The sequence below is a fragment of the Mobula hypostoma genome, chromosome 5 (genome assembly GCF_963921235.1).
Source record: "Mobula hypostoma chromosome 5, sMobHyp1.1, whole genome shotgun sequence".
In the NCBI taxonomy this organism is placed as follows: Eukaryota; Metazoa; Chordata; class Chondrichthyes; order Myliobatiformes; family Myliobatidae; genus Mobula; species Mobula hypostoma.
Genome location: NC_086101.1, coordinates 2,462,188 through 2,534,276, shown reverse-complemented (window position 1 = coordinate 2,534,276; position 72,089 = coordinate 2,462,188). Strand labels below are relative to the sequence as shown.

The following is a 72,089-nucleotide window of genomic DNA, read 5'->3' as shown; positions in this document are numbered from 1 at the left end:
CGTGCACGGAAACGTTCCATACACCTCCTTAACCCACCATCAACGTGCACGGAAACGTTCCATACACCTCCTTAACCGTCTGACCAACGTGCACGGAAACGTTCCATACACCTCCTTAACCCACCACCAACGTGCACGGAAACGTTCCATACACCTCCTTAACCCACCACCAACGTGCACGGAAACGTTCCATACACCTCCTTAACCGTCTGACCAACGTGCACAGAAACGTTCCGTACACCTCCTTAACCGTCTGACCAACGTGCACGGAAACGTTCCATACACCTCCTTAACCATCCCACCAACGTGCACGGAAACGTTCCATACACCTCCTTAACCCACCACCAACGTGCACGGAAACGTTCCATACACCTCCTTAACCGTCTGACCAACGTGCACGGAAACGTTCCATACACCTCCTTAACCCACCACCAACGTGCACAGAAACGTTCCATACACCTCCTTAACCGTCTGACCAACGTGCACGGAAACATTCCATACACCTCCTTAACCATCCCACCAACGTGCCCGGAAACGTTCCATACACCTCCTTAACCGTCTGACCAACGTGCACGGAAACGTTCCATACACCTCCTTAACCCACCACCAACGTGCACGGAAACGTTCCATACACCTCCTTAACCCACCACCAACGTGCACGGAAACATTCCATACACCTCCTTAACCCACCACCAACGTGCACGGAAACGTTCCATACACCTCCTTAACCCACCACCAACGCGCACGGAAACATTCCATACACCTCCTTAACCGTCTAACGAACGTGCACGGAAACATTCCATACACCTCCTTAACCCACCACCAACGTGCACGGAAACGTTCCATACACCTCCTTAACCCACCACCAACGTACACGGAAACGTTCCATACACCTCCTTAACCATCTGACCAACGTGCACGGAAACGTTCCATACACCTCCTTAACCGTCTGACCAACGTGCACGGAAACGTTCCATACACCTCCTTAACCCACCACCAACGTGCACGGAAACGTTCCATACACCTCCTTAACCCACCATCAACGTGCACGGAAACGTTCCATACACCTCCTTAACCGTCTGACCAACGTGCACAGAAACGTTCCATACACCTCCTTAACCCACCACCAACGTGCACGGAAACGTTCCATACACCTCCTTAACCCACCACCAACGTGCACGGAAACGTTCCATACACCTCCTTAACCCACCACCAACGTGCACAGAAACATTCCATACACCTCGTTAACCCACCACCAACGTGCACGGAAACATTCCGTACACCTCCTTAACCATCCCACCAACGTGCACGGAAACGTTCCATACACCTCCTTAACCCACCACCAACGTGCACGGAAACGTTCCATACACCTCCTTAACCCACCACCAACGTGCACGGAAACGTTCCATACACCTCCTTAACCCACCACCAACGTGCACGGAAACGTTCCATACACCTCCTTAACCCACCATCAACGTGCACGGAAACATTCCGTACACCTCCTTAACCATCCCACCAACGTGCACGGAAACGTTCCATACACCTCCTTAACCCACCACCAACGTGCACGGAAACGTTCCATACACCTCCTTAACCCACCATCAACGTGCACGGAAACGTTCCACACACCTCCTTAACCATCCCACCAACGTGCACAGAAACGTTCCATACACCTCCTTAACCATCCCACCAATGTGCACGGAAACGTTCCATACACCTCCTTAACCGTCTGACCATCGTGCACGGAAACGTTCCATACACCTCCTTAACCCACCACCAACGTGCACAGAAACGTTCCATACACCTCCTTAACCGTCTGACCAACGTGCACGGAAACGTTCCATACACCTCCTTAACCGTCTGACCAATGTGCACGGAAACGTTCCGTACACCTCCTTAACCGTCTGACCAACGTGCACAGAAACGTTCCATACACCTCCTTAACCGTCTGACCAACGTGCACAGAAACATTCCATACACCTCCTTAACCCACCACCAACGTGCACGGAAACGTTCCATACACCTCCTTAACCCACCACCAACGTGCACAGAAACGTTCCATACACCTCCTTAACCGTCTGACCAACGTGCACAGAAACGTTCCATACACCTCCTTAACCCACCATCAACGTGCACGGAAACATTCCATACACCTCCTTAACCGTCTGACCAACGTGCACGGAAACGTTCCATACACCTCCTTAACCCACCACCAACGTGCACGGAAACATTCCATACACCTCCTTAACCGTCTGACCAACGTGCACGGAAACGTTCCATACACCTCCTTAACCGTCTGACCAACGTGCACAGAAACGTTCCATACACCTCCTTAACCCACCACCAACGTGCACGGAAACGTTCCATACACCTCCTTAACCGTCTGACCAACGTGCACAGAAACGTTCCATACACCTCCTTAACCCACCATCAACGTGCACGGAAACATTCCATACACCTCCTTAACCGTCTGACCAACGTGCACGGAAACGTTCCATACACCTCCTTAACCCACCACCAACGTGCACGGAAACGTTCCGTACACCTCCTTAACCGTCTGACCAACGTGCACGGAAACGTTCCGTACACCTCCTTAACCGTCTGACCAACGTGCACGGAAACGTTCCGTACACCTCCTTAACCGTCTGACCAACGTGCACGGAAACGTTCCGTACACCTCCTTAACCGTCTGACCAACGTGCACGGAAACGTTCCGTACACCTCCTTAACCGTCTGACCAACGTGCACGGAAACGTTCCGTACACCTCCTTAACCGTCTGACCAACGTGCACGGAAACGTTCCGTACACCTCCTTAACCGTCTGACCAACGTGCACGGAAACGTTCCGTACACCTCCTTAACCGTCTGACCAACGTGCACGGAAACGTTCCGTACACCTCCTTAACCGTCTGACCAACGTGCACGGAAACGTTCCATACACCTCCTTAACCGTCTGACCAACGTGCACGGAAACGTTCCATACACCTCCTTAACCCACCACCAACGTGCACGGAAACGTTCCGTACACCTCCTTAACCGTCTGACCAACGTGCACGGAAACGTTCCATACACCTCCTTAACCGTCTGACCAACGTGCACGGAAACGTTCCGTACACCTCCTTAACCGTCTGACCAACGTGCACGGAAACGTTCCATACACCTCCTCAACCGTCTGACCAACGTGCACGGAAACGTTCCATACACCTCCTTAACCCACCACCAACGTGCACGGAAACGTTCCATACACCTCCTTAACCCACCACCAACGTGCACGGAAACGTTCCATACACCTCCTTAACCCACCATCAACGTGCACGGAAACATTCCATACACCTCCTTAACCGTCTGACCAACGTGCACGGAAACGTTCCATACACCTCCTTAACCGTCTGACCAACGTGCACGGAAACGTTCCATACACCTCCTTAACCCACCACCAACGTGCACGGAAACATTCCATACACCTCCTTAACCCACCACCAACGTGCACGGAAACGTTCCATACACCTCCTCAACCGTCTGACCAACGTGCACGGAAACATTCCGTACACCTCCTTAACCCACCACCAACGTGCACGGAAACATTCCATACACCTCCTTAACCCACCATCAACGTGCACGGAAACATTCCATACACCTCCTTAACCCACCACCAACGTGCACGGAAACGTTCCATACACCTCCTTAACCCACCACCAACGTGCACGGAAACATTCCATACACCTCCTTAACCCACCACCAACGTGCACGGAAACGTTCCATACACCTCCTTAACCGTCTGACCAACGTGCACGGAAACGTTCCGTACACCTCCTTAACCCACCACCAACGTGCACGGAAACGTTCCATACACCTCCTTAACCGTCTGACCAACGTGCACGGAAACGTTCCATACACCTCCTTAACCCACCACCAACGTGCACGGAAACATTCCATACACCTCCTTAACCGTCTGACCAACGTGCACGGAAACGTTCCATACACCTCCTTAACCCACCACCAACGTGCACGGAAACATTCCATACACCTCCTTAACCGTCTGACCAACGTGCACGGAAACGTTCCATACACCTCCTTAACCGTCTGACCAACGTGCACGGAAACGTTCCATACACCTCCTTAACCCACCACCAACGTGCACGGAAACATTCCATACACCTCCTCAACCGTCTGACCAACGTGCACGGAAACGTTCCATACACCTCCTTAACCCACCACCAACGTGCACGGAAACATTCCATACACCTCCTTAACCCACCACCAACGTGCACGGAAACGTTCCATACACCTCCTTAACCCACCACCAACGTGCACAGAAACGTTCCATACACCTCCTCAACCGTCTGACCAACGTGCACGGAAACGTTCCATACACCTCCTCAACCGTCTGACCAACATGCACGGAAACGTTCCATACACCTCCTTAACCCACCACCAACGTGCACGGAAACGTTCCATACACCTCCGCAACCGTCTGACCAACGTGCACGGAAACGTTCCATACACCTCCTTAACCCACCACCAACGTGCACGGAAACGTTCCATACACCTCCTTAACCCACCACCAACGTGCACGGAAACGTTCCATACACCTCCTTAACCCACCATCAACGTGCACGGAAACGTTCCATACACCTCCTTAACCCACCATCAACGTGCACAGAAACGTTCCATACACCTCGTTAACCGTCTGACCAACGTGCACAGAAACGTTCCATACACCTCCTTAACCCACCACCAACGTGCACGGAAACATTCCGTACACCTCCTTAACCCACCACCAACGTGCACGGAAACGTTCCATACACCTCCTTAACCATCTCACCAACGTGCACAGAAACGTTCCATACACCTCCTTAACCGTCTGACCAACGTGCACGGAAACGTTCCATACACCTCCTTAACCCACCATCAACGTGCACGGAAACGTTCCATACACCTCCTTAACCGTCTGACCAACGTGCACGGAAACGTTCCATACACCTCCTTAACCCACCACCAACGTGCACGGAAACGTTTCATACACCTCCTTAACCCACCACCAACGTGCACGGAAACGTTCCATACACCTCCTTAACCGTCTGACCAACGTGCACAGAAACGTTCCGTACACCTCCTTAACCGTCTGACCAACGTGCACGGAAACGTTCCATACACCTCCTTAACCATCCCACCAACGTGCACGGAAACGTTCCATACACCTCCTTAACCCACCACCAACGTGCACGGAAACGTTCCATACACCTCCTTAACCGTCTGACCAACGTGCACGGAAACGTTCCATACACCTCCTTAACCCACCACCAACGTGCACAGAAACGTTCCATACACCTCCTTAACCGTCTGACCAACGTGCACGGAAACATTCCATACACCTCCTTAACCATCCCACCAACGTGACCGGAAACGTTCCATACACCTCCTTAACCGTCTGACCAACGTGCACGGAAACGTTCCATACACCTCCTTAACCCACCACCAACGTGCACGGAAACGTTCCATACACCTCCTTAACCCACCACCAACGTGCACGGAAACATTCCATACACCTCCTTAACCCACCACCAACGTGCACGGAAACGTTCCATACACCTCCTTAACCCACCACCAACGTGCACGGAAACATTCCATACACCTCCTTAACCGTCTAACCAACGTGCACGGAAACATTCCATACACCTCCTTAACCCACCACCAACGTGCACGGAAACGTTCCATACACCTCCTTAACCCACCACCAACGTACACGGAAACGTTCCATACACCTCCTTAACCATCTGACCAACGTGCACGGAAACGTTCCATACACCTCCTTAACCGTCTGACCAACGTGCACGGAAACGTTCCATACACCTCCTTAACCCACCACCAACGTGCACGGAAACGTTCCATACACCTCCTTAACCCACCATCAACGTGCACGGAAACGTTCCATACACCTCCTTAACCGTCTGACCAACGTGCACAGAAACGTTCCATACACCTCCTTAACCCACCACCAACGTGCACGGAAACGTTCCATACACCTCCTTAACCCACCACCAACGTGCACGGAAACGTTCCATACACCTCCTTAACCCACCACCAACGTGCACGGAAACGTTCCATACACCTCCTTAACCCACCACCAACGTGCACGGAAACGTTCCATACACCTCCTTAACCCACCACCAACGTGCACGGAAACGTTCCATACACCTCCTTAACCCACCATCAACGTGCACGGAAACATTCCGTACACCTCCTTAACCATCCCACCAACGTGCACGGAAACGTTCCATACACCTCCTTAACCCTCCACCAACGTGCACGGAAACGTTCCATACACCTCCTTAACCCACCATCAACGTGCACGGAAACGTTCCATACACCTCCTTAACCATCCCACCAACGTGCACAGAAACGTTCCATACACCTCCTTAACCATCCCACCAATGTGCACGGAAACGTTCCATACACCTCCTTAACCGTCTGACCATCGTGCACGGAAACGTTCCATACACCTCCTTAACCCACCACCAACGTGCACAGAAACGTTCCATACACCTCCTTAACCGTCTGACCAACGTGCACGGAAACGTTCCATACACCTCCTTAACCGTCTGACCAATGTGCACGGAAACGTTCCGTACACCTCCTTAACCGTCTGACCAACGTGCACAGAAACGTTCCATACACCTCCTTAACCGTCTGACCAACGTGCACAGAAACATTCCATACACCTCCTTAACCCACCACCAACGTGCACGGAAACGTTCCATACACCTCCTTAACCCACCACCAACGTGCACAGAAACGTTCCATACACCTCCTTAACCGTCTGACCAACGTGCACAGAAACGTTCCATACACCTCCTTAACCCACCATCAACGTGCACGGAAACATTCCATACACCTCCTTAACCGTCTGACCAACGTGCACGGAAACGTTCCATACACCTCCTTAACCCACCACCAACGTGCACGGAAACATTCCATACACCTCCTTAACCGTCTGACCAACGTGCACGGAAACGTTCCATACACCTCCTTAACCGTCTGACCAACGTGCACAGAAACGTTCCATACACCTCCTTAACCCACCACCAACGTGCACGGAAACGTTCCGTACACCTCCTTAACCGTCTGACCAACGTGCACGGAAACGTTCCGTACACCTCCTTAACCGTCTGACCAACGTGCACGGAAACGTTCCATACACCTCCTTAACCGTCTGACCAACGTGCACGGAAACGTTCCATACACCTCCTTAACCGTCTGACCAACGTGCACGGAAACGTTCCATACACCTCCTTAACCGTCTGACCAACGTGCACGGAAACGTTCCATACACCTCCTTAACCCACCACCAACGTGCACGGAAACGTTCCGTACACCTCCTTAACCGTCTGACCAACGTGCACGGAAACGTTCCATACACCTCCTTAACCGTCTGACCAACGTGCACGGAAACGTTCCGTACACCTCCTTAACCGTCTGACCAACGTGCACGGAAACGTTCCGTACACCTCCTTAACCGTCTGACCAACGTGCACGGAAACGTTCCGTACACCTCCTTAACCGTCTGACCAACGTGCACGGAAACATTCCGTACACCTCCTTAACCCACCACCAACGTGCACGGAAACGTTCCGTACACCTCCTTAACCCACCACCAACGTGCATGGAAACGTTCCGTACACCTCCTTAACCGTCTGACCAACGTGCACGGAAACGTTCCATACACCTCCTTAACCGTCTGACCAACGTGCACGGAAACATTCCATACACCTCCTTAACCCACCACCAACGTGCACGGAAACGTTCCATACACCTCCTTAACCCACCATCAACGTGCACGGAAACGTTCCATACACCTCCTTAACCCACCATCAACGTGCACGGAAACGTTCCGTACACCTCCTTAACCGTCTGACCAACGTGCACGGAAACGTTCCATACACCTCCTTAACCCACCACCAACGTGCACGGAAACATTCCGTACACCTCCTTAACCATCCCACCAACGTGCACGGAAAAGTTCCATACACCTCCTTAACCCACCACCAACGTGCACGGAAACGTTCCGTACACCTCGTTAACCGTCTGACCAACGTGCACGGAAATGTTCCATACACCTCCTTAACCATCTGACCAACGTGCACGGAAACGTTCCATACACCTCCTTAACCCACCATCAACGTGCACGGAAACGTTCCATACACCTCCTTAACCAACCATCAACGTGCACGGAAACGTTCCATACAGCTCCTTAACCATCTGACCAACGTGCACGGAAACGTTCCATACACCTCCTTAACCATCCCACCAACGTGCACGGAAACGTTCCATACACCTCCTTAACCCACCACCAACGTGCACGGAAACGTTCCATACACCTCCTTAACCATCTGACCAACGTGCACAGAAACGTTCCATACACCTCCTTAACCGTCTGACCAACGTGCACGGAAACGTTCCATACACCTCCTTAACCCACCACCAACGTGCACGGAAACGTTCCATACACCTCCTTAACCATCTGACCAACGTGCACAGAAACATTCCATACACCTCCTTAACCGTCTGACCAACGTGCACGGAAACGTTCCATACACCTCCTTAACCCACCATCAACGTGCACAGAAACGTTCCATACACCTCCTTAACTGTCTGACCAACGTGCACGGAAACGTTCCATACACCTCCTTAACCGTCTGACCAACGTGCACGGAAACGTTCCATACACCTCCTTAACCCACCACCAACGTGCACGGAAACGTTCCATACACCTCCTTAACCCACCACCAACGTGCACGGAAACGTTCCATACACCTCCTTAACCGTCTGACCAACGTGCACGGAAACATTCCATACACCTCCTTAACCCACCACCAACGTGCACGGAAACGTTCCATACACCTCCTTAACCCACCACCAACGTGCACGGAAACGTTCCATACACCTCCTTAACCATCTGACCAACGTGCACGGAAACGTTCCATACACCTCCTTAACCCACCATCAACGTGCACGGAAACATTCCATACACCTCCTTAACCGTCTGACCAACGTGCACAGAAACGTTCCATACACCTCCTTAACCATCTGACCAACGTGCACAGAAACGTTCCATACACCTCCTCAACCGTCTGACCAATGTGCACGGAAACGTTCCATACACCTCCTTAACTGTCTGACCAACGTGCACGGAAACGTTCCATACACCTCCTTAACCGTCTGACCAACGTGCACGGAAACGTTCTATACACCTCCTTAACCGTCTGACCAACGTGCACGGAAACGTTCCATACACCTCCTTAACCGTCTGACCAACGTGTACGGAAATGTTACATACACCTCCTTAACCGTCTGACCAACGTGCACGGAAACGTTCCATACACCTCCTTAACCCACCACCAACGTGCACGGAAACGTTCCATACACCTCCTTAACCCACCATCAACGTGCACGGAAACGTTCCATACACCTCCTTAACCCACCACCAACGTGCACGGAAACGTTCCGTACACCTCCTTAACCGTCTGACCAACGTGCACGGAAACGTTCCGTACACCTCCTTAACCCACCACCAACGTGCACGGCAACTTTGTGGGATTTATGGAAATGGACCCCGAGATCTCTCTGTTCCCCCACACTGTTAAGACTAAGGAGAATCAAGCCTTGACAGGAGAAAGAGAAGTGAGGTCGAACTGTCACTGCACATCAGAGATCTTGTGAAACAGGACTGAACTTTGACCGAACTTTCAGCCCGACAACAATGGCCTTTCTGTGAAGATGAGAGCCGGGAACAAAGCCTGCGTCTATTGGAACATTTCTGGGACTTAACTATCCAGACGAGTTGTGCTCAGAGGCTCCACAGATAATAAAGGGTGCATTGAATGACTGAAACTGGCCTTCAATGAATGTCCGCATTGTTCCCCTCAACTGCAGCCTTTCATGGACAGTGTGGGCTTTGCTCTGACGGGGTGCACACTACAGCTGTCTCAGTTCCTCAGCAGACGGGCACTTGATCAGAACTGTCCCTGAAGATGCTTCACAGACAACAATGAGCCTCAACACACACACATGTCTGTTGAGGTCCTCAGGGCACGTGGAGTCTGGCCATGAGATGTACTGGGACGGCTGGCTGTGGGAGTGACCATCAGATCATAAACTGCAGCCAACAGGATGAGTGGCAACACAAAAAGTGGACAAAATCAAAGAGGATGAAAACAGGACTGTAGTAGAAATGCTACAAACGGACTCATACAGATTAGGACAATAGGCAAAGAAAGGGCAGATGGAATACGGTGTTGGGAAGTGTATGGTCATGCACTTTGGTAGAAGAAATGAAAGAGTAGACTGTTTTCTAAATGGAGAGAAAATACAAAAGCCTGAGGTGCAAAGGTGCAGGATTCCCTAAAGGTTAACTTGCAGGTTGAGTCTCTGGTGAGGAAGGAAAATGCATCTCAGGAGTCAAGTCAAGTCGAGTCACTTTTTACTGTCATTTCAACCATAACTGCTGGCACAGAACATAGTAAAAACGAGACAATGTTTTGCAGGACCATGGTGCTACATGAAACAATACAAAAACTACACTGAACTACGTAAGAAAAAACACAAAAACTACACTAGACTACAGACCTACCCAGGACTGCATAAAGAGCACAAAACAGTGCAGGCACTACAATAAATAATAAACAAGACAATAGGCACAGTAGAGGGCAGTAGGTTGGTGTCAGTCCAGGCTCTGGGTATCGAGGAGTCTGATGGCTTGGGGGAAGAAACTGTTACATGGTCTGGTCATGAGAGCCCAAATGCTTCGGTGCCTTTTTCCAGAATATAAAAGCAAGGATGTCATGCTGAGACTATAAAGCACCTGATGAATCCTCATTTGGAGTATTGTGAGCAGTTTTGGGTCCCTTATCTTAGAGAGGATGTGCTGAAACTGGAGAGGGTTCAAAGGGGATTCGTGAAAAAGATTCCAGGATTGAATGGCTTGTCGTATGAAGAGCGTTTGATGGCTCTGGACCTGTATTCACTGGAATTGAGAAGAATGAGGGGTGACCTCATTGAAATTTATTGATTAGTGAAAGGCCTTGATAGAGTGGATGTGGAGAGGATGTTTCCTATAGTGCAGTCTAACACCAGATGACACAGCTTCAGAATGGGGGGGTGGGGGGGCGTCCTTTTAGAACGGAGATGAGGAGAAATTTCTTCAGCCAGAGAGTGGTGAATCTGTGGAATTCACAGACAGGTGTGAAGGCCAAGTCTTTATGTATACTTAAGGCAGAGGTCGGTAGATTCTTGATTGGTCGGGGCATGAAGGGATAGGGGAGAAGGCAGGAGACTGGGACTGAGAGGAAAATTGGATCAGCGATGGCGGAATAACTCGATGGGCCAAATCTAATTCTGCTCCTATATCTTATAGTCTTTATATTAAATAAGTACCGGAGGAGATAGCAGAGGTAATTAATGAATACTTTGCTTCATTATTCACTATGGAAAAGGATATTGGCGATTGTAGGCATGACTTACAGCAGACTGAAAAGCTTGAACATAGAACATAGAATAGTACAGCACAGTACAGGCTCTTCAGCCCACAATGTTGTGCCGACCCTTAAACCCTGCCTCCCATATAACCCCCCACCTTAAATTCCTTCATATATCTGTCTAGTAGTCTCTTAAATTTCACTAGTGTATCTGCCTCCACCACTGACTCAGGCAGTGCATTCCACGCACCAACCACTCTCTGAGTAAAAAACCTTCCTCTAATATCCCCCTTGAACTTCCCACCCCTTACCTTAAAGCCATGCCCTCTTGTATTGAGCAGTGGTGCCCTGGGGAAGAGGCGCTGGCTATCCATTCTATCTATTCCTCTTGTTATCTTGTACACCTCCATCATGTCTCCTGTCATCCTCCTCCTCTCCAGAGAGTAAAGCCCTAGTTCCCTTAATCTCTGATCATAATGCATACTCTCTAAACCAGGCAGCATCCTGGTAAATCTCCTCTGTACCCTCTCCAATGCTTCCCCATTCTTCCTATAGTGAGGTGACCAGAACTGGACACAGTACTCCAAGTGTGGCCTAACCAGAGTTTTATAGAGCTGCATCATTACATCGCGACTCTTAAACTCTATCCCTCGACTTATGAAAGCTAACACCCCATAAGCTTTCTTAACTACCCTATCTACCTGTGTGGCAACTTTCAGGGATCTGTGGACACATACCCCCAGATCCCTCTGCTCCTTCACACTACCAAGTATCCTGCCATTTACTTTATACTCTGCCTTGGAGTTTGTCCTTCCAAAGTGTACCACCTCACACTTCTCCGGGTTGAACTCCATCTGCCACTTCTCAGCCCACTTTTGCATCCTATCAATGTCTCTCTGCAATCTTCAACAATCCTTTACACTATCTACAACACCACCAGCTTTTGTGTCATCTGCAAACTTACCAAACCACCCTTCTACCCCCACATCCAGGTCATTTCTAAAATTCACGAAAAATAGAGGTCCCAGAACAGATCCTTGTGGGACACCACTAGTCACAACCCTCCAATCCGAATGTAATCCCTCCACCACCACCCTCTGCTTTCTGCAGGCAAGCCAATTCTGAATCCACCTGGCCAAACTTCCCTGGATCCCATGCCTTCTGACTTTCTGAATAAGCCTACCGTGTGGAACATATAGACATTAAGAAAGAGGATGTGCTGGAGCTTTTGTAAAGCATCAAGTTGGATAAGTCTCCGGGACCAGACGAGATGTACCCCAGGCTACTGTGGGAGGCGAGGGAGGAGATTGCTGAGCCTCTGGCAATGACCTTTCCATCATCAATGGGGATGGGAGAGGTTCCAGAGGATTGGAGGGTTGAAGATGTTCCCTTATTCAAGAAAGGGAGAAGAAATTATAGCCCAGTGAGTCTTACTTCAGTGGTTGGTAAGTTGATGGAGAAGATCGTGAGAGGCAGGATTTATGAACATTTGGAGAGGCATAATATAATTAGGAATAGTTAGCATGGCTTTGTGAAAGGCAGGTCGTGCCTTACAAGTCTGATTGAATGTTTTGAGGATGTGACTAAACACATTGATGAAGGTAGAGCAGAAGATGTAGTGTATATGGATTTCAGCAAGGCATTTGATAAAGTACCCCATGCAAGGCTAATTGAGAAAGTAAGGAGGCATGGGATCCAAGGGGACATTGCTTTGTGGATCCAGAACTGGCTTACCAGAAGGTAAAGACTGTAGGTAAAGACTGGTTGTAGACGGGTCATATTCTGCATGGAGGTTGGCGACAGTGGTGTGTCTCAGGGATTTGTTCTGGGACTGCTTTTCTTCGTGATCTTTATAAATGACCTGGATGAGAAAGTGGAGGGATGGGTTAGTAAGTTTGCTGATGACACAAAGGTTGGGGGTGTTGTGGGTAGTGTGGAGGGCTGTCAGAGGTTACAGTTGGACATTGAGAGGAAGGGTGGGGGGGGGAATTACTGGAAGTTGGAGAAGTGGCAGATGGAGTTCAACCCAGATAACTGTGATGTGGTTCATTTTGGTAGGTCAAATATGATGGCAGAATATAGCATTAATGGTAAGACTCTTGGCAGTGTGGAGGATCAGAGGGATCTTGGGGTCTGAGTCCATAGGACACTCAAAGCTGCTACGCAGATTGACTCCACATCCCATTCCCATTCTGACATGTCTATCCATGGCCTCCTCTACTGTAAAAATGAAGCCACACTCAGGTTGGAGGAACAACACCTTATATTCCATCTGGGTAGCCTCCAACCTGATGGCACGAACATTGACTTCTCTAACTTCCTTTAATGCCCTACCTCCCCCTCGTACCCCATCCGTTATTTATTTTTATACACACATTCTTTCTCTCGCTCTCCTTTTTCTCCCTCTGTCCCTCTGAATATACCCCTTGTCCATCCTCTGGGTCCCCCCCGCTTGTCTTTCTTCCCGGACCTCCTGTCCCATGATCCTCTCGTATCCCTTTTGCCTATCACCTGTCCAGCTCTTGGCTCCATCCCTCCCGCTCCTGTCTTCTCCTATCATTTTGGATCTCCCCCTCCCCCTCCCACTTTCAAATCTCTTACTAGCTCTTCCTTCAGTTAGTCCTGACGAAGGGTCTCGGCCTGAAACGTCGACTGTACCTCTTCCTAGAGATGCTGCCTGGCCTGCTGCGTTCACTAGCAACTTTGATGTGTGTTGCTTGAATTTCCAGCATCTGAAGAATTCCTGTTGTTTACGCAGGTTGACTCTGTGGTTAAGAAGGCATACAGTATATTGGCCTTCATCAATCATGCCATTGTGTTCAAGAGCTGAGAGGTAATGTTACAGCTCTATAGGACCCTGATCAGACCCCACTTGGAATACTGTGCTCAGTTCTGGTCACCTCACTACAGGAAGGATGTGGAAACTATCGGAAGGGCGCAGAGGAGATTTACAAGGATGTTGCCTGGATTGGGGAGCATGCCTTTTCTCCTTGGAGAGGCGGAGAATGAGAGGTGACCTGATAGAGGTGTACAAGATGATGAGAGGCATTGATCATGTGGATAGTCACAGGCTTTTTCCCACGTCTGAAATGGCTAACACGAGAGGGCACAGTTTTAAGGTGTTTGGAAGTAGGTACAGAGGAGATGTCAGGGGTAAGTTTTTTACGCAGAGAGTGGTGAGTGTGTGGAATGGGCTGCCAGTGATGGTGGTGGAGGCAGATACAATAGGGTCTTTTAAAAGAATCCCAGATAGGTACATGGAGCTTAGAAAAATAGAGGTAGTTTAGTTCCTCCAGCACTTTGCAAGTGTTAACTCTCACTGAAAAATAGGTAAATAACCCTAGGTAATTTCTAATGTAAGTACATGTTTGGCACAGCATTTTGGGCTGAAGTACCTGTATTGTGCTGTTGGTTTTTTATGTTTCTAAGTAGTGCAAAAAGAGATATAAAAGATTAGTATTTATAGGCACACACACACATCTTAGTGTAATTCAGCATTTCTATTATTATGTTTTACAATGTACTGCTGCCACATTACTACAAATCTCATGACAGTGACTGTAAACTGATTCCGAATCGAATTCTCAGATTTCCCCACTGTAGGAGACATCCTCTCCACGTCCACTTTATAAAGACCTTTCAGTAATCGATTGGTTTAAATCAGATCCCCTTCGTTCTTCTACACTCCAGTGAGTACAAGCCCAGAGCCATCAAATGCTCCTCATACTATCCTCTTTGAGGATACAATGAGCGCAGTGGACAGAGGGGAACAGGTGGATGTTATTTACTTGGATTTCCAGAAGGTGTTTGATAAGGTGCCACATAAAAGATTTATCCATTAGATAAGGATGCAAAGAGTTTGAGGTGATGTATTAGCATGGATAGAGGATCGGTTAAGTAATAGAAAGCAGAGAGTTGGGATACATGGATGTTACTCCGGTTGGCAGTCAGTGGAGAGCGGTGTGCTGCAGGGGTCAGTGCTGGGCCTCCAACTGTTTACAATTTACATTAACGATCTGGAAGAGGGGACTGAGTGTAGTGTATCTAAGTTTGCTGATGACACTAAATTGAGTGGAAAAGCAAATTGTGCAGAGGATACGGAGAGTCTGCAGAGAGACATAGATAGGTTAAGTGAATGGGCAAGGGTCTGGCAGATGGAGTACAATGTTGGTAAATACGTGATCATCCTCTTTGGAAGGAAAAGCAGAAGATCAGATTATTATTTAAATGGTAAAAGGTTACAGCATGCTGCTGTGTGGAGGGACTTGGGAGTGCTTGTGCATGAATCGCAAAAGGTTGGTTTACAGGTTCTTTGGAACGTAGAAGGTTTAGGGGAGAGTTGATAGAGCTGTTTAAAATTATGAGGGGGATTGATAGAGTTGACGTGGATAGACTTTTTCCATTGAGAGTGGGGGAGATTCAAACAAGAGGACATGAGTTGAGAGTTAAAGGGCAAAAGTTTAGGGGTAACATGAGGGGGAACTTCTTTACTCAGAGAGTGGTAACTGTGTGGAACGAGCTTCCAGCAGAAGTGGTTGAGGCAGGTTCGATGTTGTCATTTAAAGTTAAATTGGATAGCTATATGGACAGGAAAGGAATGGAGGGTTATGGGCTGAGTGCAGGTCGGTGGGACTAGGTGAGAGTACGAGTTTGGCACGGACTAGGAGGGCCGAGATGGCCTGTTTCCATGCTGGAATTGTTATATGGTTATAGGTGCAGCAGGCTATTTTTAGTTTTTTAGATTTAGATTCAACTTTATTGTCACTGTGCCGAGTACAGATACAAAGCCAATGAAATGCAGTTAGCATCTGACCAGAAATGCAAAGAATAGTGTTATTTACAAAATAACTGCGAATAAAAAGCACACAGCACACAAATATAAAAGTACTGAGACAGTACAATACGGGTGCAATACTGCTTAGCGCTGTGATGTGAGGTTCAGCAGGGTCACAGCCTCAGGGAAGAAGCTCTTCCTGTGCCTGCTGGTGCGGGAGCGGAGGCTCCTGTAGCGCCTACCGGATGGGAGGAGAGTAAAAAGTCCATGGTTAGGGTGAGATGCATCCTTGATAATGCTTTTCGCCCTGCCCAGGCAGCGTTTATGGTAGATGTTCTCAATGGAGGGCAGTTGGGTGCCGATAATCAAAAAGGCAAATGGAATGTTGGCCATTGCTAGAGGGATTGAATTTAAGAGCAGGGAGGTCATGCTGCAACTATACAGGGTACTGGTGAGACCGCACCTGGAGTACTGTGTGCAGTTCTGGTCTCCATACTTGAGGAAGGATATACTGGCTTTGGAGGCAGTGCAGAGGAGGTTCACCAGGTTGATTCCAGAGATGAAGGGGTTAGACTAAGAGGAGATTGAGTTGCCTGGGACTGTACTTGCTGGAATTCAGAAGGATGAGAGGAGATCTAATAGAAATATATAAAATTATGAAAGGGATAGATAAGATAGAGGCAGGAAGGTTGTTTCCACTGGTAGGTGAGACAAGAACAAGGGAACTAGGGGACGTAGCCTCAAGACTCGGGGGAGTGGACTTAAGGTGGAGATGAGGAGAAAATGCTTTTCCCAGAGAGTGGTGAATCTGTGGAATTCTCTGCCCACTGAAGCAGTGGAGGCTACCTCAGTAAATATATTTAAGATAAGGTTGGATAGATTTTGGCACAGTAGGGGGGTTAAGGGTTATGGGGAAAAGGCAGGTAGGTGGAGATGAGTCCATGGTCAGATCAGCCATGATTTTATTGAATGGCGAGACAGGCTTGATGGGCCAGATGGCCGACTCCTGCTCCTATTTCTTATGATCTTATGTTAACCCTTTCACTCCCTGAGCCTTTCTCGTCAACCTCCTTTCTACCCTCTCCAATGTCAGCACATATTTTCTTCAATAAGGGGCCCAATACTGCTCCAAGTGAGGTTTCACCAGAGCTTCATAAGGTCTCAACATTACGTCCTTGCTTTTATATTCTAGTCCTCTCTAAAGGAACGCTCACATCGTGTTTGCCTTCCCCACCACAGACTCAACCTGAGCTGTGTGATCAAGCCCTGCCCACCAGTGAGACACACAGTGAAACTTTCTGATTCCCCTGAGCCGTTAACACTCAACTACAGGCTGTCTGCTTTAATGAAACTGGCTTACCAGAGGCAGGAGGAGGGCCCCGGGGTCATTGATAAAATCCTGGCAGCGAGTTGACTGATGATAATGAGAGTTAACACATGCAAAGGGGTGGAGGACCTGAGGAGCCCCAACAACAGCGATAAACAGCCGACGTTTTAGGCTGAGACCCTTCATGAGAACTCCCAGTGAAAGATCCCATCCTGAAACATCACTGATTCTTCTCTCCCCACAGATGCTGCTCGACATCTGTGAAATGAATTCTCAACATACCAATGCCGAAGAAGAAGAATGTGAGCTGCCTTGATGACTATTGCCCGGTTGCACTTATATTGACAGTGATGAAATGCTTTGAGAGGTTGGTCATGACTAGACTGAACTCCTGCCTCAGCAAGGACCTGAACCCTTTGCAATTTGCCTGTCGCCACAATAGGTCAATGGCAACACAATCTCAATGGCTCTCCACACGGCTTTAAACCACCTGGACAACACTAACACCTGCACGAGGATGCTGTTCATCGACTATAGCTCAGCATTTAATACCATCATTCCCACAATCCCGATTGAGAAGTTGCAGAACCTGGGCCTCTGTACCTCCCTCTGCAATTGGATCCTCGTCTTCCTAACCGGAAACCACAATCTGTGCGGATTGATGATAACGTATCCTCCTCGCTGACGATCAACACTGGTGCACCTCAGGGGTGTGTGCTTAGCCCACTGCTCTACTCTCTGTATACACATGACTATGTGGCTAGGCATAGCTCAAATACCATCTATAAATTTGCTAACGATACAACCATTGTTGGTAGAATCTCAGGTGGTGACGAGAGGGCGTACAGGAGTGAGATATGCCAACTAGTGGAGTGGTGTCACAGCAACAACCTGGCACTCAACGTCAGTAAGACGAAAGAGCTGATTGTGGATTTCAGGAAGGGTAAGATGAAGGAGCATATACCAATCCTCATAGAGGGATCAGAAGTGGAGAGAGTGAGCAGTTTCAAGTTCCTGGGTGTCAAGATCTCTGAGGATCTAACATGGTCCCGACACATCGATGTAGTTATAAAGAAGGCAAGACAGCAGCTATACTTCATTAGGAGTTTGAAGAGATTTGGTATGTCAATAAATACACTCAAAAGCTTCTATAGTTGCACCGTGGAGAGCATTCTGACAGGCTGCATCACTGTCTGGTTTGGAGGGGACGGGGGCTTCTGCAAAGGACTCATCTTGGGCACTAGCCTACAGAGTATCCAGGACATCTTCAGGGAGCAGTGTCTCAGAAAGACAGCGTCCATTATTAAGGACCTCCAGCACCCAGGGCATGCCCTTTTCTCACTGTTACCATCAGGTAGGAGATACAGAAGCCTGAAGGCACACACTCAGCGATTCAGGAACAGCTTCTTCCCCTCTGCCATCCGATTCCTAAATGGACATTGAACCCTTGGACACTACCTCACTTTTTTTAAATATACAGTATTTCTGGATTTTGCACGTTTTTAAAAATCTATTCAATATATGTATATTGTAATTGATTATTTATTATTATATTTTTCATTTTTATTTGTTATTATTATTTTTTTTCTCTTCTGGATTATGTATAGCATTGAACTGCTGCTGCTAAGTTAACAAATTTCACGTCACATGCCGATGATAATAAACCTGATTCTCATTCTGATTCTGAACATGAAATGGTCAACACATGTGGAGCATTTGATGACTCTGGGCCTGTACTCCCTGGGGTTCAAGAAGTGGGGGGGGGGGGAACGGATCTCATTGAAAGCTATCGAATACTGAAAGGCTTCTATAGAGTGGATGTGTGTAAAGTGGAGAGGACGTTTCCTATAGTTGGGGAGTCTAGGACCAGAGGGGTCAGCCTCAAAACAGAGGGATGTCCACTTAGAATGGAGATGAGGAATCTCTTTAACCCAGGGTGGTGAATTGTTAAATTCGTTGCTATGGAGGCAAAGATTAAAAGTAATATTAGCAAATTTGCCGATGACACAAAGCTAGGTGGCAGTGTGAAATGTGAGGAGGATGTTATGAGAATGCAGGGTGACTTGGACAGGCTGGGTGAGTGGGCAGATGCAGTTTAATGTGGATAAATGTGAGGTTATCCACTTTGGTGGTAAGAACGGGAAGGCAGATTATTATCTAAATGGAGTCAAGTTAGGAAAAGGGGAAGCACAATGAGATCTAGGTGTTCTTGTACATCAGTCACTGAAAGCAAGCATGCAAGTACAGCAGGCAGTGAAGAAAGCTAATGGCATGCTGGCCTTCATAACAAGGGGAATTGAGTATAAGAGCAAAGAGGTCCTTCTGCAGCTGTACAGGGCCCTGGTGAGACCACACCTGGAGTACCCTGTGCAGTTTTGGTCTCCAAATTTGAGGAAGGACATTCTTGTTATTGAGGGAGTGCAGCGTAGGTTCACAAGGTTAATTCCCGGGAAGGCGGGACTGTCATATGTTGAAAGATTGGAGCGACTGGGCTTGTATACTCTGCAATTTAGAAGGCTGAGAGGGGATCTTATTGAAACATATAAGATTATTAAGGGATTGGACATGCTGGAGGCAGGAAGCATGTTCCCGCTGATGGGTGAGTCCAGAACCAGAGGCCACAGTTTAAGAATTAGGGGTAGGCCATTTAGAACGGAGTTGGGGGAAAACTTTTTCACCCAGAGAGTGGTGGATATATGGAATGCTCTGCCCCAGAAGGCTGTGGAGGCCAAGTCTCTGGATGCTTTCAAGAAAAAGATGGATAGAGCTCTTAAAGATAGTGGAATCAAAGGTTATGGGGATAAGGCAGGAACTGGATACTGATTGTGGATGATCAGCCATGATCACAGTGAATGGCGGTGCTGTCTCGAAGGGCTGAATGGCCTACTCCTGCACCTATTGTCTAAGTCATTGGGTATCTTTAAAGCGGAGGTTGATCAGTTCTTGATTAGTCAGGGCATCAACGGTTACAAGGAGAGGCAGGACAATGGGTTTGAGAAGGAGAATAAATTAGCCATGATGGGATGGTGCAGCAGATTCGATGGGCTGAATGGCCTAATTCTGCTCCTGTGTTTTATGGTCTAATGGACCTGCTGAGATACCCCACAGTAGAGAGAATCCGAACTGTCTGCATCACAGCCTGCTGGAAACCCCGTGCCCACAGGAAGTGGTGGCTATGGCCCACACCATCACCGGTAAAACCTACCCCAGTACTGAACGCAGCTACTCGGGGCGCTACCACGTGAAAGCAGATTCCATCATCAAGGACACCCACTGTGCAGGCCTCGCTCTCTTCTCGCCACTACCACCGGGCAGGAGGTACAGGCGCCTTAGGTCTCACGCCCCCAGCCCAGGAACAACCATCGGGCTCCTGACTATCACTATGAACCAGTGTGGAGTGACTTCACTCCCCACAACTCTCAACTGATCCTACAACCCACAGACTCACTCCCAGGGACTCTTTTCAACTCATGTTCTCGGTGTCATTTATTCGCACAATTTGTCTTGATAAAAGGTAGGAGTAGAATTAGGCCATTCAGCCCATCGAGTCTGCTGCACCATTCCATCATGGCTGATCCCAGATCAACTCAACCCCACACACCTGCCTTCCCACCATATCCTTTGATGCTCTTTCAGAAAATGATCAACTTCCACCTTAAATATACCCCTGGAGTTGGTCTCCACCACAGTCTGTGGCAGAGCATTCCACAGATTTACTACTCTCTGGCTAAAAAAAATTCTACCTTACCTCTGTTCCAAAGAAATTTGGCCTGTCCCCTAAAACCCCCACTATTGTTTATAGATGCACCGTAGAAAGCATTCTTCTAGGGTGCATCACAACCTGGTGTGGAAGTTGTCCTGTCCAAGACCGGAAGAAGCTGCAGAAGATCGTGAACACGGCGCAGCACATCACACAAACCAATCTTCCGTCCTTGGACTCACTTTACACCGCACGCTGTCGGAGCAGTGCTGCCAGGATAATCAAGGGACACAACCCACCAGCCAACACACTTTCCATCCCTCTTCCCTCCAGGAGAAGGCTCAGGAGCTTGAAGACTCGTACGGCCAGATTTGGGAACAGCTTCTTTCCAACTGTGATAAGGCTGCTGAACGGATCCTGACCCGGATCTGGGTCGTACCCTCCAAATATCCGGACCTACCTCCCGGTTTTTTTTGCACTACCTTACTTCCCATTTTTCTATTTATGATTTATAATTTAAATTTTTAACATTTACTATTGATTTGTAATCCAGGGAGTGGGAAGCGCAGAATCAAATATCGCTGTGATAATTGTATGTTCTACTATCAATTGTTTGGCAACAATAAAGTATAAAGTAAAGAGTCACCCCTCAATTTTGAGGTTGTACCCTCTAGTTCTGGATACTCCACGATAGGGAACATCCTCTCCACATCCACCTTATATAGTCCTTTCAACATTCGGTAGGTTTCTATGAGGTTCCCCCACATTCTTCTAAATTCCAGTGAGTACAGGCCCAAAACTGTCAAAACACTCCTCATACCCCTTCATTCCCGGAATAATCCTCATTAACCTCCACTGGACTCTCTCTAATGACAACACATCCGTTCTGAGATACGGGGCCCAAAATAGTTGACAATACTCTGTGCGGCTTGACTAGTGTCTTATAAAGGTTCAGCATTATCTCCTTACTTTTATATCCTATTCCCCTTGAAATAAATGCAAACATTGCATTTGCCTTCTTTACTACAGACTCAACCTGTGAATTAACCTTCTGGGAGTCTTGCATGAGGACTCCTAAGTCCCTCTGCACCTCTGATGTTTGAATTTTCTCCCCATTTAGATAATAATCTACACTATTCCTTTTACCAAAATGCATTATCATACGTTTCCCAACACTGTATTCCATCCGCCACTTTTTTGCCCGTTCTTCCAATTTCTCTTAGTCCTGCTGCAATAGCATTGCTTCCTCCGCAAGACCTACCCCTCTGCCTATGTCCGTAACATCCACAAACTTTACCACAAAGCCATCAGTTCCATTATCCAAATCATTCAAAATGTGAAAAGCTACGGTCCCAATACTGACCCCTGAGAAACACCACTAGTCACTGGAGCCAACTAGAAAAGGCCCCTTTTATTCCCACTCACTGCCTCCTGCCTGTCAGCCATTCCCTTATCCATGCCAGAATCTTTCCTGTAACGCCACAGGATTTTATCTTGTTAAGCAGCCTCATGTGTGGCAACTTATCAAATGCCTTCTGAAAATCCAAGTAAATGACATCCACTGCCTCTCCTTTGTCCATCCTGCTTGTTTGTCAGTCTTTATTTATGTGTAGTTTTATGTAAATTCTATTGTATTTTTAAACTTTTCCTGTAAATACCTGCAGGAAAATGCATCTCACAGTAAAATAATATGTACATTGATAATGGATTTTACTTTGAAATATTTTGAACTTTGAAATGTTGAGTTGCTCTGGCAGAATACCACAGCAGTGCAGCGATGAGTGTGATGGTGTAGCAGCTGGAGTTGCTGGAATTCAGCTTCAAGTCAGTTCCCATCGCTGCCTGCGGGGAGTTCGTATGTCCTCCCTGTGACCGTGTGGGCTTCCTCCCAGAGACAGATAGATTGGTCATTGTAGGTTGTCCCAGTGAGTTGGCCACGATTACATATTATTCTCCCTATACTGATTGCCAGTTTCAGTCTGTGGTAAAGAAGGCAGTTGCAATTCTGGCATTTATTTCAAGGGGAATAGAATATAAAAGCAAGGAGATAGTGCTGAGCCTTTCTAAGACGCTAGTCAGGCCGCACTTAGAGTATTGTCAACAGCTCTGGGCACCATATCTCAGAAAGGATGTGTTGTCATTGGAGAGAGTCCAGAGGAGGTTCACCAGGATGATTCCGGCAAGACAGCTGCTATACTTCATTAGGAGTTTGAAGAGATTTCGCATGTCAAAAACTTCTATAGATGTACTGTGGAGAGCATTCTGAGAGGCTGCATCACTATCTGGTATGGAGGGGCTACTGCACAGGACTGAAAGAAGCTGCAGAAGATTGTAAATCTAGTCAGCTCCATCTTGGGCACCAGCCTACAAAGTACCCAGGACATCTTCAGAGAGCGGTGTCTCAGAAAGGCAGCGTCCATTATTAAGGACCTCCAGCACCCAGGGCATGGCCTTTTCTCACTGTTACCATCAGGTAGGAGATACAGAAGCCTGAAGGCACACACTCAGCGATTCAGGAACAGCTTCTTCCCCTCTGCCATCCGATTCCTGAATGGACATTGAAGCTTTGGACACTACCTCACCTTTTTTAATATACAGTATTTCTGATTTTGCACGTTTTTAAAACATCTATTCAATATACGTATATTGTAATTGATTTACTTGTTTATTTATTATTATTTTTATTTTATTTTTTTTTTCTCTCTGCTATATTATGTATTGCATTGAACTGCTGCTGCTAAATTAACAAATTTCACGTCACATACCGGTGATAATAAACCTGATTCTGATTCAATTCCTTTGAAAAGTCCTAATCTGCCCTGTTCTCACTATGACCACCGCACGCGCGCGCGCGCACACACACACACACACACACAGACACACACAGACTGAACCCCAGGTCATCCTGTTCCCCCTAGTATCCCACACTCTGACCATCCCCACACATTCTCTCTCACACCGCACGCATCCTGGTCATCCCATCCTATCCCCCGAGTTCTCCCACACTCTCCCTCGCACATCTTAAACAGTAAATCTGTTCCCCTGGCCTGTGATTCACCTGCTAGTGGACACAGCTCCCCTCTGTCCATCTCAATCCTGACGCTCACCACCCCACCCCACCTAATACTGTTCCCATGTCTTACGGTCTTGTTTCCCAACCCGACCGATCACCGTCTCCAGGACCTCATAGTCGCTGGCCACTCTGCGACTCCCCTCAGATCGGCCTAACTCTGTTCCTGGGCGAAGGGGGGACACAAGATGTCCGTTACCTCTCCACCCACCAAATTCTCCAGCCATCTCTCTCCCCCATTCCCCAGACATCTCTGCCCCCATTCCCCAGACATCTCCCCCATTGCCCAGACATCTCTCTCCTCATTCCCCAGACATCTCCCCTCATTCCCCAGCCATCTCTCTCCCCCATTTCCCAGCCATCTCTCCCCCCTCCCCAGACATCTCTGCCCCCATTCCCCAGACATCTCCCCCATTGCCCAGACATCTCTCTCCCCATTCCCCAGACATCTCCCCTCATTCCCCAGCCATCTCTCTCCCCCATTCCCAGCCATCTCTCCCCCCTCCCCAGACATCTCTCCCCCATTCCCCAGACATCTCACCCCATTCCCCAGCCATCCCTCCCCCCATTCCCCAGCCATCTCTGCCCCCATTCCCCAGCCATCTCTCCCCCATTCCCCAGACATCTCCCCCATTCCCCAGACATCTCCCCCATTCCCGACATCACCCCATTGCCCAGACATCTCTCCCCCATTCCCCAGACATCTCCCCCCATTCCCCAGCCATCTCTCTCCCCCATTCCCCAGACATCTCCCCTCAATCCCCAGCCATCTCTCTCCCCCATTCCCCAGACATCTCACCCCATTCCCCAGACATCTCTGCCCCCATTCCCCAGACATCTCCCCCATTCCCCAGACATCTCCCCCCATTCCCCAGCCATCTCTCCCCCTCCCCAGACATCTCCCCCATTCCCCAGCCATCTCTCCCCCTCCCCAGACATCTCCCCATTCCCCAGCCATCTCTGCCCCCATTCCCCAGACATCTCCCCCCATTCCCCAGACATCTCACCCCCTTCCCCAGCCACCTCTGCCCCCATTCCCCAGACATCTCACCCCATTGCCCAGACATCTCTCCCCCATTCCCCAGACATCTCCCCTCATTCCCCAGCCATCTCTCTCCCCCATTCCCCATCCATCTCTCCCCCCTCCCCAGACATCTCCCCCATTCCCCAGCCATCTCTCTCCCCCATTCCCCAGACATCTCCCCTCATTCCCCAGACATCTCCCCTCATTCCCCAGCCATCTCTCTCCCCCATTCCCCAGCCATCTCTCCCCCCTCCCCAGACATCTCCCCCCCATTCCCCAGACATCTCACCCCATTCCCCAGCCATCCCTCCCCCATTCCCCAGCCATCTCTCCCCCTCCCCAGACATCTCCCCCATTCCCCAGACATCTCCCCCCCATTCCCCAGACATCTCACCCCATTCCCCAGCCATCTCTCCCCCCCAGACATCTCCCCCCATTCCCCAGACATCTCACCCCATTCCCCAGCCATCCCTCCCCCCATTCCCCAGCCATCTCTGTCCCCATTCCCCAGACATCTCACCCCATTGCCCAGACATCTCACCCCATTGCCCAGACATCTCTCCCCCATTCCCCAGCCTTCTCCCCCCCATTCCCCAGACATCTCTCACCATTGCCCAGACATCTCACCCTATTGCCCAGACATCTCTCCCCCATTCCCCAGCCATCTCCCCCCCATTCCCCAGCCATCTCTCCCCCATTCCCCAGTCATCTCTCTACCCTCCCCATTCCCCAGCCATCTCTCTCTCCCCTCCCCATTCCCAGCCATCTCTCCCCCATTCCTCAGCCATCTCTCCCCCATTCCCCAGCCATCTCTCCCCCCCATTCCCCAGCCATCTCTCTCCCCCATTCCCCAGCCATCTCACCCCATTCCCCAGCCATCTCTACCCCATTCCCCAGACATCTCTCTGCCTCCCCATTCCCCGGCCATCTCTCCCCCCGTTCCCCAGACATCTCTCTCCCCTCCCCATTCCCCGGCCATCTCTCCCCCCATTCCCCAGCCATCTCTCCCCCATTCCCCAGCCATCTCTGCCCATTGCCCAGACATCTCTCTCCCCTCCCCATTCCCCAGCCATCTCCCCCATTCCCCAGACATCTCTCCCCCCATTCCCCAGCAATCTCTCCGCCGCATTCCCCAGCCATCTCTCACCATTCCACAGCCATCTCTGTCCCCCATTCCCCAGCCATCTCATCCCATTCCCCAGCCATCTCTCTCCTCCATTCCCCAGCCATCTCTCCCCATTCCCCAGCCATCTCTTCCCCATTCCCCAGATATCTCTCTCCCCTCCCCATTCCCCAGACATCTCTCCCCCCATTTCCCAGCCATCTCTCTCCCCCATTCCCCAGCCATCTCCCCCCATTCCCCAGCCATCTCTCTCCCCCATTCCCCAGCCATCTCTCTCCCCCATTCCCCAGCCATCTCTCTCCCCCTATTCCCCAGACATCTCATCCCATTCCCAGCCATCTCTCCCCCCATTCTGCAGATATCTCTCCCACCATTCCCCAGACATCTCTCTCCCCTCCCCATTCCTCAGCCATCTCTCCCCCCCATTCCCCAGCCATCTCACGCCCATTCCCCAGACATCTCCCCCATTCCCCAGCCATCTCCCCCCATTCCCCAGCCATCTCCCCCCCCCGTTCCCCAGACATCTCTCTCCCCTCCCCATTCCCCGGCCATCTCTCCCCCCATTCCCCAGCCATCTCTCCCCCATTCCCCAGCCATCTCTGCCCATTGCCCAGACATCTCTCTCCCCTTCCCATTCCCCAGCCATCTCTCCCCCCCATTCCCCAGCCATCTCTGTCCCCCATTCCCCAGCCATCTCACCCCATTCCCCAGCCATCTCTCTTCCCCATTCCCCAGCCATCTCCCCCCATTCCCCAGCCATCTCTCCCCATTCCCCAGCCATCTCTTCCCCATTCCCCAGATATCTCTCTCCCCTCCCCATTCCCCAGACATCTCTCCCCCATTTCCCAGCCATCTCTCCCCCATTCCCTAGCCATCTCTCCCCCCATTCCCCAGCCATCTCTCTCCCCCATTCCCCAGCCATCTCCCCCCATTCCCCAGCCATCTCCCCCCATTCCCCAGCCATCTCTCTCCCCCATTCCCCAGCCATCTCTCTCCCCCTATTCCCCAGACATCTCATCCCATTCCCAGCCATCTCTCCCCCCATTCCGCAGATATCTCTCCCACCATTCCCCAGACATCTCTCTCCCCTCCCCATTCCTCAGCCATCTCTCCCCCCCATTCCCCAGCCATCTCACCCCCATTCCCTAGACATCTCCCCCATTCCCCAGCCATCTCCCCCATTCCCCAGCCATCTCTCTCCCCATTCCCCAGCCATCTCACCCCCATTCCCCAGACATCTCACCCCCATTCCCCAGCCATCTCTCTCCCCATTCCCCAGACATCTCTCTCCCCCATTCCCCAGACATCTCTCCCCCGCATTCCCCAGCCATCTCTCCCCATTCCCCAGACATCTCTCCCCCCATTTCCCAGCCATCTCTCCCCCCATTCCCCAGCCATCTCCCCCCATTCCCCAGACATCTCCCCCCATTCCCCAACCATCTCTCCCCCATTCCCTAGCCATCTCTCCCCCCATTCCCCAGACATCTCTCCCCCGCATTCTCCAGCCATCTCTCTCCCCCATTCCCCAGACATCTCTCCCCCATTTCCCAGCCATCTCTCCCCCCATTCCCCAGCCATCTCCCCCCATTCCCCAGACATCTCCCCCCATTCCCCAACCATCTCTCCCCCATTCCCTAGCCATCTCTCCCCCCCATTCCCCAGCCATCTCCCCCCATTCCCCAGCCATCTCTCTCCCCCATTCCCCAGCCATCTCCCCCCATTCCCCAGCCATCTCTCTCCCCCATTCCCCAGCCATCTCTCTCCCCCTATTCCCCAGACATCTCATCCCATTCCCAGCCATCTCTCTACCCATTCTGCAGATCTCTCCCACCATTCCCCAGATATCTCTCTCCCCTCCCCATTCCTCAGCCATCTCTCCCCCATTCCCCAGCCATCTCCCCCCATTCCCCAGCCATCTCTCTCCCCCATTCCCCAGCCATCTCTCTCCCCCTATTCCCCAGACATCTCATCCCATTCCCAGCCATCTCTCTACCCATTCTGCAGATCTCTCCCACCATTCCCCAGATATCTCTCTCCCCTCCCCATTCCTCAGCCATCTCTCCCCCATTCCCCAGCCATCTCACCCCATTCCCCAGCCATCTCCCCCCATTCCCCAGCCATCTCCCCCCATTCCCCAGCCATCTCTCTCCCCATTCCCCAGCCATCTCACCCCCATTCCCCAGACATCTCCCCCATTCCCCAGCCATCTCCCCCCATTCCCCAGCCATCTCCCCCCATTCCCCAGCCATCTCTCTCCCCCATTCCCCAGACATCTCTCCCCCGCATTCCCCAGCCATCTCTCCCCCCATTCCCCAGCCATCTCCCCCCATTCCCCAGACATCTCCCCCCCATTCCCCAACCATCTCCCCCCATTCCCCAGCCACAATGCATGGAAATGAAGGCAGACAAAGAGAGTGAGCAGATGCAGTTGGTCAGGTTTATCAGTGCCCGAGGCATCCAGAACAACAGTCCCAATCTTCTGTTAGCACCGCCCACACACCCCCATCTCAGCTCCCAGCGCACAGCAACTCCACGTCCCGGATGAAGCCCACTGCAACAGAGAGCTGCCGGCTTTCGTTCTCCTATCCACTGGCCCTGGCCCGTACCAAACCGGATCAGCACTGGTAGGAATGTTCCAGACCCACTCGCCTGTCCCAGACCTGTTCCTCAGCCCCACAACCACTGCTCAGGGAGCTTCAGATGCACAGCACCAGTCGCGGGATTCCCTGCGCAACCAGGCACCGGTCCCCAAATCCCCGGCACTACCCGCAGCCAGCTCCCGGTCCTCAGCACGATTTGGCACTGGGCCCAGATCCCCGGCACCAATTGGCTCCAGTCCCTGGAAACACCAGCCCCACGTGGAGATGGTCCCCGTATTCCAGGAAACACCAGTACTACGTGGAGTCAGTCCCTGGATCCCTGGCACCACAAGGCGCTGGGCACCAGACCCCTGGCACTACGAGGCAATGGGCACCAGACCCCTGGCACTACGAGGCACTGGGCACCAGATCCCTGGCACTACGAGGCGCTGGGCACCAGACCCCTGGCACTACGAGGCGCTGGGCACCAGACCCCTGGCACTACGAGGCGCTGGGCACCAGACCCCTGGCACTACCTGGCACCGGCCCAGCAGTACTGGAGTTGCTGCAGGAAGCTGACTGAGTTGCAGATGAGCAGGGCGGCCAGGCCCTGCAGGGCTCCGCAGTCACCGCCCTCTTCCACCTGCACCCAGAGGGCGGGCAGCTCGGCCGGGCCGACGTGGTGCGAGGAAAAGGCACGGCGGAGGCAGCAGCGGTGCGGGTACAGGCGCTGCGAGCCCGCCATGCGGGCCGAGGGCGTGGGCCGGAGCCCGGCCGCCCGGGCACACATGCCGACGAAAGCGTCCTCCACCCGGATGAGGGGCAGGCGGTGGGCGGCGGCCAGCACCTTGGCGGCAGCGCCGCGCGAAAGCACGTAGGCCGTGCCGCTGCAGTAGTGGGGGTAGACGGGCGCCGAGTAGGTGGCCTCGGGCACGTAGTAGGGGCTGACGGGGTCCCGCTCCACCCGCACGCCGGCGTGGACGCGGCCCAGGTAGAGGTCAGGCTCGGCCGGGCTGTGGGGCCGCGGGGGCCCACCCGGCTCGGGCCCGGGCTCGGGCGGGCTCAGGGCCGCCAGGTGGGTCACCAGCGCCCGCACGTTGACGAAGACGTCGTCGTCCGCTTTGAGCAGGAAGCGAGCCTCCGGGCAGTGCTCCCGCGCCCAGCCCAGCACCATCAGCGTCTTGAGCGTCAGGTTGAGGTAGGTGTCGGCGAAGAGGCCCTGCACCAAGTCGCCGTGCCGCTGGGCCTCGGCCTCCAGCAGCCGCGCCTCCCGTGCGGTGGCGGGCAGGCCCAGGGCGAACAGGGTGCGCACCCGCCGGCCCGCCACCTCGCCCAGCGAGCCCCAGCTGGCCCGGATGGCCTGCCGCTGGCGCCGGTGGCCGGGGCTGCTGGTCACCAGGGTCACCAGGAAGACCGGGCGGGGGCCGCTGCAGGCGCCCGGGTTGGGCAGCCGGAGGGGGCCGGGAGCCCACCCAGCACCGGGCGCGGGCCGCCGCGGCAGCCCGGGGCCGCCTGTCTCCCCGAACCCGGCCCCGTCCCCGCTCAGCACCCACTCCTCGATCCGCCCCAGCAGCAGCAGCAGGGTGACCAGGGCCAGCAGCACCAGCGCCACGGCCGGGGGCAGCCGGCGCCGGCCGAGCGGGCACCGCATCGCTGGGTCACTGGGCTCCCCGGCCGGAGAACCACAAAGTCTGGAAACCCACTGGATCACCGGAGTCGCACTGGATCACCGGAGACCCACTGGATCACCGGAGTCTCACTGGATCACCGGAGACCCACTGGATCGCTGCATCATTGGAGTTCCACTGGGATCCCGTCACTGTCCGACTGAAGATCTTGCTATTTCACTGTAGTCCCACCTCGAGGTGAATGCAGTTCCCTCCGATGGGCCACTGGGGGTTTCGTCACTGGATTCCACTGTCTCTCTGTCCCCACTGGATCGCAGGAGTCCACTGGATCATTGTAGCCTCACTCCGAATCTACAGAACAAACATGAGAAAGAGAAATCACCACCCAGGACATACTCTCATCTCACTGCTGCCATTGGGAAGAAGGTACAAGACTCTCACCCCCAGGGTCAGGAACAGTCATTACCCCTCAACCATCAGGAACCATCACCCAGGCCACGTTCTCGTCTCACTGCTGTCATCAGGCAGGAGGTACAGGAGCCCCAGGACTCTCACCACCAGGGTCAGGAACAGTTATTACCCTTCAACCATCCTATTACATGGCATCACTCACAACACGCTGGAGGAACTCAGCAGGTCGGGCAGCATCCGTGGAAACGATCAGTCGATGTTTTGGGCCGAGACCCTTCGTCAGGACTGAAGAGGGAAGGGGCAGAGGCCCTATAAAGAAGGTGGGGGGAGGGTGGGAAGGAGAAGGCCTCTTTTTGAGTTTATATTACACGGCATCAAAGGTTACAGGGAGAAGGCCGGGAAATGAGGTTGTAAAAAAAAGGATCAGCCATGATTGAATGGCGGAGCAGACTCGATGGGCCAAATGGCCTCATTCTGCTCCTGTGTCTTATGTCTTGGTTTTATCAGCCTTTTGAACCAGAGAGGATAACTACACCCGCCCCATCACTGAACTGTTCTCACTTTCACAGACTCTTCATCTCATTTGTCTCAATATTGATTGCTTTTTAAAAAAATTATTATTATTTCTTTCTTTTGTATTGTCACACCGGTTGAACTGGCTAGTGGCGTGGTCTTTCATTGGATCTGCTGTGGACAGACCTACTGAGTAAGCCGACACGACACTGAATCTCGGGGTGGTTATGCTGACATGTACTTTGACAATGCGAACTTTGCCCGTTTACTTGTACAGCCCTGTGCCTGTCCCAAACTAGTATCTGTCCTCTCCACTCCCCCTCTACCTCGCCCCGTCTCATTACCCTCCCACTCGCTTCCCTCCCTTTCCCAGTCCTCGCCTCTCCGCACGACTGCCCCAGGGTGCCGGGGGAGGGGAGGCCTGAGGCCGCGGTGCGGGGTAGGACGTCACTGACCTGGATCGGTAGGTGCTGTTCGGGGTCCGGACGCGGGCCAACGCTCACGGACACGCGGGTACACACACACACACGGACACAGTGCGCAAGGTGAGATGCACCTGTCGCCGCCGCGGGTCACCGGTTCAGTGGGTGTGGCCTGGCGTCAGCGAGGGGAGGGAGAGAAACAAAGATCGGGGGCAGAGAGAGAGACCGGAGGGGGTGGGGGAGAGACACCGGGGATGGGAGACAGCACGGGTAAAGACGGGGACGGGGTAATCAGTGGGAAACGGCACAACACAGAGAGGGAGGGGGCAGATAGGGTTGGGGGGGGAAGTGGAAGGGAGGGGAAGCGGAGAGCGGACACACACGTATGAAAATAACATCTCCCGGAGCCGTGCTGTGTCTCTCACTCTCTCCAGGTGTCCCTCTCCCTCCCGCATTCTCTCTCTGACTCTCTTCCTCACTCTTCGGCTGTCGGTAGTTTCTCTCAGTCACCTCCCCATCTCCCTCCCTCTCTCTCCGACTGAGAGCGCCAGGGACAGCGAAAGGCGGACCTGCATTGCGGCGGGAGGGAGACCGAAGCGATCGGGGGAGAAGACACATTCCGGAGGAGGACGGGACGGAACGGAGGGTGGGAGACAGCAGCACATGCGAGGCGAGGCCGGACGGTCGGATGCACGGCCGCGGGCGACCGAGCGCGGTCTCGGACACCGCCAAGCAGACACACCTCCAGCCGCTCCGAGCACCGCCGCAATGCGCCGAACTGGGCGGGGGCAGCCCCGAGTGTGAGAGGTGCTGTCCCGCCAGCTGGGACCGGGCCAAAGTTACAGACCCCGGGTCCTGTCACTATACTCTCCTTCCTCTTTTTATCCCGGTGTACCGCCCGCAACACTGTGTGTGTGTGTCTGTATCGAGGAATAACGCTCTGTAACTGTGTGTCTCTGTGTATCCCGGTGTACCAGTCTGTAACGGTGTGTGTCTCTGTGTATCCCGGTGTACCAGTCTGTAACGGTGTGTCTCTGTGTATCCCGGTGTACCAGTCTGTAACGGTGTGTCTCTGTGTATCCCGGTGTACCAGTCTGTAACTGTGTGTCTCTGTGTATCCCGGTGTACCAGTCTGTAACGGTGTGTGTCTCTGTGTATCCCGGTGTACCAGTCTGTAACGGTGTGTCTCTGTGTATCCCGGTGTACCAGTCTGTAACGGTGTGTCTCTGTGTATCCCAGTGTACCAGTCTGTAACGGTGTGTCTCTGTATCCCGGTGTACCAGTCTGTAACGGTGTGTCTCTGTGTATCCCGGTGTACCAGTCTGTAACTGTGTGTCTCTGTGTATCCCGGTGTACCAGTCTGTAACGGTGTGTGTCTCTGTGTATCCCGGTGTACCAGTCTGTAACTGTGTGTCTCTGTGTATCCCGGTGTACCAGTCTGTAACGGTGTGTGTCTCTGTGTATCCCGGTGTACCAGTCTGTAACGGTGTGTCTCTGTGTATCCCGGTGTACCAGTCTGTAACGGTGTGTCTCTGTGTATCCCGGTGTACCAGTCTGTAACGGTGTGTGTCTCTGTGTATCCCGGTGTACCAGTCTGTAACTGTGTGTCTCTGTGTATCCCGGTGTACCAGTCTGTAACGGTGTGTGTCTCTGTGTATCCCGGTGTACCAGTCTGTAACTGTGTGTCTCTGTATCCCGGTGTACCAGTCTGTAATGGTGTGTGTCTCCGTGTATCCCGGTGTACCAGTCTGTAACGGTGTGTGTCTCCGTGTATCCCGGTGTACCAGTCTGTAACTGTGTGTCTCTGTGTATCCCGGTGTACCAGTCTGTAACAGTGTGTCTCTGTGTATCCCAGTGTACCAGTCTGTAACTGTGTGTCTCTGTGTATCCCGGTGTACCAGTCTGTAACTGTGGGTCTCTGTGTATCCCGGTGTACCAGTCTGTAACGGTGTGTCTCTGTGTATCCCGGTGTACCAGTCTGTAACGGTGTGTCTCTGTGTATCCCGGTGTACCAGTCTGTAACTGTGTGTCTCTGTGTATCCCGGTGTACCAGTCTGTAACGGTGTGTCTCTGTGTATCCCGGTGTACCAGTCTGTAACGGTGTGTGTCTCTGTGTATCCCGGTGTACCAGTCTGTAACGGTGTGTGTCTCTGTGTATCCCGGTGTACCAGTCTGTAACGGTGTGTGTCTCTGTGTATCCCGGTGTACCAGTCTGTAACTGTGTGTCTCTGTGTATCCCGGTGTACCAGTCTGTAACGGTGTGTGTCTCTGTGTATCCCAGTGTACCAGTCTGTAACAGTGTGTCTCTGTGTATCCCAGTGTACCAGTCTGTAACTGTGTGTCTCTGTGTATCCCGGTGTACCAGTCTGTAACTGTGTGTCTCTGTGTATCCCGGTGTACCAGTCTGTAACGGTGTGTCTCTGTGTATCCCGGTGTACCAGTCTGTAACGGTGTGTCTCTGTGTATCCCAGTGTACCAGTCTGTAACGGTGTGTCTCTGTATCCCGGTGTACCAGTCTGTAACGGTGTGTGTCTCTGTGTATCCCGGTGTACCAGTCTGTAACTGTGTGTCTCTGTGTATCCCGGTGTACCAGTCTGTAACGGTGTGTCTCTGTGTATCCCGGTGTACCAGTCTGTAACGGTGTGTCTCTGTGTATCCCAGTGTACCAGTCTGTAACGGTGTGTCTCTGTATCCCGGTGTACCAGTCTGTAACGGTGTGTGTCTCTGTGTATCCCGGTGTACCAGTCTGTAACTGTGTGTCTCTGTGTATCCCGGTGTACCAGTCTGTAACAGTGTGTCTCTGTGTATCCCAGTGTACCAGTCTGTAACGGTGTGTCTCTGTGTATCCCGGTGTACCAGTCTGTAACGGTGTGTCTCTGTGTATCCCAGTGTACCAGTCTGTAACGGTGTGTCTCTGTATCCCGGTGTACCAGTCTGTAACGGTGTGTCTCTGTGTATCCCAGTGTACCAGTCTGTAACGGTGTGTGTCTCCGTGTATCCCAGTGTACCAGTCTGTAACGGTGTGTCTCTGTATCCCGATGTACCAGTCTGTAACAGTGTTGAAACGTAGAAAACCTACAGCACAATACAGGCCCTTCAGCCCACAATGCTGTGCCAACATGTACTTACTTTAGAAATTACCCCGGGTTAGTAGGTAAGTTATTGGAGGGAGTACTAAGAGACAGAATCTACAAGCATTTGGATAGACAGGGACTTACTAGGGAGAGTCAACATGGCTTTGTGCGTGGTAGATCATGTTTGACCAATCTATTGGAGTTTTTCGAGGAGGTTACCAGGAAAGTGGATGAAGGGAAGGCAGTGGATATTGTCTACATGGACTTCAGTAAGGCCTTTGACAAGGTCCCGCATGGGAGGTTAGTTAGGAAAATTCAGTCGCTAGGTATACATGGAGAGGTGGTAAATTGGATTAGACATTGGCTCAATGGAAGAAGCCAGAGAGTAGTGGTAGAGAATTGCTTCTCTGACTGGAGGCCTGTGACTAGTGGTGTGCCACAGGGATCAGTGCTGGGTCCATTGTTATTTGTCATCTATATCAATGATCTGGATGATAATGTGGTAAATTGGATCAGCAAGTTTGCTGATGATACAAAGATTGGAGGTGTAGTAGACAGTGAGGAAGGTTTTCAGAGCCTGCAGAGGGACTTGGACCAGCTGGAAAAATGGGCTGAAAAATGGCAGATGGAGTTTAATACTGAGAAGTGTGAGGTATTGCACGTTGAAAGGACAAACCAACATAGAACATACAGGGTTAATGGTAAGGCACTGAGAAGTGCAGTGGAACGGAGGGATCTGGGAATACAGATACAAAATTCCCTAAAAGTGGCGTCACAGGTAGATAGTGTCGTAAAAAGAGCTTTTGGTACATTGGCCTTTATTAATCAAAGTATTGAGTATAAGAGCTGGAATGTTATGATGAGGTTGCATAAGGCATTGGTGAGGCCGAATCTGGAGTATTGTGTTCAGTTTTGGTCACCAAATTACAGGAAGGATATAAATAAGGTTGAAAGAGTGCAGAGAAGGTTTACAAGGATGTTGCTGGGACTTGAGAAACTCAGTTTCAGGGAAAGGTTGAATAGGTTGGGACTTCATTCCCTGGAGCGTAGAAGAATAAGGGGAGATTTGATAGAGGTATATAAAATTATGATGGGTATAGATAGAGTGAATGCAAGCAGGCTTTTTCCACTGAGGCAAGGAGAGAAAAAAACCAGAGGACATGGGTTAAGGCTGAGGGGGGAAAAGTTTAAAGGGAACATTAGTGGGGGCTTCTTCACACACAGAGTGGTGGGAGTATGGAATGAGCTGCCAGACGAGGTGATAAATGCGGGTTCTTTTTTAACATTTAAGAATAAATTGGACAGATACATGGATGGGAGGTGTATGGAGGGATATGGTCCGTGTGCAGGTCAGTGGGACTAGGCAGAAAATGGTTCGGCACAGCCAAGAAGGGCCAAAAGGCCTGTTTCTGTGCTGTAGTTTCTGTGGTTTCTATGGAAACATCAGGCTATCAGTCAGGAACTCGGAAGCATAAATTGTAAACAGATGTTCTCAGGAAAACTGAAATGTGGCAAATGTTCAGGGGATACTTACATGGGGTTCTGCATAGTTATGTTCCAGTGAGACAGGGAAACGATAGAAGGATACAGGAACCTTGGTGTACAAAGGCTGCTGTAAATCTGGTCAAGAAGAAAAGAAGAGCTTACGAAAGGTTCAAAAACAAGGTAACGATAACCTTATAACAATTACAGGCCAGAAACAGGCCATCTCGGCCCTTCTAGTCCGTGCCGAACTCTTACCTTCACCTAGTCCCACCGACCTGCACTCAGCCCATAACCCTCCATTCCTTTCCTGTCCATATATCTATCCAATTTAACTTTAAATAGACAACATCGAACCTGCCTCAACCACTTCTGCTGGAAGCTCGTTCCACACAGCTACCACTCTCTGAGTAAAGAAGTTCCCCCTCATGTTACCCCTAAACTTTTGCCCTTTAACTCTCAACTCGTGTCCTCTTGTTTGAATCTCCCCCAGTCTCAATGGAAAAAGCCTATCCACGTCAACTCTATCAAGTCCCCCTCAACCTTCTACGCTCCAAAGAATAAAGACCTAACTTATTCAACCTTTCTCTGCAACTTAGGAGATGAAACCCAGGCAACATTTTAGTAAATCTCCTCTGAACTCTCTCAATTTTATTGACATCTTTCTTATAATTCGGTGACCAGAACTGTACACAATACTCCAAATTTGGCTTTACCAATGCCTTATACAATTTCAACATTACATCTCAACTCCCATACTCAATGTTCTGATTTATACACTTCACTACCCTATCCACATGAGATTCCACCTTCAGGGAAATATCACCATTATTCCTAGGTCCCTCTGTTCTATTGCATTCTTCAGTGCCCTACCATTTACCATGTATGTCCTATTTTGATTAGTCCTACCAAAATGTAGCACCTCACATTTATCAGGATTAAACTCCATCTGCCTTCTTTCAGCCCACTCTTCTAACTGGCCTAAATCTCTCTGCAAGCTTTGAAAACCTACTTCATTATCTACAACCCCACCTATCTTAGTATCATCTGCATACTTACTAATCCAATTTACAACCCCATTATCCAGCTCATTAATATATATGACAAATAACATGGGACCCAGTACAGATCCCTGAAGCACACCACTAGACACTGTCCTCCAATCTGACACACAGTTATCTACCACTACTCTCTGGTGTCTCCCATCCAGCCACTGTTGAATCCATTTTACTACTTCGATATTAATACTTAACGATTGAACCTTCCTAACTAACATTCCATGTGGAACCTTGTCAAAGGCCTTACTGAAGTCCATATAGACAACATCCATTGCTTTACCCTCGTCAACTTTCCGAGTAACCTTCAAAAAATTCAGTAAGATTTGTCAAATATGACCTTCCATGCACAAATCCATGTTGACTGTTCCTAATCAGACCCTTTCTATGCAGATAATTATATATACCATCCCTCAGAATACTTTACATCAGTTTACCCACCACTGACGTTAAACTCACAGGCCGATAATTGCTAGGTTTACTCTTAGAACCCTTTTTAAACAATGGAACAACGTGAGCAATATGCCAATCCTCCAGTACCATCCCCGTTTCTAATGACATTTGAAATATTTCTGTCAGAGCCCCTGCTATTTCCACACTAACTTTCCTCAAGGTCCTAGGGAATATCCTGTCTGGACCCGGAGACTTATCCACTTTTATATTCCTTAAGATCGCCAGTACTTCCTCTTCTTTAATCATCATACTTTCCATAACTACCCTTCTTGTTTCCTTTACCTTACACAATTCAATATCCTTCTCCTTAGTGAATACCGAAGAAAAGAAATTGTTCAAAATCTCCCCCATCTCTTTTGGCTCTGCACATAGCCGTCCACTCTGATTCTCCAAGGGACCAATTTTATCCCTCACTAGAGATCGAGAAGATTTTAAGGCCAGCAGGAAGGAGCTTAAGAATGAAAGTAGGAGAGCCAGAAGGAGCCACGAGAAGGCATTGGTGAGTAGGATTAAGGAAAACCCCAAGGCATTCTACTAGTACGTGAAGAGCAAGAGGATAAGTCGTGAGAGAATAGGACCAATCTAGTGTGACAATGGAAAAGTGTGTATGGAACCGGAAGAGACAGCAGAGATACTTAATGAATACTTTGCTTCAGTATTCACTACAGAAAAGGATCTTGGCAATTGTATGCATGACTTACAGCGGTCTGAAAAGCTTGAGCATGTGGATATTAAGGAAGAGGATGTGCTGGAGCTTTTGTAAACTATCAAGTTGGATAAGTCACCGGGACCAGACGAGATGTACCTCAGGCTACTGTGAGAGGCAAGGGAGGAGTTTGCAGAGCCTCCGGCGATGATCTTTGCATCATCAGTGGGGACGGGAGAGGTTCCAGAGGATTGGAGGGTTGCGGATGTTGTTCCTTTATTCAAGAAAGGGAGTAGAGATAGCCCAGAAAATTATAGAGCTGTGAGTCTTACTTCAGTGGTTGGTAAGTTGATGGAGAAGATCCTGAGAGCCAGGATTTATGAACATTTGCAGAGATATAATATAATTAGGAATAGTCAACATGGCTTTGTCAAAGGCAGGTCATACTTTACAAGTCTGATTGAATTTTTTGAAGATGTGACTAAACACATTGATGAAGGTAGAGCAGTAGATAGTCATAGTCATACTTTATTGATCCCAGGGGGAAATTGGTTTTCGTTACAGTTGCACCATAAATAATAAATAGTAATAGTAATAGTACCATAAATAGTTAAATAGTAATATGATGTAGATGCAGCAAGGCATTTGACAAGCTACCCCATGCAAGGCTTATTAAGAAAGTAAGGAGGCATGGGATCCAAGGGGACATTGCTTTGTGGATCCAGAACTGGCTTGTCCACAGAAGGCAAAGAGTGATTGTAGATGGGTCATATTCTGCATGGAGGTTGGTGACCCAGTGGTGTGCCTCAGGGATTTGTTCTGGGACCCCTTCTCTTCGTGATTTGTATAAATGACCTGGATGAGGAAGTGGAGGGATGGGTTAGTAAGTTCGCTGATGACACAAAGGTTGGAGGTGTTGTGGATAGTGTGGAGGGCTGTCAGAGGTTACAGGGGGACATTGATAGGATGCAAAACTGGACTGAGAAGTGGCAGATGGATTTCAAACCAAATAAGTGTGAAGTGGTTCATTTTGGTAGGTGAAATATGATGGCAGAATACAGTATTAATGGTAAGACTCTTGACAGTGTGGAGGATCAGAGGGACCTTGAGGTCCATAGGAGACTCAAAGCAGCTGCGCAGGTTGACTCTGTGGTTAAGAAGGCATACGGTGTATTGGCCTTCATCAATCGTGGAATTGAATTTAGGAGCTGAGAGGCAATGTTGCAGCTATATAGGTTCCTGGTCAGACCCCGCTTGGAGTACTGTGCTCAGTTCTGGTCACCTCACTACAGGAAGGATGAGGAAACCATAGAAAGGGTGCAGAGGAGACTTACAGGGATGTTACCTGGATTGGGGAACATGCCTTATGAGAATAGGTTGAGTGAACTTGGCCTTTTCTCCTTGCAGTGACGGAGGATGAGAGGTGACCTGATAGAGGTGTATAAGATGATGAGAGGCATTGATTGTGTAGATAGCCGGAGGCTTTTTCCCAGGGCTGAAATGGCTAACACGAGAGGGAACAGTTTTAAGGTGCTTGGAAGTAGGTATAGTGGGGATGTCAGGGGTAAGTTTTTTATGCAGAGAGTGGTGAGTGTGTGGAATGGGCTGCCGGTGTCTGTGGTGGAGATGGATACCATAGGGTCTTTTATCCAGGGTCATAGACTCCTGGATAGGTACATGGAGCTGTGGGTAACACTTGGTAATTTCTAAAGCCAGTACATGTTTGGCAGAGTATTGTGGGCCGAATGGCCTGTATTGTTCTGTAGGTTTTCTATGTTTCTCTGAAACTTTAACTGTACGCTATTCCATAGATGCTGCCTGGCCTGCTGAGTTCCTCCAGCATGTTGTGTGTATTGCTCCGATTTCCAGCATCTGCAGATTTTCTCTTGTTGGAGCTATTATCCTGCTGTACTCTTTGTTATTCTGTATATATGCCTTTGACCACTACCCTCTGTTTTCAAGGTCAAGCCAGTTCTGACTCCAAACGTCCAAATCAGCAGGGACCTCAGGAAGAGCCTCCCGTGATGAGTCCGCTCTCCTAATCTGTCTAACTCCTTCTGTCACCTCTCTTCTTCAAAACTATCCGCCCCTCCACCCATCTTCAAATCATCCACAAACTTTGCAACATAGCCATCAATTCCATCATCCACTACATTGACATATAATATAAAAAGAATCGGTCCCAACACAGACTTCATACTTTATTGTCGCCAAACAATTGATACTAGAGCGTACAATCATCACAGTGATATTTGATTTTGACCCCTGTGGAACACCACTAGTCATCGGCAACCAACCAGAAAATACTCTTTTTATTCCCATTTATGCTTTATCCATGCTAGAATCTTTGCCGTAATACCACGGGCTATTAACTTGTTAAGCAGCCTCATGTGTGGCACCTTGTCAAAGGCCTTCTGAAAGTCCAAGTTCACAACATCAACCGATTCTCCTTTGTCTATCCTGCTTGTAATTTCTTCAAAGAGTTCCTACAGATTTGTCAGACAAGATTTTCCTTGAGGAAACCATGCTGACTACAGCCTATTTTAGCATGTGCCTCCAAGTATCACAAAAACACATCCTTAACAATTGATTCCAACATCTTCCCAACCATTGTGGTCAGACTAACTGGCTGATAATTTCCTTTCTTCTGCCGCTCTCCCTTTTTGAACAGTTGGGTGACATTTGCAATTTTCCAGTCTTCCAGAACCTTTCCAGAATCTAGTGATTCTTAAAAGATCATTACTAATGCAATCGCAATCTCTTCACCACTTTCAGAACTCTGGGGTATACACCATCTGGTCCAGGTGACTTATCTACCTTCAGACCTTTCAGTTTCCCAAGAACCCTCTCCCTAGTTATGGTAACTTCACACACTGCATGGCCCTTGACACTTCAAACTTCTAGCATTACATCGAGTGTTGCCACAGTGAAGACTGATGCAAACTACTCATTCGGTTTGTCAAGCAACACACATCAAAGCTACCGGAGAACACAGCAGGCCAGGCAGAATCTCTAGGAAGAGGTACAGTCGACGTTTTGGGCCGAGACCCTTCGTCAGGACTAACTGAAGGAAGAGCTAGTAAGAGATTTGAAAGTGGGAGGGGGAGGGGGAGATCTCGGCCTGAAACGTCGACTGTACCTCTTCCTAGAGATGCTGCCTGGCCTGCTGCGTTCACCAGCAACTTTGATGTGTGTTGCTTGGATTTCCAGCATCTGCAGAATTCCTGGTGTTTGCATTCAGTTTGTCCACCCCCACTACTCCCTCGCCAGTATTGTTCTCCAGCAGACCGATAACTACTCTCACTTGTCTTTTACACTTTAGGCATCTGAAGAAACTTTTGGTATCCTCTTCAATATTATTGGCTAGCTTGCTTTCGTACTCCATCTCTTCCTTCTTAATGAGTGTTTTTTCACCAGGGAGAGAGCCATCTGTTCAATCGGTACCCTATCCCATGCACTGCTCCCCAAACATTCTGTTTCCCCACCAGTGTCACCATGGTGAATCAGTTATGCAGCTCACCCCAAACCCACCCACAGGGGCCAGGGCAGTGGCAAACACCCCCACTCACACCTTTCCCCTCACATCAGCACCTTCTGAAGCAATACTCACAACACGCTGGAGGAACTCAGCAGGTCGGCCAGCAGCCGTGGCCGAGGGTTCCGGCCCAAAATGTCGACTGATCGTTTCCACAGATGCTGCCCGACCTGCTGAGTTCCTGCAACATGTTGTGAGTGCTGCTTTGACCCCAGTATCTGCAGATTATTTTGTGTTTAGCACCTTCTGAAGGTAGCACAGTGGTTCACGTAACACTTTACGGAGCCAGAGACCTACATTCAACTCCCGCCTCTGGCTGTAAGGGGTGTAAGGAGTTTCTACATCTTCCCCGTGACCATGTGCGTTTCCTTTGGGTGCTTGGCTTCAAATTCAAATTTATTGTCATCTGACTGTACGTATATACAACAACTAAAACAACATCCCTCTGGACTGCAGTGCAGCCAGGAAGCAGAGATCACAAACAGCACAAAATCTAATAGTATAAGTAAGTTAATAAAATAAAATTCAAACTGAGCATCACAGGTAAACAGCAAAGAGATCACTGTCCCAGTGACAAGACCTCGGTTGTGGCAGGGCAGGGGGTTCAAAGGTCTCACAGCCCGAGGGGAGAGGCTGTTACCCAGTCAGCTGGTCCCAGTGCCGACGTTTCTGCACCTATTTCCTCACAGTAGTGGGTAAAAGAAATTGTGGGATCAGTGGTGGGTTACAAAGATTGTGGGACGGGTGGTGTTTACAGAGATTGTGGGAGGGGTGGTGGGTCACAGACACTGTGGGAGGGGTGGTGTTCACAGAGATTGTGTGATGGGTGGTGGGTCACAGACACTGTGGGGTGGGTGGTGTTCACAGACACTGTGGGACGGGTGGTGTTTACAGAGATTGTGGGGTGGGTGGTGTTTACAGAGATTGTGGGACGCGTAGTGTCCACAGACACTGTGGGGTGGGTGGTGTTCACAGAGATTGTGGGACGGATGGTGTTCACAGAGATTGTGGGGTGGGTGGTGTTCACAGAGATTGTGGGACGGGTGGTGTTTACAGAGATTGTGGGACGGGTGGTGGGTCACAGACACTGTGGGAGGGGTGTTGGGTCACAGACACTGTGGGGTGGGTGGTGTTCACAGACACTGTGGGGTGGGTGGTGTTTACAGAGATTGTGGGGTGGGTGGTGTTTACAGAGATTGTGGGACGCGTAGTGTCCACAGACACTGTGGGACGGGTGGTGTTCACAGAGATTGTGGGGTGGGTGGTGGGTCACAGACACTGTGGGAGGGGTGGTGTTCACAGACACTGTGGGACGGGTGGTGTTTACAGAGATTGTGGGGTGGGTGGTGTTTACAGAGATTGTGGACGCGTAGTGTCCACAGACACTGTGGGGTGGGTGGTGTTCACAGAGATTGTGGGACGGGTGGTGTTTACAGAGATTGTGGGACGGGTGGTGGGTCACAGACACTGTGGGAGGGGTGTTGGGTCACAGACACTGTGGGGTGGGTGGTGTTCACAGACACTGTGGGACGGGTGGTGTTTACAGAGATTGTGGGGTGGGTGGTGTTCACAGAGATTGTGGGGTGGGTGGTGGGTCACAGACACTGTGGGAGGGGTGGTGTTCACAGAGATTGTGGGACGGGTGGTGGGTCACAGACACTGTGGGAGGGGTGGTGTTCACAGAGATTGTGGGACGGGTGGTGTTCACAGAGATTGTGGGACGGGTGGTGGGTCACAGACACTGTGGGAGGGGTGGTGTTCACAGAGATTGTGGGACGGGTGGTGTTTACAGAGATTGTGTGATGGGTGGTGGGTCACAGACACTGTGGGAGGGGTGGTGTTCACAGAGATTGTGTGATGGGTGGTGGGTCACAGACACTGTGGGAGGGGTGGTGTTCACAGAGATTGTGTGATGGGTGGTGTCCACAGACACTGTGGGACGGGTGGTGTTTCCAGAGATTGTGGGGTGGGTGGTGTTCACAGACACTGTGGGGTGGGTGGTGTTTACAGAGATTGTGTGATGGGTGGTGGGTCACAGACACTGTGGGAGGGGTGGTGTTCACAGACTGTGGGGTGGGTGGTGGGTCACAGAGACTGTGGGGTGGGTGGTGTTTACAGAGATTGTGTGATGGGTGGTGTTCACAGAGATTGTGTGACGGGTGGTGGGTCACAGACACTGTGGGGTCGGTGGTGTTCACAGACACTGTGGGAGGGGTGGTGTTTACAGAGATTGTGGGGTGGCTGGTGTTCACAGAGATTGTGGGACGGGTGGTGTTTACAGAGATTGTGTGACAGGTGGTGGGTCACAGACACTGTGGGACGGGTGGTGTTCACAAACACTGTGGGACGGGTGGTGTTTACAGAGATTGTGGGGTGAGTGGTGGGTCACAGACACTGTGGGGTGGGTGGTGTTTACAGAGATTCTGGGACTGGTGGTGTTCACAGACACTGTGGGACGGGTGGTGTTTACAGAGATTGTGGGGTGGGTGGTTTTTACAGAGATTGTGGGACGGGTGGTGTTCACAGACACTGTGGGACGGGTGGTGTTTACAGAGACTGTGTGATGGGTGGTGGGTCACAGACACTGTGGGACGGGTGGTGTTTACAGAGATTGTGGGACGGATGGTGTTTACAGAGATTGTGTGATGGGTGGTGGGTCACAGACACTGTGGGAGGGGTGGTGTTTACAGAGATTGTGTGACGGGTGGTGGGTCACAGACACTGTGGGGTGGGTGGTGTTTACAGAGACTGTGGGGTCGGTGGTGTTCACAGACACTGTGGGACGGGTGGTGTTCACAGAGACTGTGGGGTGGGTGGTGCTTACAGAGATTGTGGGACGGTTGGTGTTTACAGACATTGTGGGACTGGTGGTGTTTACAGAGATTGTAGGGTGGGTGGTGTTCACAGACACTGTGGGAGGGGTGGTGTTTACAGAGATTGTGGGGTGGGTGGTGTTCACAGAGATTGTGGGACGGGTGGTGTTTACAGAGATTGTGTGACGGGTGGTGGGTCACAGACACTGTGGGACGGGTGGTGTTCACAGACACTGTGGGACGGGTGGTGTTTACAGAGATTGTGGGGTGGGTGGTGGGTCACAGACACTGTGGGGTGGGTGGTTTTACAGAGATTGTGGGACTGGTGGTGTTCACAGACACTGTGGGGTGGGTGGTGATTACAGAGATTGTGGGGTGGGTGGTGTTTACAGAGACTGTGTGATGGGTGGTGTTTACAGAGATTGTGTGATGGGTGGTGGGTCACAGACACTGTGGGAGGGGTGGTGTTTACAGAGATTGTGTGATGGGTGCTGGGTCACAGACACTGTGGGGTGGGTGGTGTTCACAGACACTGTGGGGTGGGTGCTGGGTCACAGAGACTGTGTGATGGGTGGTGTTCACAGAGATTGTGGGACGGGTGGTGTTTACAGAGATTGTGTGACGGGTGGTGGGTCACAGACACTGTGGGGTGGGTGGTGTTTACAGAGATTGTGGGGTGGGTGGTGTTTACAGAGATTGTGTGATGGGTGGTGGGTCACAGACACTGTGGGACGGGTGGTGCTTACAGAGATTGTGGGACGGATGGTGTTTACAGAGATTGTGCTGTGGGGTGGGTGGTGTTTACAGAGATTGTGGGACGGGTGGTGTTTACAGAGATTGTGTGACGGGTGGTGGGTCACAGACACTGTGGGACGGGTGGTGTTCACAGACACTGTGGGACGGGTGGTGTTTACAGAGATTGTGGGATGGGTGGTGTTCACAGACACTGTGGGGTGGGTGGTGTTTACAGAGATTGTGTGACGGGTGGTGTTCACAACAACTGTGGGGTGGGTGATGTTTACAGAGATTGTGGGGTGGGTGGTGTTTACAGAGATTGTGGGACTGGTGGTGTTCACAGACACTGTGGGACTGGTGGTGTTTACAGAGACTGTGGGGTGGGTGGTGTTCACAACAACTGTGGGACGGGTGGTGTTTACAGAGATTGTGGGGTGGGTGGTGTTTACAGACAACTGTGGGACGGGTGGTGTTTACAGAGATTGTGGGGTGGGTGGTGTTTACAGACACTGTGGGACGGGTGGTGTGCACAGAGATTGTGGGGTGGGTGGTGGGTCACAGACACTGTGGGATGGGTGGTGTTTACAGAGATTGTGGGGTGGGTGGTGGGTCACAGAGACTGTGGGACGGGTGGTGTTTACAGACACTGTGGGGTGGGTGGTGTTTACAGAGATTGTGGGGTGGGTGGTGGGTCACAGAGACTGTGGGATGGGTGGTGTTTACAGAGACTGTGGGACGGGTGGTGTTCACAGACACTGTGGGACGGGTGGTGTTTACAGAGATTGTATGATGGGTGGTGTTTACAGAGATTGTATGATGGGTGGTGGGTCACAGAGACTGTGGAGTGGGTGGTGTTCACAGACACTGTGGGGTGGGTGGTGTTTACAGAGATTGTGTGATGGGTGGTGGGTCACAGACACTGTGGGGTGGGTGGTGTTCACAGACACTCTGGGACAGGTGGTGTTCACAGAGACTGTGGGGTGGGTGGTGTTTACAGAGATTGTGGGACGGGTGGTGTTCACAGACACTGTGGGGTGGGTGGTGTTTACAGAGATTGTGGGACAGGTGGTGTTCACAGACACTGTGGGATGGGTGGTGTTTACAGAGACTGTGTGATGGGTGGTGGGTCACAGACACTGTGGGGCAGGTGGTGTTTACAGAGATTGTGGGGTGGGTGGTGTTCACAGAGACTGTGGGGTGGGTGGTGTTCACAGACACTGTGGGAGGGGTGGTGTTTACAGAGATTGTGTGATGGGTGGTGGGTCACAGAGACTGTGGGGTGGGTGGTGTTCACAGACACTGTGGGGTGGGTGGTGTTTACAGAGATTGTGGGACGGGTGGTGTTCACAGACACTGTGGGACGGGTGGTGTTTACAGAGATTGTGGGGTGGGTGGTGTTCACAGAGATTGTGGGACGGGTGGTGTTTACAGAGATTGTGTGACGGGTGGTGGGTCACAGAGACTGTGGGGTGGGTGGTGTTTACAGAGATTGTGGGACGGGTGGTGTTCACAGACACTGTGGGAGGGGTGGTGTTTACAGAGATTGTGGGGTGGGTGGTGTTCACAGACACTGTGGGACGGGTGGTGTTTACAGAGATTGTGGGGTGGGTGGTGTTCACAGAGATTGTGGGACGGGTGGTGTTTACAGAGATTGTGTGACGGGTGGTGGGTCACAGAGACTGTGGGGTGGGTGGTGTTTACAGAGATTGTGGGACGGGTGGTGTTCACAGACACTGTGGGAGGGGTGGTGTTTACAGAGATTGTGGGGTGGGTGGTGTTCACAGAGATTGTGGGACGGGTGGTGTTTACAGAGATTGTGTGACGGGTGGTGGGTCACAGAGACTGTGGGGTGGGTGGTGTTTACAGAGATTGTGGGACGGGTGGTGTTCACAGACACTGTGGGACGGGTGGTGTTTACAGAGATTGTGTGATGGGTGGTGGGTCACAGAGACTGTGGGGTGGGTGGTGTTCACAGACACTGTGGGGTGGGTGTGTTTACAGAGATTGTGTGATAGGTGGTGGGTCACAGACACTGTGGGACGGGTGGTGTTCACAGACACTGTGGGGTAGGTGGTGTTTACAGAGATTGTGGGGTGGGTGGTGTTCACAGACACTGTGGGAGGGGTGATGTTTACAGAGATTGTGGGGTGGGTGGTGTTCACAGAGATTGTGGGACGGGTGGTGTTTACAGAGATTGTGTGATGGGTGGTGGGTCACAGACACTGTGGGACGGGTGGTGTTTACTGAGATTGTATGATGGGTGGTGGGTCACAGACACTGTGGGACGGGTGGTGTTCACAGACACTGTGGGACGGGTGGTGTTTACAGAGATTGTGTGATGGGTGGTGGGTCACAGAGATTGTGGGGTGGGTGGTGTTCACAGAGATTGTGGGGTGGGTGGTGTTTACAGATTGTGGGTGGTGGTGTTCACAGAACTGTGGGACGGGTGGTGTTTACAGAGATTGTGTGACGGGTGGTGGGTCACAGACAACTGTGGGACGGGTGGTGTTTACAGAGATTGTGGGGTGGGTGGTGTTTACAGACACTGTGGGACGGGTGGTGTTAACAGAGATTGTGGGGTGGGTGGTGGGTCACAGAGACTGTGGGATGGGTGGTGTTTACAGAGATTGTGTGATGGGTGGTGGGTCACAGAGATTGTGGGGTGGGTGGTGTTCACAGACACTGTGGGACGGGTGGTGTTTACAGAGATTGTGGGGTGGGTGGTGGGTCACAGACACTGTGGGGTGGGTGGTGTTTACAGAGATTGTGGGACGGGTGGTGTTCACAGACACTGTGGGACGGGTGGTGTTTACAGAGATTGTGTGATGGGTGGTGGGTCACAGAGACTGTGGAGTGGGTGGTGTTCACAGACACTGTGGGGTGTGTGGTGTTTACAGAGATTGCGTGATGGGTGGTGGGTCACAGAGACTGTGGGGTGGGTGGTGTTCACAGACACTGTGGGACAGGTGGTGTTCACAGAGACTGTGGGGTGGGTGGTGTTTACAGAGATTGTGGGACGGGTGGTGTTCAGAGACACTGTGGGACGGGTGGTGTTTACAGAGATTGTGGGACGGATGGTGTTTACAGAGATTGTATGATGGGTGGTGGGTCACAGACACTGTGGGACGGGTGGTGTTTACAGAGATTGTGGGGTGGGTGGTGGGTCACAGAGACTGTGGGGTGGGTGGTGTTTACAGAGATTGTGGGGTGGGTGGCGGGTCACAGAGACTGTGGGGTGGGTGGTGGGTCACAGACACTGTGGGAGGGGTGGTGTTTACAGAGATTGTGGGACGGGTGGTGTTCACAGACACTGTGGGACGGGTGGTGTTTACAGAGATTGTGTGATGGGTGGTGGGTCACAGAGACTGTGGGGTGGGTGGTGTTTACAGAGATTGTGGGGTGGGTGGTGTTTACAGAGATTGTGTGATGGGTGGTGGGTCACAGAGACTGTGGGGTGGGTGGTGTTCACAGACACTGTGGGACGGGTGGTGTTTACAGAGACTGTGGGGTGGGTGGTGTTTACAGAGATTGTGGGACGGGTGGTGTTCACAGACACTGTGGGACGGGTGGTGTTTACACAGATTGTGGGACGGATGGTGTTTACAGAGATTGTATGATGGGTGGTGGGTCACAGACACTGTGGGGTGGGTGGTGTTCACAGACACTGTGGGGTGGGTGCTGGGTCACAGAGACTGTGTGATGGGTGGTGTTCACAGAGATTGTGGGACGGGTGGTGTTTACAGAGATTGTGTGACGGGTGGTGGGTCACAGACACTGTGGGGTGGGTGGTGTTTACAGAGATTGTGGGGTGGGTGGTGTTTACAGAGATTGTGTGATGGGTGGTGGGTCACAGAGACTGTGGGGTGGGTGGTGTTTACAGAGATTGTGGGGTGGGTGGTGTTCACAGAGATTGTGGGACGGGTGGTGTTTACAGAGATTGTGTGACGGGTGGTGGGTCACAGACACTGTGGGACGGGTGGTGTTCACAGACACTGTGGGACGGGTGGTGTTTACAGAGATTGTGGGGTGGGTGGTGTTCACAGACACTGTGGGGTGGGTGGTGTTTACAGAGATTGTGGGACGGGTGGTGTTCACAGACACTGTGGGGTGGGTGGTGTTTACAGAGATTGTGGGGTGGGTGGTGTTCACAGAGATTGTGGGACGGGTGGTGTTTACAGAGATTGTGGGACGGGTGGTGTTTACAGAGACTGTGGGGTGGGTGGTGTTCACAACAACTGTGGGACGGGTGGTGTTTACAGAGATTGTGGGGTGGGTGGTGGGTCACAGACACTGTGGGGTGGGTGGTGGGTCACAGACACTGTGGGATGGGTGGTGTTTACAGAGATTGTGGGGTGGGTGGTGGGTCACAGAGACTGTGGAGTGGGTGGTGTTCACAGACACTGTGGGGTGGGTGGTGTTTACAGAGATTGTGTGATGGGTGGTGGGTCACAGAGACTGTGGGACGGGTGGTGTTTACAGAGATTGTGGGACGGATGGTGTTTACAGAGATTGTGTGATGGGTGGTGGGTCACAGACACTGTGGGACGGGTGGTGTTTACAGAGATTGTATGATGGGTGGTGGGTCACAGAGACTGTGGAGTGGGTGGTGTTCACAGACACTGTGGGGTGGGTGGTGTTTACAGAGATTGTGTGATGGGTGGTGGGTCACAGACACTGTGGGGTGGGTGGTGTTCACAGAGATTGTGGGGTGGGTGGTGTTCACAGAGACTGTGGGGTGGGTGGTGTTTACAGAGATTGTGGGACGGATGGTGTTTAAAGAGATTGTATGATGGGTGGTGGGTCACAGACACTGTGGGACAGGTGGTGTTCACAGACACTGTGGGATGGGTGGTGTTTACAGAGATTGTGTGATGGGTGGTGGGTCACAGAGACTGTGGGGTGGGTGGTGTTCACAGACACTGTGGGGTGGGTGGTGTTTACAGAGATTGTGGGACGGGTGGTGTTCACAGACACTGTGGGACGGGTGGTGTTTACAGAGATTGTGGGGTGGGTGGTGTTCACAGAGATTGTGGGACGGGTGGTGTTTACAGAGATTGTGTGACGGGTGGTGGGTCACAGAGACTGTGGGGTGGGTGGTGTTTACAGAGATTGTGGGACGGATGGTGTTCACAGACACTGTGGGAGGGGTGGTGTTTACAGAGATTGTGGGGTGGGTGGTGTTCACAGACACTGTGGGACGGGTGGTGTTTACAGAGATTGTGGGGTGGGTGGTGTTCACAGAGATTGTGCGACGGATGGTGTTTACAGAGATTGTGTGACGGGTGGTGGGTCACAGAGACTGTGGGGTGGGTGGTGTTCACAGAGATTGTGGGACGGGTGGTGTTCACAGACACTGTGGGAGGGGTGGTGTTTACAGAGATTGTGGGGTGGGTGGTGTTCACAGAGATTGTGGGACGGGTGGTGTTTACAGAGATTGTGTGACGGGTGGTGGGTCACAGAGACTGTGGGGTGGGTGGTGTTTACAGAGATTGTGGGACGGGTGGTGTTCACAGACACTGTGGGACGGGTGGTGTTTACAGAGATTGTGGGACGGGTGGTGTTCACAGAGATTGTGGGGTGGATGGTGTTTACAGAGATTGTGTGATGGGTGGTGGGTCACAGAGACTGTGGGGTGGGTGGTGTTTACAGAGATTGTGGGACGGGTGGTGTTCACAGACACTGTGGGAGGGGTGGTGTTTACAGAGATTGTGGGGTGGGTGGTGTTCACAGACACTGTGGGACGGGTGGTGTTTACAGAGATTGTGGGGTGGGTGGTGTTCACAGAGATTGTGGGACGGGTGGTGTTTACAGAGATTGTGTGATGGGTGGTGGGTCACAGAGACTGTGGGGTGGGTGGTGTTTACAGAGATTGTGGGACGGGTGGTGTTCACAGACACTGTGGGAGGGGTGGTGTTTACAGAGATTGTGGGGTGGGTGGTGTTCACAGAGATTGTGGGACGGGTGGTGTTTACAGAGATTGTGTGACGGGTGGTGGGTCACAGAGACTGTGGGGTGGGTGGTGTTTACAGAGATTGTGGGACGGGTGGTGTTCACAGACACTGTGGGACGGGTGGTGTTTACAGAGATTGTGTGATGGGTGGTGGGTCACAGAGACTGTGGGGTGGGTGGTGTTCACAGACACTGTGGGGTGGGTGGTGTTTACAGAGATTGTGTGATGGGTGGTGGGTCACAGAGACTGTGGGACGGGTGGTGTTCACAGACACTGTGGGACGGGTGGTGTTTACAGAGATTGTGGGGTGGGTGGTGTTCACAGAGATTGTGGGACGGGTGGTGTTTACAGAGATTGTGGGGTGGGTGGTGTTTACAGAGATTGTGGGACGGGTGGTGTTTACAGAGATTGTGTGATGGGTGGTGGGTCACAGACACTGTGGGACGGGTGGTGTTTACTGAGATTGTATGATGGGTGGTGGGTCACAGACACTGTGGGACGGGTGGTGTTCACAGACACTGTGGGACGGGTGGTGTTTACAGAGATTGTGTGATGGGTGGTGGGTCACAGAGATTGTGGGGTGGGTGGTGTTCACAGACACTGTGGGACGGGTGGTGTTTACAGAGATTGTGTGATGGGTGGTGGGTCACAGAGACTGTGGAGTGGGTGGTGTTCACAGACACTGTGGGGTGGGTGGTGTTTACAGAGATTGCGTGATGGGTGGTGGGTCACAGAGACTGTGGGGTGGGTGGTGTTCACAGACACTGTGGGACTGGTGGTGTTCACAAAGACTGTGGGGTGGGTGGTGTTTACAGAGATTGTGGGACGGGTGGTGTTCAGAGACACTGTGGGACGGGTGGTGTTTACAGAGATTGTGGGACGGATGGTGTTTACAGAGATTGTATGATGGGTGGTGGGTCACAGACACTGTGGGACGGGTGGTGTTCACAGAGATTGTGGGATGGGTGGTGTTTACAGAGATTGTGTGATGGGTGGTGGGTCACAGACATTGTGGGACGGGTGGTGTTTACAGAGATTGTGGGGTAGGTGGTGTTCACAGACACTGTGGGGTGGGTGGTGTTTACAGAGATTGTGGGGTGGGTGGTGTTCACAGACACTGTGGGGTGGGTGGTGTTTACAGAGATTGTGGGACGGGTGGTGGTCACAGACACTGTGGGGTGGGTGGTGTTTACCGAGATTGTGGGGTGGGTGGTGTTCACAGACACTGTGGGGTGGGTGGTGTTTACAGAGATTGTGGGGTAGGTGGTGGGTCACAGACACTGTGGGGTGGGTGGTGTTTACAGAGATTGTGGGACGGGTGGTGTTTACAGAGATTGTGTGATGGGTGGTGGGTCACAGAGACTGTGGGGTGGGTGGTGTTTACAGAGATTGTGGGACGGGTGGTGTTTACAGAGATTGTGTGACGGGTGGTGGGTCACAGACACTGTGGGACGGGTGGTGTTCACAGACACTGTGGGACGGGTGGTGTTTACAGAGATTGTGGGGTGGGTGGTGTTCACAGACACTGTGGGGTGGGTGGTGTTTACAGAGATTGTGTGACGGGTGGTGTTCACAACAACTGTGGGGTGGGTGATGTTTACAGAGATTGTGGGGTGGGTGGTGTTTCCAGAGATTGTGGGACTGGTGGTGTTCACAGACACTGTGGGACGGGTGGTGTTTACAGAGACTGTGGGGTGGGTGGTGTTCACAACAACTGTGGGACGGGTGGTGTTTACAGAGATTGTGGGGTGGGTGGTGTTTACAGACACTGTGGGACGGGTGGTGTTTACAGAGATTGTGGGGTGGGTGGTGTTTACAGACACTGTGGGACGGGTGGTGTGCACAGAGATTGTGGGGTGGGTGGTGGGTCACAGACACTGTGGGATGGGTGGTGTTTACAGAGATTGTGGGGTGGGTGGTGGGTCACAGAGACTGTGGGACGGGTGGTGTTCACAGACACTGTGGGGTGGGTGGTGTTTACAGAGATTGTGGGGTGGGTGGTGGGTCACAGAGACTGTGGGGTGGGTGGTGTTTACAGAGACTGTGGGACGGGTGGTGTTCACAGACACTGTGGGACGGGTGGTGTTTACAGAGATTGTGGGACGGGTGGTGTTTACAGAGATTGTGGGACGGGTGGTGTTTACAGACACTGTGGGAGTGGGTGGTGTTCACAGACACTGTGGGGTGGGTGGTGTTTACAGAGATTGTGGGACGGGTGGTGTTCACAGACACTGTGGGGTGGGTGGTGTTTACAGAGACTGTGTGATGGGTGGTGTTTACAGAGATTGTATGATGGGTGGTGGGTCACAGACATTGTGGGACGGGTGGTGTTTACAGAGATTGTGTGACGGGTGGTGTTTACAGAGATTGCGGGGTAGGTGGTGTCCACAGACACTGTGGGGTGGGTGGTGTTTACAGAGATTGTGGGGTGGGTGGTGTTCACAGACACTGTGGGACGGGTGGTGTTTACAGAGATTGTGTGACGGGTGGTGGGTCACAGAGACTGTGGGGTGGGTGGTGTTTACAGAGATTGTGGGACGGGTGGTGTTCACAGACACTGTGGGACGGGTGGTGTTTACAGAGATTGTGGGGTGGGTGGTGTTTACAGAGATTGTGTGATGGGTGGTGGGTCACAGAGACTGTGGGGTGGGTGGTGTTTACAGAGATTGTGGGACGGGTGGTGTTTACAGAGATTGTGTGATGGGTGGTGGGTCACAGACACTGTGGGACGGGTGGTGTTCACAGAGATTGTGGGGTGGGTGGTGTTTACAGAGATTGTGTGATGGGTGGTGGGTCACAGAGACTGTGGGGTGGGTGGTGTTTACAGAGATTGTGGGGTGGGTGGTGTTCACAGAGATTGTGGGGTGGGTGGTGTTTACAGAGATTGTGGGACGGGTGGTGTTCACAGACACTGTGGGGTGGGTGGTGTTTACAGAGATTGTGGGACGGGGTGGTGTTCACAGACACTGTGGGGTGGGTGGTGTTTACAGAGATTGTGGGGTGGGTGGTGTTCACAGACACTGTGGGACGGGTGGTGTTTACAGAGATTGTGGGGTGGGTGGTGTTCACAGACACTGTGGGACGGGTGGTGTTTACAGAGATTGTGTGATGGGTGGTGGGTCACAGACACTGTGGGGTGGGTGGTGTTTACAGAGATTGTGGGGTGGGTGGTGTTCACAGACACTGTGGGGTGGGTGGTGTTTACAGAGATTGTGGGGTGGGTGGTGTTCACAGACACTGTGGGACGGGTGGTGTTTACAGAGATTGTGGGGTGGGTGGTGGGTCACAGAGACTGTGGGACGGGTGGTGTTCACAGACACTGTGGGACGGGTGGTGTTTACAGAGATTGTGGGGTGGGTGGTGTTCACAGAGACTGTGGGGTGGGTGGTGTTTACAGAGATTGTGGGACGGGTGGTGTTTACAGAGATTGTGGGACGGGTGGTGTTTACAGAGATTGTATGATGGGTGGTGGGTCACAGACACTGTGGGACGGGTGGTGTTTACAGAGATTGTGGGACGGATGGTATTTACAGAGATTGTGTGATGGGTGGTGGGTCACAGACATTGTGGGACGGGTGGTGTTCACAGAGATTGTGGGGTGGGTGGTGTTTACAGAGATTGTGTGGTGGGTGGTGGGTCACAGACACTGTGGGACGGGTGGTGTTCACAGAGATTGTGGGGTGGGTGGTGGGTCACAGACACTGTGGGGTGGGTGGTGTTTACAGAGATTGTGTGATGGGTGGTGGGTCACAGACACTGTGGGGTGGGTGGTGTTTACAGAGATTGTGGGGTGGGTGATGTTTACAGAGATTGTGTGATGGGTGGTGGGTCACAGAGGTTGTGGGGTGGGTGGTGTTCACAGACACTGTGGGACGAGTGGTGTTTACAGAGACTGTGGGGTGGGTGGTGGGTCACAGACACTGTGGGACGGGTGGTGTTTACAGGGATTGTGGGGTGGGTGGTGTTCACAGACACTGTGGGGTGGTTGGTGTTTACAGGGATTGTGGGGTGGGTGGTGTTCACAGACACTGTGGGGTGGTTGGTGTTTACAGAGATTGTGTGATGGGTGGTGGGTCACAGACACTGTGGGGTGGGTGGTGTTTACAGAGATTGTGGGGTGGGTGGTGTTTACAGAGATAGTGTGATGGGTGGTGGGTCACAGAGATTGTGGGGGGGGTGGTGTTCACAGACACTGGGACGAGTGGTGTTGACAGAGACTGTGGGGTGGGTGTTGGGTCACAGACACTGTGGGACGGGTGGTGTTCACAGACACTGTGGGACGAGCGGTGTTTACAGAGATTGTGGGGTGGGTGGTGTTTACATAGATTGTGGGACTGGTGGTGTTCACAGACACTGTGGGGTTGGTGGTGTTTACAGAGATTGTGGGGTGGGTGGTGTTCACAGAGACTGTGGGACGGGTGGTGTTTACAGAGATTGTGGGACGGGTGGTGTTTAAGAGATTGTGTGATGGGTGGTGCGTCACAGACACTGTGGGGTGGGTGGTGTTTACAGACACTGTGGGGTGGGTGGTGTTTGCAGAGATTGTGGGACGGGTGGTGTTTACAGAGATTGTGTTATGGGTGGTGCGTCACAGACACTGTGGGGTGGGTGGTGTTCAGAGACACTGTGGGACGGGTGGTGTTCACAATGATTGTGGGATGGGTGGTGTTTACAGATACTGTGGGGTGGGTGGTGTTCACAGAGATTGTGGGGTGGGTGGTGGGTCACAGAGACTGTGGGGTGGGTGGTGTTCACAGACACTGTGGGGTAGGTGGTGTTTACAGAGATTGTGTGATGGGTGGTGGGTCACAGAGACTGTGGGGTGGGTGGTGTTCACAGACACTGTGGGGTGGGTGGTGTTTACAGAGATTGTGGGACGGGTGGTGTTCACAGACACTGTGGGACAGGTGGTGTTCACAGACACTGTGGGGTGGGTGGTGTTCACAGAGATTGTGTGATGGGTGGTGTTCACAGACACTGTGGGGTGGGTGGTGTTTGCAGAGATTCTGTGATGGGTGGTGGGTCACAGACACTGTGGGGTGGGTGGTGTTTACAGAGATTGTGGGACGGGTGGTGTTCAGAGACACTGTGGGACGGGTGGTGTTCACAGAGATTGTGGGACGGGTGGTGTTTACAGAGACTGTGGGACGGGTGGTGTTCACAGAGATTGTGGGACGGGTGGTGTTTACAGAGACTGTGTGATGTGTGGTGGGTCACAGACACTGTGGGACTGGTGGTGTTTACAGAGATTGTGGGACGGATGGTGTTTACAGAGATTGTGTGATGGGCGGTGGGTCACAGACATTGTGGGACGGGTGGTGTTCACAGAGATTGTGGGGTGGGTGGTGTTTACAGACATTGTGTGATGGGTGGTGGGTCACAGACACTGTGGGACGGGTGGTGTTCACAGAGATTGTGGGGTGGGTGGTGGGTCACAAACACTGTGGGGTGGGTGGTGTTTACAGAGATTGTGTGATGGGTGGTGGGTCACAGACACTGTGGGGTGGGTGGTGTTTACAGAGATTGTGGGGTGGGTGGTGTTTACAGAGATAGTGTGATGGGTGGTGGGTCACAGAGGTTGTGGGGGGGGTGGTGTTCACAGACACTGGGACGAGTGGTGTTTACAGAGACTGTGGGGTGGGTGTTGGGTCACAGACACTGTGGGACGGGTGGTGTTCACAGACACTGTGGGACGAGCGGTGTTTACAGAGATTGTGGGGTGGGTGGTGTTTACATAGATTGTGGGACAGGTGGTGTTCACAGACACTGTGGGGTTGGTGGTGTTTACAGAGATTGTGGGGTGGGTGGTGTTCACAGAGACTGTGGGACGGGTGGTGTTTACAGAGATTGTGGGACGGGTGTTGTTTACAGAGATTGTGTGATGGGTGGTGCGTCACAGACACGGTGGGGTGGGTGGTTTTTACAGACACTGTGGGGTGGGTGGTGTTTACAGAGATTGTGGGACGGGTGGTGTTTACAGAGATTGTGTGATGGGTGGTGCGTCACAGACACTGTGGGGTGGGTGGTGTTCAGAGACACTGTGGGACGGGTGGTGTTCACAATGATTGTGGGATGGGTGGTGTTTACAGACACTGTGGGGTGGGTGGTGTTCACAGAGATTGTGGGGTGGGTGGTGGGTCACAGAGACTGTGGGGTGGGTGGTGTTCACAGACACTGTGGGACAGGTGGTGTTCACAGACACTGTGGGGTGGGTGGTGTTTACAGAGATTGTGGGACGGATGGTGTTTACAGAGATTGTGTGATGGGTGGTGGGTCACAGACACTGTGGGACGGGTGGTGTTTACAGACACTGTGGGACGGGTGGTGTTTACAGAGATTGTGGGACGGATGGTGTTTACAGAGATTGTGTCATGGGTGGTGGGTCACAGACATTGTGGGACGGTGGTGCTTACAGAGATTGTGGGACGGGTGGTGTTTACAGAGATTGTGGGGTAGGTGGTGTTCACGGACATTGTTGGGGGGGTGGTGTTTACAGAGATTGTGGGGTGGGTGGTGTTCACAGACACTGTGGGGTGGGTGGTGTTTACAGAGATTGTGGGGTGGGTGGTGTTCACAGACACTGTGGGGTGGGTGGTGTTCACCGAGATTGTGGGGTGGGTGGTGTTCACAGAGATTGTGGGACGGGTGGTGTCCACAGACACTGTGGGGTGGGTGGTGTTCACAGAGATTGTGTGATGGGTGGTGGGTCACAGAGACTGTGGAGTGGGTGGTGTTCACAGACACTGTGAGACAGGTGGTGTTCACAGACACTGTGGGGTGGGTGGTGTTTACAGAGATTGTGTGATGGGTGGTGGGTCACAGACACTGTGGGACGGGTGGTGTTCACAGAGATTGTGGGGTGGGTGGTGGGTCACAGACACTGTAGGGTGGGTGGTGTTTACAGAGAGTGTCGGACGGGTGGTGTTCTCAGACACTGTGGGACGGGTGGTGTTTACAGAGATTGTGTGATGGGTGGTGGGTCACAGACACTGTGGGGTGGGTAGTGTTTACGGAGATTGTGGGGTGGGTGGTGTTTACAGAGATTGTGTGATGGGTGGTGGGTCACAGAGATTGTGGGGGGGGGGTGGTGTTCACAGACACTGGGACGAGTGGTGTTTACAGAGACTGTGGGTGGGTGGTGGGTCACAGACACTGTGGGACGGGTGGTGTTCACAGACACTGTGGGACGAGTGGTGTTTACAGAGATTGTGGGGTGGGTGGTGTTTACAGACACTGTGGGACGGGTGGTGTTCACAGACACTGTGGGGTGGGTGGTGTTTACAGAGATTGTGGGACGGGTGGTGTTTACAGAGATTGTGGGGTGGGTGGTGTTCACAGAGACTGTGGGACGGGTGGTGTTTACAGACACTGTGGGACGGGCGGTGTTTACAGAGATTGTGGGACGGGTGGTGTTTACAGACACTGTGGGACGGGTGGTGTTCACAGAGATTGTGGGACGGGTGGTGTTCACAGACACTGTGGGACGGGTGGTGTTCACAGAGATTGTGGGATGGGTGGTGTTCACAGACACTGTGGGACGGGTGGTGTTTACAGAGATTGTGGGGTGGGTGGTTGTGATTGTCAACCCCGGTGATCCGCTTTGTGATTTTTACTCTCCACCGTGGGGTTTTACAGTCCGGTGCTTTGCAGCTTGCATCCCACACTGTGTTGTTCCTGTAGAACGTTGTTGGAAAGGGGTGGGGGGGTGGAATATTGGACAATCTCAGAGAGTGGAGATGCTCCGTGCCTGCCTCACGCATTCCAAAGACATCAGGGTTTGTAAGAGTGAGTCAGTCTTGGGCACAAGAGATCCTGACGCTGGAAATCCAGAGCAACACACACACACACACACACACACACACACACACACACACACACACACACGCACAGATACATACACACACACGCACACGCACACGCACACGCACACGCACACGCACACATACACACACACACGCACAGATACATACACACACACACATGCACAGACATACACACACAAACACAGACACACACACACACACACATACACACAGATACACACACACACATGCACAGACACATACACACACACAAACACAGACACACACACACACACAGAGACACACACACACACACACACACACACACATACACACACACAGACACACACACACACACACACACACACACACACACACACACACACACACACACACACACACACACACAATGCTGCAGAAAATCAGCAGGGCCACACAGCATTTATGGAGAGGAATAAACAGTTGACGTTTAGAGCCGAGAGCCTTCATCAGGACTGCAAAGGAAGGGGGCAATAATCAGAATAAGAACGTTTGTTGTCAGATTATCTCGTATTCTGCAGTTTTGAGGAAGAAGCTGAAGCAGGAGGAGCTGGTAATTGTGGACAAGGTTAAGGAAATTGCTAAGAAATATGTTACAGCTCCCTCTGAGCAGTTATATAAACAAAGAACTGAACTTCAAATGGAACACAGTTCAGTGATCCCCATCTGTAATTTCTTATCCCCTGTCCAGCTCTTGGCTCCATCCCTCCCCCTCCTGTCTTCCCCTATCATTTTGGATCTCCCCCTTCTCCTCCCACTTTCAAATCCCTTACTCACTCTTCCTTCAGTTAGTCCTGACGAAGGGTCTCGGCCTGAAACGTCAACTGCGCCTCTTCCTAGAGATGCCGCCTGGCCTGCTGCGTTCACCAGCAACTTGGATGTGTGTTGCTTGAATTTCCAGCATCTGTAGAATTCCTGTTGTTTGCGTTTCAAATGGAACACAGTTTATTACTTTCGTCCTCGATTGTAAACCAATTAAAGAAAACAAGAAGTGAATTTTATGTACGCAGTGACAAAATTGGCAAACTGTTGGCTAACCAATTGAAGTCTAATTATGCTAAATCTCAAATTAATCAGATTTATAATCAAAATGACTGACTGATACTTGATCATGCAGGGATTAATCAAACTTTCTTTGGTTTTTATTCTTCCTTATAGCAGTCAGAGTCTCCTCGAGACTCTAAATATATGAATGATTTTTTAGATAACCTGGACTTCCCTGAGATTTCACAGGATATGTCTTCTATGCTAGATACTCCCATTACCACTGATGAGATTAAGAATGTTATTTCCTCTATGAACCTGGGGAAAGCTCCTGGCCCTGATGGGTTTACCGTAGAATTTTATAAATGTTTTGCACCTTCATTAGTCCCTTGGTTCTGTAGGGTTTTCGAGGCTTCATTAAAACTTGGTAAACTCCCCGAATCTTTTAATAGAGCGTCAATCTCTCTAATATTAAAGAAGGATAAAGATCCTGCTCAATGTGCATCTTATAGACCAATATCTTTATTAAATGTTGACTCTAAAATTTTTTCTAAGTTATTAGCAAACAGATTATAAAAAGTACTTCCTTTTATTATTTCGAAAAACCAAACGGGTTTTATTAAAGGTCGTTACTCTTTTTATAACATTCGCACACTGTTAAATATTGTTTATACCTCCTCATAAAATGTACCTGAGTGTGTTATCTCTTTAGATGCTGAGAAAGCTTTTGATAGAGTAGAATGGCCTTACTTATTTAAGGTGCTTGAAATGTTTAATTTTAGCTCGAAATTTATATCCTGGATCAAACTGTTATATCATTCTCCTGTGGCCTCGGTTCGTACTAACTCTCTAAGCTCACCTTTTTTCCCTCTTTTTCGAGGTTCTCGACAAGGCTGTCCTCTTAGTCCTTTATTATTTGATATTGTATTAGAACCTCTTGCAATTGCCATTCGAGAATCTCCAAATATTACTGGGATAACTCGTAGCTTAAAATCCCATAAAATATCACTCTATGCTGATGACTTACTTTTATATATTTCTGCTGTTTTAGAGTTTTATTAGCACAATTTAGTCTCTTTTCAGGTTATAAATTAAATCTTAGTAAGAGTGAACTTTTCCCGATTAATAAACAACTTCCCTTATATCATAACTTTCCGTTTAAATTGATTAATAATTATTTTTCATATCTTGGGATTAAAATTACTTGTAAACACAAAGATTTATTTAAGATTAACTTTTTACCTCTAATTGACCATATTATTCAACTTTCATCTAAATGGTTTCCTTTATATTTAACTTTGATTGGTCGTATTAATGCAGTTAAGATGTTTTTTCTGCCAAAATTTCTATATATATTTCAGGCATTACCGATTTTTGTTCCAAAATCTTTTTTTGATAAAGTTGACTCAAAAATTTCTTCATTTATTTGGCAAAATAAAAACCCGAGACAGGGTAAAACACATTTACAGAAAGCTAAGAGAGATGGAGGTTTAGCATTACCTAACTTTAGATTCTATTGTTGGGCAATCAATATTCCACATATGAAATTTTGGTTACTTGATCAGGATATATTATCCATTCCTAAATGGGTAGCATTGGAATTACAATCTGCTCAGGGCTATACACTTGGCTCTATTTTAGGTTCCTCTCTTCCTTTTGATTTGAAACGCCTTAAACAGGTATCTAACCCAATAGTTAAATATACCTTCCGTATTTGGTTCCAATTCAGAAAATTTTTTGATCTTAACCAATTTGGGCTAGCGATTCCTATTTTAGGTAACATATTTTTTCCTCCCTCTTTTACGGATCGTGCTTTTCAAATTTGGAAGACTAAGGGTATTTCACGGTTTTTGGATTTATTTTTAGATGGTTCCCTTATGTCTTTTGAACAATTATCTAATAAATATAATTTATCAAGAATACATTTTTTTAGATATCTACAAGTTAGAAATTTCCTAAGTACTATACTTTCTTCTTTTCCAATGCTTTCTCCTACTTACATTTTAGATACTATAATTAACCTTAATCCATGTCAGAAAGGTGCATCGGCTATGATTTATAATATTATTATGAAACTTAGGAAAGCTCCATTTGATAAGATTAGGGTAGATTGGGAACAGGAATTGGGGTCTATCATTTCCGTGGATGACTGGGGGCAGATTTTACAATTAGTCAATACTTCCTCTATCTGTGCTAAACATTCCCTAATTCAATTTAAAGTTGTTCATAGAGCACATATGTCCAAAGATAAATTAGCTCGCTTTTATTCTCATATTAATCCTTTTTGTGATAGATGTCTGGGGCAGATAGCCTCTTTAACTCATATGTTTTGGTCTTGTCCTACTCTGGAAACTTTTTGGAGAGACATTTTTAATATTATCTCAAAGGTATTGAATATAGATATCTCTCCTCACCCTATTACTGCTATCTTTGGACTACCTAAAATTTCCAGTAATCTTTCCCCTTCAGCCCGTAGAATGATTGCATTTCTTACTTTAATGGCGAAAAGATGTATCTTACAACATTGGAAAGAGCTTAACGCTCCAACCACCTTTTTTTGGTTTTCTCAGACGATATTATGCTTGAATTTGGAGAAAATTAGAAGTAATCTTTATGATTCCTCACTTAAATTTGAACAGACCTGGAGATCTTTTATTCAATATTTTCATTTAATGTAATTTTTTTTTCTTCTCTTTTTTGCTCCATATTTATATATCCTTGTTTTTTTTTACTGTTTTTAATGGAGGTCGGGTTTGAGGACGTGATTTTAAGTTCTTTAACTCTACTTGGTTCCAAGTTAGCCCATTGCTTTGCTTTTAGTTTAGATGCACGGTGGTTTTTTTGGGGTTTTTTTTTCCTTTTCTCTATTGATATATATATATATATATATAAAAATTAGTATACTATTATGTTACCTTAGTATGTTATGTTTAAATTACATTGTATCACTTTTTTTTCTGTATTAATATCTCTTGTAATTTTATTATATTCTAACAGTGTATTAGTGCCTACATGGCTTACCCTTTTGTATACTTATTCAATAAAAAGATTTAAAAAGAAAGAAAGAAGAAAAAGGTGTGGAGGGGTGGGAGTAAACAGTGGGTATGCTATGTTGGTGTTGGAAGTGTGGCCACACTTGAGGGCTGTTCCTCGGACTGTGATGGCATTAATTTTGCTGACAAATAAAGCCAATCATTATCTTTGTAAATGAACAAACAGTTGGCATTTCAGGCTGAGACCCTTCTTCACGATCTCAGCCTGAAACATCGACTGTTTGTTCCTCTCCCTGGACACTGCCTGGCCTGCATTGTGTGTGTTACTCCAGATTTCCAGCATTTGCTCAATTTCTCGCGCCCATGATCTTTACTTTTTCTCCTGCAAGGGGCTGTATGGGGAAGCCATTATGGTGACGAACGATATGGTGGCAGGGATGATTCCAGGGCCGACAGGGGAGACTCCAGTGAGGAATTGATCCCAAAGGTTTTGGTGCCACTTACTCCCTTGTCTGGGCTTTGAGCTCGGGCTGTGGGGGTTGTGAAGAATGGGTCGAACAGCTGCAGAACTGGTTTGTCAGCTTTGCGTTCATGGAGTCACAGAACACTGCAGCACAGAAATAAGTCCTTCAGCCCATCTAGGTTGTGCTGGTCTTGTCACCTGCCTAGTCCTATTGACGCTCTTGGACCACATCGCCTCCCACCCACATAGCTATCTGAACTTCTCCTGAATGCTGGAATTGCCCCCCCATTCACCAGTCATGCTGACAGTTCGTTCCACATTCTCACATCGTCTGAATGAAGAAGCCCCCCTCAGGTTCACCTGAAACATTCTACCTTTCACCCTTAAACCACGACCACTAGTCATAGTCTCACCCAGCATCAGTGGAAAAAGCCTGCTTCTACTTATCCTATCGACGCCCCTGATAATTTTGTCTGTCAAATCTTCCCTCGCCCTCCTACGCTCCAGGGATTAAAGTCCAAACCTATTCAACCTTTCCCGCACTCCTTCAATCCTTCCTGTAGGGAGGTGGCCAGAACTGCAGGCAGTGCTCCAAATTAGACCACATCTAGAGAGCAACTAGAGAGCAGGCTATTCTGGACTGGGTTTTGAGCAATGAGGAAGGGTTAATTAGCAATCTTGTCGTGAGAGGCCCCTTGGGTAAGAGTGACCATAATATGGTGGAATTCTTCATTAACATGGAGAGTGACACAGTTAATTCAGAAACAAAGGTTCTGAACTTAAAGAGGGGTAACTTTGAAGGTATGAGACGTGAATTAGCTAAGATAGACTGGCAAATGACACTTAAAGGATTGACGGTGGATATGCAATGGCAGGCATTTAAAGGTTGCATGGATGAACTACAACAATTGTTCATCCCAGTTTGGCAAAAGAATAAATCAAGGAAGGTAGTGCACCCGTGGCTGACAAGAGAAATTAGGGATAGTATCAATTCCAAAGAAGTAGCATACAAATTAGCCAGAGAAAGTGGCTCACCTGAGGACTGGGAGAAATTCAGAGTTCAGCAGAGGAGGACAAAGGGCTTAATTAGGAAGGGGAAAAAAGATTATGAGAGAAAACTGGCAGAGAACATAAAAACGGACTGTAAAAGCTTTTATAGATATGTAAAAAGGAAAAGACTGATAAAGACAAATGTAGGTCCCCTGCAGACAGAAACAGGTGAATTGATTATGGGGAGCAAGGACATGGCAGACCAATTGAATAATTACTTTGGTTCTGTCTTCACTAAGGAGGACATAAATAATCTTCCAGAAATAGTAAGGGACAGAGGGTCCAGTGAGATGGAGGAACTGAGTGAAATACATGTTAGTAGGGAAGTGGTGTTAGGTAAATTGAAGGGATTGAAGGCAGATAAATCCCCAGGGCCAGATGGTCTGCATCCCAGAGTGCTTAAGGAAGTAGCCCAAGAAATAGTGGATGCATTAGTGATAATTTTTCAAAACTCGTTAGATTCTGGACTAGTTCCTGAGGATTGGAGGGTGGCTAATGTAACCCCACTTTTTAAAAAAGGAGGGAGAGAGAAACCGGGGAATTATAGGCCGGTTAGCCTAACATCGGTGGTGGGGAAACTGCTGGAGTCAGTTATCAAGGATGTGATAACAGCACAGTTGGAAAGCGGTGAAATGATCGGACAAAGTCAGCATGGATTTGTGAAAGGAAAATCATGTCTGACGAATCTCATAGAATTTTTTGAGGATGTAACTAGTAGAGTGGATAGGGGAGAACCAGTGGATGTGGTATATTTGGATTTTCAAAAGGCTTTTGACAAGGTCCCACACAGGATATTAGTGTGCAAACTTAAAGCACACGGTATTGGGGGTAAGGTATTGGTGTGGGTGGAGAATTGGTTAGCAGACAGGAAGCAAAGAGTGGGAATAAACGGGACCTTTTCAGAATGGCAGGCGGTGACTAGTGGGGTACCGCAAGGCTCAGTGCTGGGACCCCAGTTGTTTACAATATATATTAATGACTTGGATGAGGGAATTAAATGCAGCATCTCCAAGTTTGCGGATGACACGAAGCTGGGTGGCAGTGTTAGCAGTGAGGAGGATGCTAAGAGGATGCAGGGTGACTTGGATAGGTTGGGTGAGTGGGCAAACTCATGGCAGATGCAATTTAATGTGGATAAATGTGAAGTTATCCACTTTGGTGGCAAAAATAGGAAAACAGATTATTATCTGAATGGTGGCCGATTAGGAAAAGGGGAGGTGCAACGAGACCTGGGTGTCATTATACACCAGTCATTGAAAGTGGGCATGCAGGTACAGCAGGCGATGAAAAAGGCGAATGGTATGCTGGCATTTATAGCGAGAGGATTCGAGTACAGGAGCAGGGAGGTACTACTGCAGTTGTACAAGGCCTTGGTGAGACCACACCTGGAGTATTGTGTGCAGTTTTGGTCCCCTAATCTGAGGAAAGACATCTTTGCCATAGAGGGAGTACAAAGAAGGTTCACCAGATTGATTCCTGGGATGGCAGGTCTTTCATATGAAGAAAGACTGGATGAACTGGGCTTGTACTCGTTGGAATTTAGAAGATTGAGGGGGGATCTGATTGAAACGTATAAGATCCTAAAGGGATTGGACAAGCTAGATGCGGGAAGATTGTTCCCGATGTTGGGGAGGTCCAGAACGAGGGGTCACAGTTTGAGGATAGAGGGGAAGCCTTTTAGGACCGAGATTAGGAAAAACTTCGTCACACAGAGAGTGGTGAATCTGTGGAATTCTCTGCCACAGCAAACTGTTGAGGCCAGTTCATTGGCTATGTTTAAGAGGGAGTTAGATATGGCCCTTGTGGCTACAGGGGTCAGGGGGTATGGAGGGAAGGCTGGGTTCTGAGTTGGATGATCAGCCATGATCATAATAAATGGCGGTGCAGGCTTGAAGGGCCGAATGGCCTACTCCTGCACCTATTTTCTATGTTTCTATGTTTCTATCTACTGTGGCTGAGTAAACACAGACATCAGCACAGGCCCCAGCTCTTGGTGAGGAACAAAGGGGGAGAAATCCACCTCACCCCCCACCCCCCACCTCTGTCTCCACCCTGCACCACTGATCCAGTACTGCTTACCTGGACAGGGTGCCACAGAGAGAGGCCATACGATGGGACAGGTGATACAGAGATAGGGCTGATTCTGACAGAGGGTCACACTGTGGGAGGGGTGGTACCGAGGGAGGGTCACACTGTGGGAGGAGTGGTACCGAGGGAGGGTCACACTGTGGAAAGGGTGGTACTGTGGGAGGGGTGGTACCGAGGGAGGGTCACACTGTCGTGGGGGGGTGGTACTGAGGGAGAGTCACACTGTGGGAGGGGTGGTACTGAGGGAGGGTCACACTGTGGGACGGGTGGTACCGAGGAAGGGTCACACTGTGGAAGGGGTGGTACTGTGGGAGGGTCACACTGTGGGGGGGGTGGTACTGAGGGAGAGTCACACTGTGGGAGGGTCACACTGTGGGAGGGGTGGTACTGAGGGAGAGTCACACTGTGGGAGGGGTGGTACTGTGGGAGGGTCACACTGTGGGAGGGGTGGTACTGAGGGAGGGTCACACTGTGGGAGGGGTGGTACTGTGGGAGGGTCACACTGTGGGAGGGGTGGTACTGAGGGTCACACTGTGGGAGGGGTGGTACTGAGGGAGGGTCACACTGTGGGAGGGGTGGTACTGAGGGAGGGTCACACTGTGGGAGGGTCACACTGTGGGAGGGGTGGTACTGAGGGAGGGTCACACTGTGGGAGGGGTGGTACTGAGGGTCACACTGTGGGAGGGGTAGTACTGAGGGAGTACTGTGCTATGGGAGGGTGATAGAGTGGGAGCCATGGTACTACAGGAGGCCAGGCTGTGGGTGGATGGCAGCGAGGGCAGGTCAGGACTGTTGAAAGTGGTGAGTGGCCTGATCCAGGGGTATGGCTGATGAAAGAACGTGTCACTGTTTTCTCAGACAGCTGACTCCTATTGGAAAAACCATCAGAGTCAAACAGAGGAGATCACTAAACCATAAGACACAGGAGCAGAATTAGGCCACTTGGCCCATCGAGTCTGCACATGGCTGATTTATTATCCCTCTCAACCCTACTCTCCTGTTTTCTCACTGTAACCTTTGATGCCCTGACTAATCAGAAACATCAACCTCCATTTTAAATACACCCAGGGACTGGGCACCACGCCCATCTGTGGCAACAAATTCCACAGATTCACCACCAAAAAAGTTCCTCCTTACCTGTATTCTAAAGCCTCTATCCTGTGGCTGTGCCCTCTGGTCCAAGACTCCCCTAGGAGAGGAATTATACCCTCCACACCCACTCTCTCTCGGTCTTCCTCGTCAGCAACCTGGCCAATAAATTTGCACTATTTTCAACGTGTGGATTCTGAAATAAAAAAGTTCACAACACATGACATTGATATTAAATAAGATTCTGAAAAAAGCAACTTGTGGACATTTGTAAAAAGCAGAAGCTGTTAGTTACCCAGATAAGACTGCTGAACAGCTCCTGACCTGGATCTGGGCCGTACCCTCCAAATATCTAGACCTGCCTCTTGGTGTTTTTGCACTACCTTACTTTCCATTTTTCTATTTTCTATTTATGATTTATAATTTAAATTTTTAATATTTACTATCGATTTGTAATCCAGGGAGCGGGAAGCACAGAATCAAATATCGCTGTGATGATTTATGTTCTAGTATCAATTGTTTGGCGATAATAAAGTATAACTTTGAAAATCATACAGAGATACCTGTGAATCAATGTAATGAGGGAGTACATACTCACCCCAGAAGTCAGTGTCCGGACAGAGGCTTCCAGGGGACAGGCACAGGTTTCCACAGACAGTGTCCAGACAGAGTCTCCAGGAGAAAGGCAGAGGCTTCCCCAGTCAGTGTCCGGACAGAGGCTTCCAGGGGACAGGCAGAGGGACTTATAAGGCAAACGGAGAGTACTGGTGGAAAGTATCTAGACAGTGGCAGAAGACAAACAGTGTGACACACTGAGTTCAGAGCAGATGGTATCCAGAAAGGGGGTCCCAGGACACAGATGGAGGTCCTGATGGCTGGGACAGATAGAGAGAAGGGATCAATTGTGAGAGTGTGATAGTCGCAGAGACACCTGCTCAGCCCAGGGGCTGGTAGAACTGGTCAGACTGGTTTCACTGCTCACAGAATGAAACAAAATTAGAATCAACTTTATTATCACCAGCATGTGAAGCAGCTGTGCATTCTATAAGAACTTCAGGACAGGGGACCAGGAATAGCTGGCAGCAGGATCCCGGAGTGGGGATGACTCATTCCCGAAGGGACAGGATCCTGGAGTGGGAATGACTCACACCTGAAAGGACAGGATCGTAGAGTGGGAATACTCACTCCCAGAGGAAGACGGGATCCCGGAATAGGAATGACTCAGTTCCAGAGGGACAGGATACCAGAATGTGAACTGCTCATTTCTGGAGGGACAGGATCCCGGACTGGGAATGATTCACTCCCCATGGGACAGGAGACCGGGGTAAGAATTGCTCATTCCCAGACTGGGAATGACTTACCCCAGAGAGACAGGATCCTGGAGTAGGAATGACTCACCCATGGAGGAACAGGATCTCGGAGTGGGAACAACTCACTGCTGGAGGGACGGGATCCCGGACTGGGAATGACTCACTCCTGGATCCCGGTGTGGGAACGACTCATTCTCAGAGGGACTGGATCCGGGAGTGGAAAGGACTCAATACCGGAGAGACAGGACCCCGAGTGGGGATGACTCATTCCCAGAGGAACAGGATCCCGGAATGGGAATACCTCACTCCCAGACAGACAGCATCCCGGAGTGGGAATTGCTCATTACTCCCAGAGGGACAAAATTCCGGAGAGGCAGCAGCCTGAAGATTGACTGAGAAGAGTGAGAGGGGTGGTTACCCCACCTAGAGGCCCCGGCTCCACTTTCCAGCTGAGACATTCTGCTTTGCTCCTGGCTGAGTCCCTCCTGATCCCAAAACACTCTCCGCACCTCTCCTCATCCGACTGCCCTCACTGCTGTCAACTGAGCTCTCTCTGCCCATCAGCTTTCTCTGCCTGTCAGCCTTCTCTCTGCAACACACATCAAAGTTGCTGGTGAACGCAGCAGGCCAGGCAGCATCTCTAGGAAGAGGTACAGTCGACGTTTCAGGCCGAGACCCTGAGTCCTGACGAATGCTGCCTGGCCTGCTGCATTCACCAGCAACTTTGATGTGTGTTGCTTGAATTTCCAGCATCTGCAGAATTCCTGTTGTTAGCTTTCTCTCTGCCTGTGAGCTCTCTCTGCCCGTCAGCTCTCTCTGCCTGTCAGCCATCTCTCTGCCTTGGAACTTTCTGCTTTTATGCGAGCTCTCTCTGCCTGTGAGTTGTCAGCATTTACTGCAACACAGCGCTTCTAAGAACAGCAAAGCTGCGAAGAGGAGCTTCCCATTTCAGTTTTGTTCTTACTGCAGACAGCTGAACACAGCCTCGCCGTGAACCCACATCCCCTACTCAGGGATGGAGTGTGCTGAGAATCGGGCTTGTTATCACCGGCACGTGTTGTGAAATTTGCTAACTTAGCAGCACCAGTTCAATGCAATACATACTATAGAAGAAAGAAATATAAAAAAAAATAATTATTACCCAGCGAGTGTCTTGCAGAGGTTGAGTCACACAGGAGCATAGTCCCAGCAGGTGCTGGGCAGCAGGGAAGCGAGAAGAGAGAGGGGAAATGAGGGGATAAGAAAACCCAAGGAGGTGATCCCTACACGTACAGAGACAGCATTAGTCAGTGGTGGTTTGAACACAGTACAGAGATGTTAGGAGGAATTAGGGTATTAAATCCTGTCAACCACAGATTTTGCCATTGCTATCCTGCGTTCCCGTGTTTTCCTCCTACCCCTCTATCCCCTTCCCTGTCCACCTCTGTGCAGGAGGTGTACTAGACCGTGCCCCATACAATTCACTCTCAGTATCTCTCCCCTCTCCACCCTGTGACCACCCACTGTCAGGACATCGCCTCACCCACCCTCAGTGCCACTTACCATGAACCTTTCAACCTGGGCTCATTTGAAAATCACTTCCTCTCCGACTTCCTGATTCAGTCACAATAACATTTCAAGAAATTAAATTTATTATCAAAGAATGAAATGTCACCATACACCACCCTGAGATGCATTTTCTTGCAGGTGTTCGCAGAAAAATAAAGAAATTTGATTGTATTTATGAAAAATTATACATTAACAAAGCCTGACTGATGCGCATAAGATTACAGGCAAATAAGTTCAAAGTTCAAAGAAACACAGCTTCAAAGCAAAAGAGAGGGCAGATAACAGAGCAAAAAATTCTGCAAGATTAGAGAATTGGGAAGTTTTTAAAAATCAACAGAAGCCATAAGGAGGGAAAAGATGAAATATGAAGGTTTAACTAGCCAATAATATCAAAGAGGATATCAAAAGTTTATTTCAGATACATAAAGTGTAAAAGAGTGGCGAGACTGTGTAAGACACAAGCAAAATGCCAGAAATTCGAGAGTATCATACTTTATTGTCGCCAAACAATTGATACTAGAACGTACAATCATCACAACGATATTTGATTCTGCACTTCCCGCTCCCTGGATTACAAATCAATAGTAAATATTAAAAATTTAAATTATAAATCATAAATAGAAAATAGAAAAATGGGAAGTAAGGTAGTGCAAAAAAAACTGAGAGGCAGGTCCGGATATCTGGAGGGTACGGCCCAGATCCGGGTCAGGATCCGTTCAGCAGTCTTATCACAGTTAGAAAGAAGCTCTTCCCAAATCTGGCCGTACGAGTCTTCAAGCTCCTGAGCCTTCTCCCGGAGGGAAGAGGGACGAAAAGTGTGTCGGCTGGGTGGGTCGTGTTCTTGATTATCCTGGCAGCACTGCTCCGAGCAGGGAGAGGTGTAAAGTGATTGTTGTTGCCATTACTAGTGAGAAGTTTTTGGGAAACTGGAAGGT

At 50.3% G+C, this 72,089-nt stretch overlaps 1 protein-coding gene and 1 long non-coding RNA gene across 3 annotated transcripts; both read right to left on the bottom strand.

Annotated features, from left to right (window-relative positions):
- Positions 1-28,921: 28,921 nt before the first annotated feature.
- Positions 28,922-30,860, bottom strand: b3galt4 (UDP-Gal:betaGlcNAc beta 1,3-galactosyltransferase, polypeptide 4). The gene has a single exon (XM_063047863.1). The coding sequence runs from the start codon at positions 30,720-30,722 to the stop codon at positions 29,604-29,606; it is 1,119 nt and encodes a 372-aa protein (XP_062903933.1). The 5' UTR covers positions 30,723-30,860; the 3' UTR covers positions 28,922-29,603.
- Positions 30,861-30,897: 37 nt separating this feature from the next.
- LOC134346489 (uncharacterized) lies at positions 30,898-71,286 on the bottom strand. Of its 2 annotated transcripts, XR_010017936.1 has the most exons (6): positions 71,149-71,286; positions 68,895-69,074; positions 68,345-68,492; positions 60,407-60,544; positions 36,654-36,739; positions 30,898-31,050 (listed from the first exon to the last, which is right to left on the bottom strand). It is a non-coding gene; the product is annotated as an uncharacterized LOC134346489 (long non-coding RNA). The 2 variants fall into 2 exon arrangements; XR_010017935.1 differs by lacking the exon at positions 71,149-71,286 and having other exon boundaries at positions 68,895-69,303.
- Positions 71,287-72,089: the final 803 nt, after the last annotated feature.

Excerpts from the sequence above, each read along its gene's own strand:
- b3galt4 (XM_063047863.1), bottom strand. The coding sequence starts at position 30,722 with ATGCGGTGCCCGCTCGGCCGGCGCCGGCTGCCCCCGGCCGTGGCGCTG.